The sequence below is a fragment of the Patagioenas fasciata genome, chromosome 4, assembly GCF_037038585.1.
Source record: "Patagioenas fasciata isolate bPatFas1 chromosome 4, bPatFas1.hap1, whole genome shotgun sequence".
Classification (NCBI taxonomy): Eukaryota; Metazoa; Chordata; class Aves; order Columbiformes; family Columbidae; genus Patagioenas; species Patagioenas fasciata.
Window position 1 is genome coordinate 31771958 of NC_092523.1, and position 72089 is coordinate 31844046.

Sequence of the window (72089 nt, forward strand, 5' to 3'; positions counted from 1 at the left end):
TTTCTATTTACAGTGCTGGCTGTTTAGGTGTTCATTCATATATACGTATCAGCACCTTCAGATGATAGTGCCACGTAAGATTATGTTTGTTCCTCTTGGATGTTAGTTGGCTTTGTTCCTTCCTGTTAATCTTTCCTCAGATGCTAAGGTTAAGAAAAATCTATTTCTCTGCCTGCTGCATGCCCCATCAAAATTTTTCTTGTCCCATGCCACTTGTACAACCCCGAACTAGCAAAAAGTTTTTTATAAGAAGCCTAGAGGCCATACAATTTCTAATGTCCTGTTGAGAGCCATCTCATTCCCTTTGTTGTGACAAGCATTCCTATTCAAAAACCTGAACGTTGGTAGCAGAGGCAGGTACACAACCCTCAGTTCAGACAAACCAAGAATGAAATCTATGGGTCAGAGGAAACAAGAAGATGGGGTAGGATTTGACTTTTTCTGCTCAACTGCATGCATGATTTAGAGGTCTGATTAGATCTACAAGTGCTATTAATGATCAGATAGCTAACATAATATTCCTTTTTTGTTTCCACTTTTCCCTGTCTCTTTTTTGAATGTTGACTTACGACATTTTTCCTGAAGAAGCTGTTATTACACTTCATCATGTTTAACTTTACTCTTTAATTCCACCCACAATTGAGAGATTAGGAAAGATAATGAGAAGAGTTTTTCACATTTGTAGACCAATACCAAGGCTTGGAAGGTTTGGCTTCCTATCACCTTGTAATGAGGCTTTCTGGGACTTGAAATTACATCTCTTATGGTATGACATGACCTCAGACTAGAGTTTAATTAAAAGGTATGTATTTGTTATTCATAAAAGTTAGGCTGAATATTTCCAAAGAAGAGTGAGGAATACTGAAGACCTATTTTCAGGTCTCTAATTCTTTGATTGCTTTTTGTATGCAAAATGACAACAAAAAAATATGTATTTCCATATATTTTCTTGGAACCCTAGCAAGTCTTCTTGAAGACCATTTATTTGTATCATGAAGATAGCTAATTAACCCCATCTGAAAGAGTTGTTATTTTACTAGGCAACATTGCACTCTATTCACCCTTTTTATCATCTATTAAGGAGAAGTGTTGTCAGTATGGTTCATCTCATACCCATTCTGTTCATAATTGATTGAAGCTTGAACTCTGTAAATCAGTTCAGCTCATAAAAATGAGAAACTGGTAATAGGCAGGCATAAAGTAAACATCACTGCATAAGTTTTTTGTCATATCACTCGTTGCCAAAGCTGTTCAATGAAACTCATTAATGGCAACTCAGTACAGCAGTTTATTTAAGCCTGAACACATGCAGCCTTACAGCTCCTAAAATTCAGTCACAGAATTGTGTTCTTTCCCTTTTTCTATGTATTCTCTGTCACTAAAACAGCAACAACATGAGAAGACCCATGGAATTTTGTATAGTACATTAAGTGGAAGAAAAACAAATCTTCACTGCTTCCTCTGCTCAGTTCCTGTGTCTGCTATCAATGACATGGTATCTAAAAATTGTTGATGATTAAGCTAATTAATTCATTTTATAAAGAATCTTGGCTGGCAAAAACATCTCACTCTTTGTACTTGCTGTGGTTTTTCTCTGTAGTGTTGTAGTTATGGAGAATTATGCAGGTAGTCTATATTTTAGAAGAGCAGGTCAGTGTTTTTGTTAACATCATGTTTTTGGGAAGACTTTTTCTAAAGATTCCATAGGTTGTTTTGATCTTGAACATCAAAATCTGTGCTAGCTGTAATACAGCGGTTAATGGATATCTTTTCCTCACTAACTAGAACAGAGCAAAGTATGAGACACAATGGTTTAATTTGCTGCTGTTATGGTTCCAGGACCACAAGTCCATCTCACATCATAACCAGCTGTGACTCATACATTGCCACTTGCAAACTGTATGGGAATGTAGCAGAAGATCTGGCAAGGAGATTAGTTAAATGTAAATACACTCAAATGACTTGCACCTGTCTGTAGAAAAAGTGCACACATTGCACTAATTGCTTTACTGACCTTGTGTGCTTGAGGAGTAGAACCTCTGTGTTAGATAACATAGGACTATGAGAAACTCTAAGCACCTTATCACTATGTCTGAGATTCCTGCTTTGTTGTGAGAAAGAGTGGGAGGCTGCACCTGCCTGAAGCCTTGAAATACAGATGAGCTCAGCAGGCCCAGCCATCTTCCAGCAGGGCTGAACTTACTAGTGCCTGTGTCCCCGCTGGTGTCACCTCTGCTGGCAGCTTAGGCGTGGCTTTGGAGATCCCCCAATAGAGAGGTAACTAAAATAAAATTTGTTCTTTGCAATGCCCTCGTGGCCTCTGGCTCTTCTTGCAACATACCTGCATATGTGTACACACCAAGTATAGGCACAGCACACATGTGGAGAGGCCCTGGAAGATCTTACATCCTTATTACAAGTGGGCACCTCTAGCTGGAGCTAGAGGCCTTGGTTCCACCAGGAAGGTGGATCCATCAGGGATGAAGGCAGGCACAATAATTAGACATTTTAAAACTTTCTATTTGCAAGTTCTAGAGAAGTGACAAAAGCCAAACATTAAACTCTAGCATACTGATTAGCCCATTTTCCCAAAAGCATATTCTGAGAGACATATTTTGAGGTAATACTAAAAAAGTTAATACAGACTTGTAAAGAGTATTGTTATTTGCATTTTTCATTATGAAATGAATTCTTCACATTACATTATTTATTTATGTATTAGTATACCATATGTGAATCCACCGTATTGTTTATTAATATTTTGCTATTTATTAAAAATATAGAAATAAACAAACAGGAAATTTAATCAGTTATTTAAACAGTTATTGAATCACATCGAGAACTGAACTTCCAGAAAAGTATGTAGGAAGTTTGGAATTTTATCAACTGTGTAATGAGAGGTTAAAAAAGCTGCTAAAGAAAATTATTACTCTTTAATTTATTATATTCAATTTGGAGATCTGTAAAAATGTGAAGATTTAAAAAAATATGAGATTTTTTTCAGATCTAGATGTCTTTAGCTAATTGAAGGTCCCCATTTTTTTTACCCTATTATTAGTGACAATGTAAGGCAAAGTAAAGCAAGGCAAAGGAGAACTTTAAAAAAAAGTTCTTCCTAAAAACAACATGATTTGTATCAATGAAACATCCCATTTGACACATGGTGCATTTCTCTTGGATACTATGAGAAAAACCAAGAAAATTAACTATCTAGATCCAAAAAAAAAAAAAAAAACAAAAAACACTGGACATGAAATTATTTCTCCTTTATGCAATAATGCATGTCTTAGTATACACGTCAACAGTAGGAGTACTTTGTTTCACAAGATGTGAACGCATCTTTTTCATTTCCCACAAAAAATGCTAGTTTGGTAATTCAAAGGTGGGGTTTCTTTCAACTTCCCTCCTACCCGCCTTTTCCATCCTGTTGACAAAATTGCTTTATTTAATGTAAAATATTTACATAGTCACTAAAAAATAAAAGTAATTTCTTTGTCCTATTGGATCAAATATTCATCTGGAAGATGAGACACATGGATTACCGTCTGCCACTCAACCAGACAGGCTCAGAAAAGCTGAGGTACTGTCTGGGTAGGTGGAAGGCTAGTGCATTTATTTACCTGCTGTGTGGAAAGGAAAATAAATGTGTTTCTCTGCTGAGCAACTTATCCAAGGCATGGGATAAAAGAGGAATACCTTTCTCGTAATTAATTTAAGATTTGCTTTCTTGACTCCAATCCAAAAGGTAGATAATTTCACCAGTACTGCTTTGTAGACTCAAAAATGTAAGACGTTACACATTTTAAAAAACCTTTCTTTGAGTGCTTATGTAGACTCTGTTGGTGATCTCTTGCCTTAATATATTCATTTGATTTACAACAGATCACCAAGAAAGAAATGAGCAGGATGGCTAAGGAAAATCCACCTTTTGACAACACTTGAGAGTTGTAAAGAAACAATGTCAGCTCAGAGAAAGAGTGCAAAACCATGAGAGCTGACTTATTATGTGATGCTTCTGGTTACAGCTTTTCCATGATTCACCAAAAACTGCTGCATAAAAATGCAATTTGCCATGTTGGATAAGGGTGAGTGGTACACATGATACAGTAGCCCAAGCCCTGACTGTGGTTGTATTTACTGAAACATTTTGCAGTACGATAGACAATGCTGAACTAACTGATTTAGCAAGCTCAGAGTAACAAGAACAGCAGAGCTTGGTGATACGACTTTAGCATACGTTATAAAAGCCTGCCACAGACACTGGATGTCGGTATAGGCCAAACATTATGCTACTGCTGCCTGTGCTAGTGAGGTGAAAACTAGAACAAATGTGTTTACTGGAGTAAAAAATTCCATCATGGGATTATGAAACACAAAAGGCTTAATATCTACAAGTTGAGATGAGGGGAACGAGAGGTGCTTTCAAGAAATTGGAAGGAAGGTGGAACTAGGACATAACACAACACTTTGCAGCACAGCTTTCTGTCCATGGGAGTGTGATCACAGTAGAGCTGATATAGCCAACTATAAAACTATCTGACCTGGATCCTGCCAAAAAAGCAGTATTTGAGATAAGAGAATATGGAGAGAAAATTGTGCTGGACTCTGTTTGGCTCTGATTGCTATCACAGTTCATCATACTTTCCAGGCAGCTTGGAGAGAAGGTATCCTTGATACAGTTCTGATTTATGCCAGGGGACAAAAAAGCTGCCTACAGATGCATGACCAGAGGAATGCAGAACTACCTTTTTGTCAGACCCAGCCCTCCTAGCCATCTAGCAGGACTAGGCTGATACATGGGCAAGTGTTTGGTGCAGAAGGTTCCCTGCCAGGTGGTGAAAGGAAGAAAAGAAAATACAGGTAGAAAATCTGCACCAAGGAAATATTAGCCCTTGATATAAATTTCTTTAGGAGACACTTGATTAGAAATTCCAATAAACAGTTTTCTTTCATCCACTGTGGCTAGACTGCATACCAGCAAAACAAGTTGCTGACACAGAACTAGAAGTTCTCTTCTTGGATTACTCTTTTCTTTCTGATCTGTATTTCAAAATGGCTATTGCCCAGACTTAAGGTAGCAATGAATGATGCGTGCTACTTATATAGGGCTGCCAGAACCTGGTTCCACGTACAAGCAGTCATGAGAAGTAGTAACTTCTGAAGAACAATGCAAAGAATTTTAGCAGGAGCTTACCTCTCTCTCCATGTTTTGTTTAGGAGTCTGGTGACCCTATACAGTAGGCACCCACTCTTGCTACTCCTAGCAAGATACAAACTTATCTCTGGTGTTGTGGAAAGTTTTCAGGTTCCCTTTATCAAATTCCAAAAGGAGGGAAGGAGATTATGAAAAAAAAAAAAATCCATACTGTCTCAGGCCTAGACAAACATGACAGAGAGAACAGGCTGCCACGTTTCAAAGAAGTCAGATCATTCCTTGGAGATGACCACATTGTCTGAACTTCATGGAGCATACATTGAAATGTACCACGGTGGAGACCTCAGTGTAGATAGCTATGTCACAAGAACATAATCCTTACCTTTTATCTGAATTTCAAATGTAAAAGCACTGTTTCCTCCTTCGAAGATCACATTCTAGGAAACACATACAAGTTTTTATGTATCTCATCTACACCATCAAAAGTATATTTTAGACAAACATAGACTATATTAATATAAATGTCTTGGTGTAAAGATGTTACCAACAGTGGTATCACTATACTGGAACATATTTTTGAAAATTAAAAAGCTGTAAGTAAAAAATAAGGAAAGATATACACATTTACTTCCATCTAAAAAGCAACAACTAATTTTGGCAGTGGTGTCAGGGAAAACAAAAGGTTTGTAGGGAAAGGCAGCAATGACATTCAGCTGCATATTGATAGCCTGAAGACCCAAAGTATACACGTCAGAACAATTTCAAATCTTGTGTTGCATCATTAGTGAAAAACAATAACTAGAGTTTCTCATATGACCGATTTTCTTGAATCACAAAAATGTAAGTAATTTCCACTATATACAATGTATTTAGGTAAGGAGGCACATATTGGTGCTAAAAGTGCATTCAAAGATTTCTGTGGCAAAATTTCTCTCTCTAGTGACTGTAAATGTGTAATGACATTGATCATATTTCCTCTGGAACTGGAGCAAAAAATGGCTGAGAATATGAAAGTTTTGGGGTGTGCCATAACAACATTATTTATTCTTTTGCCTTACTTTCATGGTAATTGAATGTCTTATATTCAGAAATTTTGAATACCCAGTAGCCCTTCCAGTTGACTCAACCCTGGGATACATCTATTAAGACACGTTATCAGTGCTGTCCATAAGGAAGTCGAATGTCTTCTAGCAATGGTACATGATGTGCAAACAATTGTGTTTATCTACAAAACAAATATGATTAAACAAAGAGGACAACTATGAAAGTCAAGAAAAAAAAAATCTGATTCTCTGTCCTTGTCTGTTCCCTTTGTTTTTTACTTCCTCTTACTCATCACTTTCTTTCTAACTCTAGCTGCCTTTTTCCTATTTTTCTTTGATGTCCTTTTATTTCACCTTTCAGTTTTTAATTTCTTAGATGAAGTGATTTCTTTGCTGGGTAATGGAAGTGGTATGTCTTTTGTCAGAATCATTATATATAATTAATGTAATTGAATGTGGTGACATGTCATACATATTGTTGAACTAAATAACAATTAATAGCTGGAGGAAGGCTTTGAAAACTATCTTATATGAAAAGTTTCTAGAGTTATTTCTTTAAAGGGATTTTCATGAACCATCAGTTACTTTTAGTACAAGGTTATAGAGTTAATGGTATGATTAAGTCATTTGAAGCCATGGAGTAGAATGTGAAATGTCTCTCTCAAATTTTATTATGGAGAACATACATAACAGGCTGTATTGTCAGTCCTGCTGAACTTACTTTGTTCTCTCATTCAGCATTAGTAGCAAAAATTTCTCTCTGCTTTCTTCATCCCAGGCATGCACCTTTGCCCCATTTTAAGGTACAGCTTCTCAGCTCTTTGAAAGCAGTTTTTGTTTTTTTAATTTATTTTCTTTTTTAATACTTTATTTCACTACTACAGACATGAATGAAAACTGAGCGTTTTATAATTTGGCATTTTAGCTGACATTGAACTCCAGTAAGTAGACATTCTCAAAAACAGTAAAGAATACACAATGTCAAATTCAGAGATGCAAATACTGTGCTGTAGCATTTCTTGGTAGTTTGAGTGTCTTGCATTGCAGTATTTGTCTGACTCTGTGTTATTATAATCCACATACTAAAATATCATATGGAGGCAAAAGATAAATTAAATAGGGCATGTATACACTTTATTCCTTAGAAGAAGTTGATCTAAGAGGAGGAGTTAAAAGCCATCAAATCACATATCAAGAAAATATTGGCAATAGAGGAAACAGGACCAACACAGACTGTTTTGACTCAGAAGATTCACAGGCAATACTGAATGTAGAAAAGGGAGGGAAGGAGATTTCAAAACTCTAGTGAAAACACCTGAAGAACTGTTAGGAACAATTCCAAAACACTGCGAGTCATCTGTCACAAAAGCATTTTACAGAAGTACCCCTACAGAGGATAAAAACTAGAGGCCAGAAACTTCCCATCTCTGTTGCTGTGGAATAAAAATGGGGTACATGCCCACTTTTATGCACACCAAGCTTTCATTTTATCTAAGGTATAGGTATATAGAAGTGCTCTAAGTCTTGACTTATGCCCAAAGACCATGGACTGCCTAAACACCCTACAGTGGCAGCTACTGCTCTTTGTAGCCACAACCTTCTTGCAACACCTACATGCAGGTCAGAAAGAGACTGGCGACAGGCTGCTCAGGACTAAAGGCAATTAACCAGATTTTCATACCAGTTTAGATGATCAGAATGAAGCAAAACCAACGGATTAAAAATTACCCCCTTAATATTTTTGTTTGCATCATTTTATAATTGACTAAAGCAAGCATTTCCCCTTCTACTCAGTAACAGGACTGTATAAACTGTGGGAGTGGTAGATGTGAGCTTCTCATTATTCAGGATCGACTTTATCAGGAAATTCTCTGAGACTGTTAACAACTTCTCCTTCCTTAGAAATAGGAAGGACAAGTACCTCAGTTGAGCATTGTCTGTGTTTCTTCTAATTGCTTGCTGTGGGCTTTATTTCTTGAACTTCCTTTAATATCTGTTGGCCTCAATTTCAAGGAGAACAATGATGTCCAATATACCCTTAAGGTATAAATGAAACCCATTAAAACCAAAGAAATGGGTCACTGTAAGTTTCTTCAGTATGAGTCAAATTCCCTGGTAGTGTAAATGGGCATCTGTTCCATTCACAGGATGGATTAAAGGACCTTTATTTAAGGGAGTGTTTAGTTTTCATAATCTTTTACTCCCTGAAAAAATATTGTTGATTAACAAAAACAAACAAACAACCAAACACCAAACAAACAAAAAACAAACAAACAAACAAACAAACAAAACAGGGGGGGAGGGGGAAAAAAACCAACACCTCCCCTTTAAAGGAAAATGTGTCTAGTTACATTTGCAACTTTGTTTCATGGTTTTATGTGAAAGGTGAATGAGTAAAATTCTATGTCTGGCTTAAACCATGATGCTTACCTACATCTACTTACATTTGGCTGACCAAAAGTAAGTCTATTGGCACATCAGTGACCTCAGCAGTCAGACGGAGATTTTGCAGATCAGTCTGAAGAGCTGAGCTGCCCAAGTTGCAGTGGAGTTATAGTTCAGCTGACTAAATGCTGATTTGGCTCTAGGCTCTGACTCTTAATGTCACAGTGGCAAGCCAATTTCCTGCCTGCTCTACATCACCATAGTTCCATTAAAATCGATGTCTGAAGTTAATGCACTTTAACTTAGCACTGACCTAGACCAACATTTTTTTAAGAACCAGTCTGAGTGAAGGACATTCTAATTAATTATACATGAATAAGACATGTTTTTACATTGTTAATGAATGCAACCTCGATTCCGTTATATATTTTAAAATACATTACCACATTTTCTTCCTTAGAGGAGTCCATTTTTCACAAACAGCTGATAGAACTTCTTTTCATCTTTAAGGAGTAATCCATCAGCAACTGTGGCAAGCCAAACAGTGGGCTAAATGCAAGTATAAATTTTTGCAGTATTGCCATTTTCACACTTTGTGTCATGTAAATGTATTTAGAACCACAGACTGCCCTTGATCTGTGGACAGTTTCCCATCAACTTCCCTAGGAGCCTCACATGTAAATCAATCATCTCTGCTATTACTACCACAACCATTTAACAATATAACATGGTTATGACAATCAGTATTTTTAGTTCCTATGAAAATTTAATCATGATTTTTTTTTCAAATAAAAATAACTTATTTTTTTAGTTTTAATTTCAGCTGTATCCATTCCTTCCTAAAACCCTGAGCAAAATACATAGGAGCATGCGTTGAATTGAAACAGTTGCATTCCAATATGCTAAACTGCAAGAGAAAGAAATAAACACTAATGAAAACTCTGTATGAAATTAATTTCACAGATGTGTAAAATTAATATACATACAAAACCTTGGCTCTAGGGTATTGGCTATTTGTCTGTTAGTTTGGGGAATTTTTGAATGCAATGCAGTGTTGGATACACCCTAGAAACCAGAAGTCAATGCACAGGAGACTGGTTGTATTATTTATTATAAAACAGCTGGGCAGAGTGTTCTGAAAAGGATCTAGATCAAATGCTGATACCAAAGTAAATCAATTTTTATAGCAGAGTTTTTACTTCATCAAGGAAATTTCACCTGGCCTTGCAAAAAATTCTACAGTTGACTTGAACAACTAATAAATATGCTCCATCACCTATACAATTCATTATCTGACAAATTACTTACATCTGGGTCCTTGAAGCACTGTTATCTGTTGATCTCCTTCTACACATTTATCTCTTCTCTCTCCACTGCCTAAGAGGACCTTAGGAGAACTCAAAAACAGACTCTGCATGTATTTGAAATGAAAGATTTGATAGGATTTTCATTTATGTAATTGAAGCATAAGCTTTTTTTTGTTTGTTTTGTTATTTGTGTTGTTCAGAAGAGGTTTAATCTTTCAAACTGATAGCTAAAACTTTCAACACAGATAGAGATACAATTACACAGTGATAGAAAATAAAATATAGTTTTGAAATCTTAATAAAAAACTGAAGACTTCATTTCCAAACATCACGGACTATCCTAAACCTACATCATGGCTTTGTCTTGGTGGAAAGAAGAGGAAAAGAACTAAAAAGTGGTTATGAAAGTACAGCAATACTGTGTAGAAGAGAGTGAGGAACAGCAGTATCATAAAAAAATACTCAAAGAAAAACCTTTAGAATGTATGTTGGGTAGAAAGGTGTCTAAGCACAGAATATCAAAACGGAAAAGTAATTCTATTTAAATAAATATATGCGTTTCTTTACGGAAGTACAAAGTGTGCAGAAATCAAATAGTAGGAAGACATAAAACAATGTTATGCTTTTTCCAGAAGAAAAAAAAACGCAGTGCTTGAATTTATTAGAAAATATCTACTACCTTTCTTCTGGAGTTCACAGTTTTGTTTTCTGAAGTCTTACTCAGTTATTACAGCAGACTTGCAGAGTTCCAGGGCTACTATACACCAACATTTCCACACACTTCAGCTTTTTTCCCTGGCAAAAAGAAAGAATACACATTTAGCTGGGAATTCAGAACAGGTTACTGGCATCTTTGTATCCTAAAGAAATGGACAAAAGATGTGCACAATAGACCTGACAGGTCCTGGGTATATCAGATTCTCTTGGCATATACTATTGCATATGCACACATACTCTTTTCTTGGAATCCTTTATTAAATATGACAGATGAGTCAAACTCACACTACAACAATATTGCCCTTTTAATTCTTTATTTTTCCAAAAATTATTTATGAGTTAGAGCACTGGACAGAAAACGGTCAACTGCTGAATATCTCAGATGCAAGAATGATTAGGAATATAAAGGAAGAGTTCATTCATTAAAATGATTACAACTACCATTCCAAAATATTGATGCAGTAGTATGTAAGACTGAAAGGTAAAGTTTCTTTAAGATGGGGGAAAAAAACAATCCCTTTCATATCAAGGATTTAAAAAAAAATAGTTGAAAATAAGAGGAAATTGGACCCAAATCTTAAAATATTTGGGTAACAACAACAACAACAAAAAAAAATAGCAAAGATACACTCATGGAAATCTAAAACAGAGAAACCAGGATCATTTTAATAAGTAACTGCCCTATTGCTCATGACCCAATAGAATTAACTATTTACATATCTAATATACAGCAGAGACAGACCACAGACTGTCCATAAAGTTTCTGGAAGACTTTGGTAACTGACTTCTGAAACAGAAAGTAAGGCAGAGTTACAGAGAAGGTTTTACTTTATCACTATATCTGATAACTAGAAGGTGAGGTTTTTATCCTGATTTAGCATCTGACGATAGATTGCACACTCTACAGAGGTGACCATGAAGTGATAGAGGGCATGATTCATGGGAAAAGAGGGAAGTTAAGTATGAAGACAGAAAACATAAAGCTTCGAGATGTCAGATCAAAATGGACTCAAAAATTCTTGCGTAAACTTCATGGGACATATGAAAAGGATAATTCAGAAGTGGCTAATCTCTAAGAAATTATGCTAAATCCATAAATTAAAGTTCCCCCAAAGAAGAAGAATGATAAGCATACTAAGAACAAAGCTGTAAACTCTTCATTGACACAATAAGGAAGCACATAACAAATGAAAACAAATTGGTTTTATTCAAAGAGGTATAAAATTGGACAAAAACATACAGACATGTAATAGTTAGTCAAAAAGATGAAGGTATAAAATGCCATCAAGCAAGCTGAAAGCTATCAGGATACATTAAGGACAATAGGAAAGTACTTTCCAAGTCCCTAGAACAAAAATAATGAACATATTTAAAAATGGAAAGTTATCAAGAAATACGGCTCAGAAAGTTGAGATATGTTTTGGTTTTGGCATTAGTTTTCACTAAAAAAAACTTCTATGAACAAGTGGCTAACACAATAAAATAAGAAAGTAGTATCATAGACAGCAGGAAAAAGCACCATGTTTTAAGAATTTGGAAGACTATAAGGGTATAGGTGCATCCAACACAGACATGCCAAGAACAGATCATGTGAAATCAGCTTAATTACCTCCTGCATCACAAGGCACAGGCAGTGGCAATAAAAATGGTTCTGACATATTGAAAAAAAAAAGGTTTAACACAAAGAAAATAGTCACTAAGACCATGTGCAATGAATACTCTCAGAAAGTTAACTGCAGAAATCCAGGCTGAAGGACAACTTGTTGGGCAGTAGCTCCTAAAACGAAGGTCTATGAGATACTGAATGTGTTAACAATTTCAGAAAATGCCAACATCATCCTGTGAGGATAGCCCAAAGGATACGTGAAATAATCCCTCTCTCTCTTCAGAACTGGAAGAGCCTTGGCTGTAGCATTCTGCTAAGTTTTGAGCTGTCACCTAAGAAAAAATATGAATCTCTTCACTGAAGTTCAGAAGAGAGCAACAAGAGTAATCAGACACCATAACTCAAGAGAGAGTTCAATTGGATAAAGCCTGTCTAGCTTGAGAAAAAAGGTAGAACAATCAATGTTCTCAAAGCATGTAGTAGAAATCAAATAGAAAATGAAATAGTATTTTCTCCTTTCCAAGACGGAAAAAGAAGTACAACTCAGCAAGATCAAGGTTAGATTTCAAGGCAGGCTGCATAAAGAGAGCACCAGGAAAGCACAGACTAAATTTTCTGGAAATCTTCATCTTTACAGGCTTCCAGCAATAGCCCAGATGAATACCTGCCAGAAAGAAAATAAGTACATCTAAGGAAATGGACTAAAACTCCCCTTCCATTCAATTTTCCTTTGACTTTCTTTTACTGAATCTCAACCTCGGCACCCTACACTTTGTTTGGTAATGAAAAAAAGTTTAAAATGACTGAGGTTCTACCTCTACCTCTAGGTGTGGTGTACAGCTGTTGACAGAGCATATATTTTCCTAAGAATATTGCTTAACAGCAAGCTGGTTTGTTCATGTTCACAATAGTTAGAATAATAATTTGGATTTCATACTACTAAAATACAGAAACTATTTATCTGCTTTCAGTGTTAATCAGGAACGTAACCAAATAGCTAAAAAACATTCACCTTTTCTTCTTGAAGTCTAGTTAAGTTTTCATCTAATTTCTGTTGTTTGTCATTTCCAGGTCTCCACATTTCCTACATCATCTATGAACACTAACAACATTAACAACTCTAACACAATTAGAGTATCAGATGTCTATGGTTGAGTTTGTGTTCAGAATTGATTTTTAATATATGTTCATCACTACATGACTTCAAATTTTTCAACTTTAACACTCTGAGAAACACAGGACTTTGTAAGGATAGAAGGGAAAAGCATCTATCCAGTTTTATACTTTTATTGCTGCTTTTAGAAGGATGATCATACATTTCTGCTAACACGACTAGAAATCCATGAGTGGAAATCACACTGGAAATCAGAATAACCAGAATATTTCCCTATTCCCAAAGGGAAGTTTGGCTTCCTGGGCATCCAACTCTTTGGTGAAACTGTATTGAGATCGGTAAAGCTATTCCTTCCTAAAACTGGCCTGACACTGTCGAGTCAGAACGATTAATAAAAAAAGGATTTACTGCTAAACAGTAGTGTCTGAAACGGCTTTAGTATTAGAAATTCTGGCAATTCAGTATTCCTTACCCGGGGTTGCGTAGGATAAGGACAATAATATCTGCATGATATATCATTTGCATACTTATTTTATGTGAAGCATCCATCACTGACCATCACTAGAACAGGATGTGGAAATCACTGAAGAATTATTCTGTTCTGGAACAACATTCCTTACATGCCCACATGCCTTACATGCTCTCGAGCAGCTCACCTTTAGCAAACACCTCCATACCTAAAAATAAACTCATAAGCAAATGTTTGCAGAAGTGGCACAGAAGAAAACTGTTGGTTTTGGTGTCAAATTTCCACTCTTTGCTAACATATAAACATGATTATTAACATAAGAAACTGAAGCTTCAGTACAGGCTGCTATTATAAAGTTAGTCTTCCTGAAGATTTTAAAATAGTTCTTGCTTACTTACACAAACTAAAAGAAGTGAAAACTATGTTGTTGTAGCGTGTGGTAAGACATTGCAGAATGTGTTATTGTGCAATGCTACACAGTGATCTCAGACATCTAATGTGAAACTGCTAGTGATATTATTGAAAAGCTTAATTTTTCATCTTAATTCCAGCTCTGGATTCATTTGATGTTCTTCTATGGTCTCAACAGCTTCTGATGTGTTGTAGAAATGATCTCACACCTTTGTGATGTCCTGTCAAAAATCATAGTAGTTTCATAATACATCATCCCTAGTGGTCAGTGTCTGAAAACAAGAAATGACTTTAAATAGGGTCCGTTAGCAGATTTTCGTTGTTTGGGGTATCATCTGTGAGTAGCAGAAGTGACAGCATTTGCCTAGTAAAATGGTTATTCCAAAAACCAAAACTTATTCCACTGAGCAAAGCTTTGCAGTAGCATTACCTCATTTTAAGCTATTATAGTTCAATTTAAGTAAAGTAATTCTTTACGTCAGTTCAGATTTCACATAGAACTATAGAATTGTTCCATTTTCATGGACATTTTTAGGTCTTTCACCCCTTTTAATTTTGTCAAAGTTTGAGTAGCCTGTCTCAGAACTTTTACAATAAGAGGGGAAAAATTAACCAGTGCAGAACTGGTGAAATTGTCAAAAGCAGTCCCTGTTGAGTTTACTCAGCTTGCACAGATGAGTTGTCCCAAAATGCCTTGGAAAATCAGGAATTCCTTGACCTTCAGGAGCTGGACTAGATGATCCTTGTGGTTCCCTTCCAACTCAGGACATTCTGTTGATAAGATTTTTTACTCATAGGTTACTCATTCACTTACAGCAGAAAGACTTACCCTCTACCTGTATTCTCCATATATCCTGACTATTTTTGACTGATGGAAGCAGATTTAAACTTTTTCTGGCAGTTAGATAAATCTCTTGGCACCTCCTAAATCAAGGGAAAGCATATGTGCTCTCCACTTAGGACACAGGTTCACTGACCGTATCTTGTTAAAGCTGAGAATTTTGCCAAAACAGTGAATCTTAACTGCCACTACCAGTATAACTTGGCTGCAATTTGTTCACACTTTCAGAGGGATATTCATAGAGCTGTCTCTCTACATTGTTGCAAGAAAAATACAGACTTGCTAGATAGTTCAATTTTTTTTTTTTTTTTTTTTTAATGCAAAAACTGTGCGTCTGCAGCAGATATAAACTGCACTTCAGAACAAGAATTTGCTCCTCTGGGCTTTTAAGTTACTCCAGAAGTCAAAGCTAGTCTTGCTTCTTTTGCCATTAATAAGTCTTAGCAACTACTTAAATCTTGTGGTCAGGTAAATGCAATTTCTTACCTTGCTGTTTCACGTTCTTGCCTGTACACATATCATTCCAGACTTCTGAAGCAGAACAAAAGATACTCGGACAACATCACATTGAGAGACTTAGTTTTGCTTCCCATATTTCACTTGCCTCTGGCTGCTGATTGCTGAAACTGCAGCTTAAAGTTAGTATCAGAAAGCTTTTATTCAGTTTTCATATTTAGATTTTATACATGTTCTGAAATTATTAACAGATTGATTTAGTTTTCACATGATCTCTGATTATTCTTCTAAGCTATTTTCCCACAGGAACTGAAGATTAAAGTAACAGATGAGGTTCTTTCAAATTGATTTCCGCTTTGAGATAAAGTTTCCAATGAATAAGTTCCAAATGAAAATACAGTGTTACTGTTAAATTCTTGGACTTAGCTGATGTATATGCTTCTAAAGAAATGAAATCAATGGGACAAGTGTCAAGACCTTATAATTTAGTTATAGAACTTGTCCTCCCGTTACATTGTAATATTTCTTACTACAGGTTATCTATCAGTCATCCTTTTACAAAAATAAAAGTCATCTTGAAACTAGAAGACACACAATGCTACCTATCTGAGGACAACTCTTTTCAGCATATTTCTCTTTTCTTACCCTCATTTTTTCCTATTACTGATCCTAAATATTTTCAAATTTGATTGATGGATTTCCACATGGGAACACTTTTTGGGCTTGTATAAAGCCTCATTAAAGTCAACAGATGTCCCTAGGCATAGTAGATTCTGTCTACATCAAGCTCCTTTTTGGATTAGTTTCTTGGAGCAAATACCAGTATTTTCAAATTTGTATGCCTAGAGCGAGTAATTTATATACAAGTGGCACAATTTCCAGAAGGACCAACAACAAAACACACCCAGGAAAGCTTATGTGAAACTCAAATCATTTTGAAAAAAAGTAGACATTATGTATCTGCGTGAGCACCAGTGAAAACAAAATTGGAATACTACAGGTCATTCTGCACTTTAGAAGGGAGATTGACAGACTGAAAAGACATCATAGAACAACACAAAATCTTAGTTGAGGTACAAATGCAATAAGACATAATTAAAGAGGCAAGTCCATTTGCTACATCAAGAGAGAAGCCCAAGACATTAATTAAAGTATTGGAATACCTCCAAGAAAACACAATACCAGCCTTTTATAATAATAGAAAAAGAGTGCTTTAACAGGAAAAAAAAAATAAAATAAAATAAAATAAAGCAGCCCCAATGCATTCTTTGAAAATCTGGATATTAAATCCACACAACTTTATATTAAAAATGAAGGTACACATATACATCATTATGAGAGTGGTTAGTGAATCAAAATAAATTACTGAGGTAAAGAACAATTCTCCATCTCTTGACAACTTCATTTCAAGTTTCAAGACTGATTGCCTTTCTTTAAAATATACTTTAACCAAACAGAAATGTGGCAGTTTAACACAAGTGTAATTTGAGGAAACTGTGTGGTCAATGGTTCTATCGTTGGATCATATGGGCATTTCTACATTTTAGAAATCTGTGAAAATGTCTCTATAACAGACGTTATATCCCCACTTCTGAAATTTTGCTCTTTAGGTAGAATAACGAGTGATAAGATATAAATGTAGTACACGCTTCAGAAGAAAAAAGTGGAATGACATTTGGGATACTAATAAATAAATTCTAGTCATAATTGTAGCATGGAATTTGTGTCTAGGTACCTAAATTGAGCTCTTTTTATTGATTACTTCTTTTTAAAATTTGAAATATATTTTTAAGGAAAAAACATCATTACTAACTTTTGGTACATGAAATGAACTGAATTCCCTGAAATTGTCTGGGGTGACAACAGTGGAGAGGAAGTTTGGCATTTACTTCTCCATTGCATGTGTAGTGACATCAAACCTCTCTGTAAATCAGCTAGCCTCAGGGCTCCTTGAGAGGGACCACCCCCACCACAGAAAGGCTGCTTCAGTGTGGGAGGCAAGGTCTGTGGAGAGATGTAATACTTTTATTAGACCAGCTTAGGCTTGGAGTGAATTCAGTCTTCCATGGAGACTGCCAACAAGGGAGTCAATTAATACCTGTTGTGATGATGGATTCTGTGGAGTGGACAACCAAGGGATCACCACTGTGTTCCTCAGGTCTCCTTCCCTTACGGACCTCTTTTTCCCAGTGGTTAACTTCAGAGTAATTAATGGTAATGCAGCTTAAGTGCCTTCTGTGATGCACGATGGGGCAAAATTAAATCCCTTGTGGACTGCAGGCAATCAGATTCCCAAACTAATTCTCAGGATAGAAACAGCTAGATTTTCAGTTTCTGTTAGTTTAGAAACTATACTGTACTTCCATGATTTAAATGTAGATGCAGGTATCCTGACGTACCAGTAAGACCCAGCAGGTTCTGTATTGCTAGTGATTCTTTGATTCTGTGAAACGGGTGCTAATATGAGCAGGAAGAAAACCAGACATTTTTAGAAGTCTGACTGAGTTAATAGTCAGCTATTACAGTTTATATGAAATGAAACATTTTCAAATCAATCAATATCGATGTAAAAAGTACCTTGTTTGCTCTTATTTGCTACTGCATGGTGTATTTTCTTGTGTTTATTTTAAAAGCTTTCTTTTCATTGAAGGCATGATTTTGCTTTCTTAATTAACACGGAAATGAGAGAGTCCTAATTCTCAGGGCCCTGTTGAAGTCATTCTAAGAGTGTAAAAGCAATTTAGCCAAACTTTTGCTGGTGTAAATTCACTGACACCAGCACGGTTTACACCGAGACCTAATCCTGCCTGATGAAGGTGCACAGCACATGTGAATTAGAAAACAATACCTTAGCTTGGAAAAAAACACTGTGAGGCCATCTTAGGTGAAATATGTCTTCTGTTCCCTTGTTATTCTTCTAGGCATCACTGAGAAAGAAACTTCCCTATAAGCCCATTATGGAAAGTGATTATTTTGCCTGCTTGGACTTTCTCCCAAATTCATTGTACTGTACTGTGCATTCACAAACCATGAGAGAAGGATGACCAATGAGTTTTCTGCTGTTCAGCAGAACTAGGTTGTTTCTTGTGCTTGGGCTCTTCCAGCTGTGAGGAAATATTGCCTCTAGACATGGGCACCGCACATGCCTGGCAGCCACAGGCAGAGAGCAGCCAGAGATCCATCTGCTTCATTTCACCAAAGCTTTGGAAAGTCAAGATGGCAGATGCTGCTAAAAGTGGGTACGAAATATGTGGGGCAATAGCTTGGTGGGTCTGCTGACCTAAGGGAAAACATTTTAGAATATTCAAGAACAATAATTTTCATCCAGAATTTTACAGGCAGAGACAAAGCTAGCCTTTCCTTTCTTCATCAGTGGCAAAAGAAAGGATATTAATTCATCTCTCTTAGCTTCCTCCATGATTTCTAATTCTCTTAATTCATTTCCCTTCACCCTAGAGAAGTTGAAAGAGACTCTTGATTTATTCTGAATACTTAATTGACTGTTTCTGCACTACTGAGAAAACTGCAGCCAAAAGGGCTGGTGAACAAATGGGCTGAAATGAATTAGACACTTTTGCATCTTTCCAGAGATCCTGGAAGAAGAAGATGGACCAGAGAGAAAAAAAGGGAATATTTCATAAAATTAAGAGCAGGATAGGAAGAAGGTTACCAGAGGGAAATATGTTTTATTAAGCATAAAATTGTACCATTGTTATTAGACCAGGTTCAGAAATGCACAGATAAATATTTTCCACTGTGAGGAAGACTGGTGGTGTGGTATGAATCATCATTTTTCACAAAAATAGGTTACTCTGGGGATCACAGTCCACAAAGAATGGTGAGAGAATACATTTTTCTGGAGGCCAGAATATTTTTGAACCCACAGATGTTGCTTTAGTAGATTCAGGAATTCCCATTGGGCTTTTGTCACTGCTTCAGTTCTACCATGGGACACGCACTCTGACAGGCTGGCCCCCTCCATATGGAAGTCGTCCTTGTGAATGTTACCTTCATACTTCTCTGAATTCTCTCCAGAAAGGGTTTCAGGTCACAACATTTTACAAAAAAAAAAAAAAAAGATCAATACAGAATGAAATTCAGATTTTCTTTTTCCAGACAGAAATGGAAATAACATTAGTCACAATCATTAAAAAAAAAAAAAGTTTAAAAAAATAGGTATCATAGAGCAGGCTTTTTTTCCTATAGTAAAATAGGTCAGAATGTTTCTTTGAATTTAAAAAATTAATTATAATCTACACTATGATATTTTCGAATTTGCTTCAGGTTAAAAATATGTCCAGTATTGATGACAAAGAGGTCAACAAAAGTCCCTTTTCTTTCCCTACGTCTCATCCCACACTTCTACAGTTTTGGATATTGACACTTTCCAAAGCTCTATTCAAACCAGGCACTGAGTTTCTTTGACACATTGAAAAGACTTCGTTTAACATCATCTGGGAAAAGTGTGTTTTCATTCTCAGAGCAGTAGTTCTTGAGACTGAGAATCAGCATGATGTGGGTGGCTCACTGAGGCACAGAGCTCTCCACTGCCCTCACCTTTGTGCTGTCAGCAGCAGTGACCCATCAGACGTCAGCTCATGTAGCTCTGAAGAGCAGAGCACAGAGCAGCTGGTCAGGCTCCCTGGTGGGGGGACACGGGCAGGTGGGTAACAGCCGCAGCTGGGCCCAGACATTACAACAACAATCAGCTCCAGCATCATCCTAAACTGCATCATACTACAGGTTTCATACTCATACCTCACCCTTTAACTCTTCCTCAGTTCTGTAATAATGATCTGTGGCATAAATATGACCCAGTAAGTCTATTGTTTGAGGTTATCCATCACAGATTACTTCCCTTTTTAAAAAAATGAACAGGAAGTTTTACTTATTTGCCTAGTGACCGAAATAGTGGCAGTAAAAACAAGCAAAGAGTCAATGAAGGTACTCATAAATATCCACAGTTCTTCCTGAGTGACTCTTTTTGAAGGTGAAAACAAGCAGAGATGAAGGGGAATTCTGCTGTTCCTTCTTGTTTCAGAAAAAAAAAAAAAAAAAGTATTTTGCCTAAGTCAGGACTAGAGAAGTCTGGAATGTAACTACTTACGACATTTATTGATAGGAACATAGTGAGGGGCTGATTGAATACTGAAAATACCTTCTGCAAACAACCAAAATAATCAAAGCAGCAAGGATTTAAACAATTAAAAAATAACACCAATTCTCACAGAAGGACTAGCAGCAACTAAACTCACTAGGAAAGGTGTATTTTCCATCTTCTTCTGCTAGGTGTTTGTCATAGATTACATGCTTCACTGTTTCCATTAGAAATTCCTTCTCCCTATATTTAATTCCCTCCCCACTTGGATGTCGTTTGAGAGCACAGTTCTTTACACCTCAGTGGATCACCAGAAGACAGAAAAAATCCATTCTGGTGAGGAATTAACTTGGTCCTTTGGGAAAAAGATGGGCTCAGGAGAACCAAAATAACAAACAAGCCATTCTATAGAAGCTTCTGCTGAGAAGACTGGGGGAAATCACTCAGGACTCAGGTAAGTCAAGAGTAAAATACACTTTGTGTTATTAAGCCTGAGAATACTGAAAACACAATAACATGGGCCAGATTTGGAGAGGATCTTTTCAAAGGGAAAAAAACAGGATCCTTAATTAAACAATTCAGAGGAAGTCAGCAAGGAGATCATTAGGACAATTTCTAATTAAGTGGTCCTTGTCCAGAGAATTGGGAATACATTATCTCTCTAAGGATACTAAGGATTCAAGATAAGAAATTATTATTAAAATCACACAAAAATTCAGAGATAGTATGATTGTCCCAAGAAAATTTGATCTAAAACTACATGTACAAATAAGTAAGCTAAAATAATTGCCTCCATTTATTTATTATTTATAAGCTGCACTTTGCAGAAAAAGCTTCTTAATAGATGTGTGACATTAAGCGGCATGATTCTTTATCATTTTAGTAGAATTATATTTTCAGTTCACAACAACCAGAACAGAAAAACAAAGAGTTAACATTTGGCTTGGTTTTTAGTTTGCCATTGTTGTGCTATATACATATAAGCATATCTGTACAGTTAAAAGTCCTTTCAGAACAACTAATTTTAAAACTTGATAAAGTTTGCACAAATTTCGGGACATCAATCACTCCTTCTTTGGAAATTCAAATCACATTACCCACATGTATTTTACTGATGAAAATAAGCTACTTCTATAGATCCCAGATTCTGGATAGTTTAACCATGAAAAATGGCTTTAAGATCTCCCTAAATTAACAGCCAAAAACTGTCTACAGTGAAAAACATACAAAACAGACTTTCATTTTTTCTGTTACTTTTCAGAGGCAAGTAGCAAGCAAAGGAATTCCCAGAATTTGCTGGTGGTGCAGCCCCCCTGGCCCTTTGGCCTGGCAGAAGGGCTCCTGGGAGAGGACCTATCAAAACTTTTCCGCAGGGCAGCAGGACTCCTGTGAGCCTTCCAGCTGGATTGACGACCTTGGTCACAGCGTGCCAGGGGCTGAGGTCAGCTCTGTGCTTGCAGGCATCACTGCCCAGCCAAAACAGACAGATGGTCATGTGGGGTCAGGTAGTGCAGATGAATTTCACTGTCAGTGACAAACACTGTCAATGAAGAATAAGAAATATGTCTCTAAAGGAGAAAGTGATTCAGGAAAAAGTCAGTTATCTTCTCCTGAAAACTGCTAAACAGTACATTTCAGGTTCCAGGTTTTCTTCTTCAGTTTTGTGAAATTAGCTAAATACTATTGTATTTAATGGGAATAAATTCCATGGTGGAAGGAATGCTTTCACAGACAGGGCAAAAAACCTGACAGAGTCAGAATGTTTATCCAGACACGTAACTGCATGTCAAAGCTCTTCCTCACAATTTGCCATCTTTTGAATTCCCAAACTTATACATGAAAGAACATGTGCCTTGAGGTTTTCAGTCTCAACATCTTCATAAATACTAATGTAATCTAAAATTAATTAATGATGAAGAGCCTGAGAGGCTTATCAGACTTAGTCTGCAATATCAGAAAGAGAAGCTACCACATGCTGGCAGCAAGGTAACATGGAGATGAACATGCACATGAACAACAGCCATGCTGTAGCTAATATACCAAAGCTTGTTATCTCAAAGTTCCTAAAGCATAAAAAATTGGTTATATTTTCAGATAGAAAATGCTGCCTTCTTTCTAGAAGGCCTAAAAATTCACTAATGTCTTTGAAAATCTTAGTAACTTGGTGTATTCCAGATTTCTGTGTGACAATTTGTGCTATTCAGAGTATTTATCTCTACAGAACTACATTAATCTCCTGGAGACTGCCTTACAATAACGTAAGAGAGAGATATATTAACTACATACTCCTTCTCCTCTTACCTCTGGTAAATACAATTTTTTTCCACCAGTAAGTAAGCCTTCTCCAACACTTTAATGAATGTACTCACATTTTTTCCTTTCACACATAAAGAAGAAAATAAAAGAAAAATAATTACATAAGTATCGTTTCCTCATCAGCTCACCTGCAGAGAGAATTTTGACAAAATCTCAGTTATTGACAGCTCAGCATCTACAACAATACCGGCTTAGACAGAGAATTGTGGGAAAAATGCTGTCTGTTAAGTCAGAAGCTGATTTTCTTGTTATTTTTTCAATAAGACCTACTTCACAGGGCAGTTCCTTCCTGTCTTCAAGTCTCTTTCTCTCTTGAGAAGATGCCTCGATTATTTTTTAACTTCCAGATCATTTTCATTTTTGGAAATGACTTTTTAATGACAAAATATTTAAAGAGTACCTGAATGTTACCACCCTTGTTTTACAAACAGAAAACTGTTACATCAAAAAATTGCATAGCCAAGGAAAGGTCTTGCACCATAGCCAAGAAGACCTACATCCTCATTTCCAGGGTAGTGTTTGAATATCTCTCCCTCATCTCACTGCCTCTGTTTCAAGAACAGCTTCAATCTGAGATTGCACTTATTCATCAGTTAATATGAAAGCAAGATTACACATTAAACATTTTGTTATTGGCAAAATGCTCCCCTCCCTCAAAAACACAAAATGTAGATACAAAAAGGAAGGGGATTTATCAGACATCCTGAAAGTCGTATTCCATGTAGCTCAGAATCCAGACCACTGTCAATGGCTAAAACCTCCCTTGTCTGCATCCCACCTCAGGTACTCAGCATACTCCCTGCCAGTACATGACGAGAGGAAGCACACCATAAGTTTCAGCAACATACATCTCACAATTTGAACTTGAAAATTATTCCAGATCAGAATTATGTCTTGCACAGGCTGTTACTGTTCTTTAGTAGTAGTCTTTCATGAGAAAAGCACTTAATCATACAATTAAAAAAAAAAAAAAAGTTTAAAAATTTCAAATGTTCCCTTTTAAAAATAAAGAAGTAATTGTATTAATCTATTTAATAAAAGTTCAACATTTGAACAGTCTTAGGTCATTTTTATTTTGACTGCATACCAGATGGGCTCTAATCACAGTCTTCCGAGGATGTGATAGGTCCTGGTATTTGGTATTTAATACAAATTGAATATGTTCCTTCTAGAGGAACTACTCCTGTCTAAAAAATATGCTACATTATGTGAATGCTCAAATGATAAGCCATAATCTTCAAATAAAATAACATGAGTTTACCTTCTTAGATCCTGCAGCAATTCAATTGCATTTAGATATTCTATTTCAAAATTTAATCCTTACATGTTAATTAAATAGTACAACCAGTTACAAGATAGATCAAGTATGAAAGGTTTCAATTAAGATTGCTATCTTCTTCACTGTGACAACTGACTTAGCAGGGAATTGCTGATCACAGGGAAAGTATTTCAGTGACTGCTGAGTGTGCTTAATTTGTTTGTAAAAAATACACAAACAAATAAAAAACCCAAACAAAAACAACCAACAAAAAACCCCAACCAAACAACAAACAGAAACAAAAAAGCCCCCTCCTACAAGTGAAGTATATAAAAAATGTTACCCATTTGTGAGTAGAAATTCAATAGAAAATACTATTATTATTAAAAAACAAAACAAACAAAACAAAACAAAAACCAAACATGTTGCAAAACATAACTTTAACTTGTTAGGAATAAACAGATGTTTTTGAAAGACCTGTAAAGTCCCTTGTGGAAAACATTAATTGACATCTGACTTCAGTGTCAGATGTCAGTTGAAGCATTAGAGGTTCATAGGTCAACAGGCAATTTTTAGGTTAGTCAGTGGGAGAGGCTTGCACTAAACAGAATGTCTCTCTTTTTCTTCGTCTTTTGTTAGAATGGGGTAAAAGAAGAAAATTACTACCAAGAGCATTTGCAAGGCAACGAAAAATACAGCTGGACTGAAAGGCTTGGTGAGTGTTGCTAAAAATTTGTGCTTGGTAAAATGTTGGCAGAGGTTGGCCAGAGAGGTGGTAGATGCCCCATCCCTGGAAACATCCAAGGTCATGCTGGACAGAGTTCTGAGCAACCTGATCTAGTTGCAGATGTCCCTTCTCAGTGCATGGGAGTTGGACTAGATGAGCTTTGCAGGTCCCTTCCAACCCAAACTATTCTGTGATTCTATGATTCTGCGATCCTGTGCTGCAAGAGTAAGGGTGGCTTCACTAAAATACTATTTAATCATTTACACCTTGAGTACCACACAGTTTATATTTTCTTGCAATTTGATGCTATTTCAGAGGAATAAACTCTAAGAAGTTTCTCTAGGAGATCTGCCGTGACAGTCCCATCTATAAAAGCCTGAGCTGTTTGTTGAGAGTGCTATATGGACAGAACTAAGGAGAAGGGGAAGAAAACTGTGGTCAGTGAGATACCAATATCTGACCACACTCAAAAACTGGGAACAGCTGGTTCCCCATACATCCCAATAAACACCATGGGTCAGCGGTGCTGTCTCGGCACAGTGACGGCTGCACAGTAGTCTCGCCATTTTCTTGCCCACAATCTGGGCACTGGAGCCACAGACCAGTCCCCTGATTCATTACAACAGAAATGCCTGGCAAGCTACCCAGCATGCCACACTTTATTCTTTGTGAAATATGGCCTCGGGTATGAAGTAACACACTCTGTTCAGAGTGAATATGCTTTCACATAACTAATGGGGACTTGCAAGATTTATTAGAAGGCAGAAAACTGTTCCTTTCTGTGCAGATCTCACTGGATATTAAACTTTCTCTGAGTCCTATATCATGTATAACTTTTTTTCTATTAGCTAAAGAAGCAGGTTGGCTGTAACAGAGATGCATTTTTAAAAGTGCTGTGAGAAAGGTAGATTCAGGAATTTTGAAATAATAAAATTATATGAATTAATGTATTAATTGTATTAAAAATTCAGTAGCATCTTTCCGCATTTGGTGTTCACTTACTGTTGCATCATCAGGATTAGGAAAAAATGTATTTGAATCCCAAAGTAACAGTTTAATCACCCCATCTTTTGATTTGATGTGCTGGCAGAAAACAAACATGGGGCAGAATAAAATGCAATAAAATAAATAAGCATACACATTTTAATGGGAAGGATTGAAACAAAAATAATAGATGTAAATCTGGCAACAAGTTCAAATCAAGGAAGAAAGAAATAATTTATCCAGAGGTACTGGCCAAAAAAAGTTGATATGGATAAGAGTTTTTGCATCAGTTTCAGTGGGTTTTGTATCTGCACCATGTTTTGAGATGCTGTACTTTGGAGGGAAAAAAGTCTTCACCAGATAAGAGGCACGAAGCCAATTTTCCTTCCATTCCCTCAGCGTAAATCCAGACTAACTCATGAAAGATTTACAGTGGTAGGCTGGCAAGCAACATTTGATCCACAAATTAGAAGATATAAACCTAAGATGAAGAAAGGAGGAAGGAGAGATAGAGAGCTAGAGCGTGTCCTGAAGGAAAAAATTAGTATCTCAGGTAAAGGCAAAAAGAAAGCTACCAACTCCCAATGAAAAATAAATGTTAAGTATCTCTAAATAGAAGAAGCAAAACACACAGTAAAATTTCGTAAAGTTTCCTAACACAGAGTAACAGCTTATACGACGATTTCTAAAGGGCTAAGACAAACAAAAAAGAAAAGCATAAAAATGAATAATTTAGGAGCAACACTCAAAAACATAAGCCTCTATGTTACTTTACGCTTCTTTATCTAGTGAATCTTGATCTCTTGCTTCTTCATTTGCACTGGCACTCTACTTATTTTTCTCTCAGAGGAAAGAAACAGAGAGGTAAGTATAGGTTATAGGTGATATCTGATTAATTATGTTGATTGTATAGCAATTCTCTGGTTATATCCCAGCAGAAAGTGTTCAATAGTACATTTAAGACATACAGGTGAAAAATGTCTCTACTTATCTCCCAGCAAAAGATACAGACACAGATTGTTGAGTAGTTCAAAACATAAATTAATTGTGAAGTGTATGCAGTATATCGCTTTTACACTTTTTAAAATATTGTACTCTTTTGCCTCTGGCTAGTACCCAGCTATAAATTATAGTAGCCCATATTGCTCTTACAAAAAATGGCAACAGATGGTCTATATTGGATCAGTAGAAATGACAAGACCTTTAACTGGAGAAGAGAGGTGGACAGTTACAGAAAAACATCAACTCTGTCCTTTGAACTAGGGACATGTGCTTGGTAAGAAGCATCTCCATGTCATACCATAATTTGTTGACGGTTCAGTATTCAGCTATCATCTTCAGATTAAGGTAATACTTAGTATTATCAGAAACTCTCATTGACATTTCCTCATTATGAAAGCAGCAAAGGTCATTTTCACTGTAAAATGCTGATGAGATTTATTTAAATGCTCTTGTTACAGAAAAAAAAGAAGTACATGGAAAGGCAAAAAGGTCCAGGGGACACTGCACTTTAAGCTTACATTTGTTCATTTAATCTTTGCATTTTTCCTGCCCATCTTTATACCTACATTGTCTTCATTATAGAATTAGTTTCTAAGGGCTTGGCACTCACAGAAAAATTATAACAGTAGGGGTCTGGTCTGTATATTTTGATAATATGGCTATGCGTTACAATAATAAAAAATAACATCTTGTGTGACTATGTCAATGGTGCTGGTTTTAGTAACAAACAGATTTTTGTAAATAAATATGTAAACAATAACAGTATTCCAATAAATTCTTTGGCTGCTTTCAATTGGCCTGGCAAAATCACATTCTCTATTATAACAATCATTAGTACAGAATCTGAAAAAATCTGTGTGCTAAATGAAAATAGCATGGATTCTATTAAGGTCATGCTATGATGTTTCATCTATTCAGAAATAATAATAAAAAGGAAATCTTAACATCTCAGTGACTGTGGATTTTATGCTCATTTTCAATCCAAAATGGGTCACCATCAGATGTTTTGACAAGATCTTTTGACATTTGGACACGTTTTGAGACATGGTTCTGGCTCCCCTGCTAGCTGGATATCCTAGGGCAGAGGAAGACAAACTGACACAAGACTCCAGTAGTCTTCAGGAAAATAGCAAATGATTTTGCAACCAAATAAAGATTCGTATAGAGTGTTTATTTTCCTACATTGGTCTTCTGTTGCTTATGGGTTTTCTTTAATATACACTGTTATTGGGGCACTACAAGTAAGAACTAGGACGTTGGTGAAAACCTTTTGAATCAGAATAACATAGGGATGAGTGATATATGAAAGATATTCAAAAATAATGACAAGCTAGATGTTATCTTTGTACATATGCCAGCTTTCAAAATATTTAAATGGACTCACTTTTTAAACTCTCCCCCTATTTATGCTACTAGCTATTATATGCCTCTGCTTAATCAACTATGAAGTTTTCACTGAGAACATTACTGGCACCCATAAACATTCAAAAATTAGAAGGCCCTAATCTCATTAAATGGTTTTTAAAATGTTCAGAAGTTTTCTTCCTTCTAGACTGCAGCCATGAAAGCTCACTTCTTCAAGATTTTGTTTCTGACTTGAAGAACTAAATCTTCCTCGGGAAAAAAAAAAAAGCTCTTAAAGCTGGATCTCAAAGTGAAGCATAAAATACCACTGTTAAAATCACACGGGTTGATACAATAGACTTCCTTCATAACAGCTATTGTTCCCAATTATTAAATTAATTCTCTTTTGTGTCTTAAATCAAACTGTAAACTCCTCAGAGCACGACGAAATTCTTTTTCAATACAAAGTTGAATAAAGAAGAGGCCCATTCCTAATTGGAATTCTTCAGCTCTTCTGTAATATAAATAAAAACCATAATTAGAAATGTATTAAGATAAAAAGAAACAAAAGGTCCTGTAAATACCACTGGATGTTTCTATTATCTTGCACCAGTAAAAGTTCCCTTCTCATTTTGTCACCGAGCAATGAAAGACAGATACCTTTCAAGGCTCAAAGAAAAAAGGAGCAAAGACTTTAGTGTGTGTGTTCTCTTTCATGGAGCCAAGGACAAAATCAGACACCAGACCCAAACCAAAATTAAGAGGAACACATTAGAATCAGTCTGAAGGATCATCTTGAAGTATTGTGAATCTCGACAGAACATAAAGGCAAATGAAATTTTAGTCATATAGCGTCTTCAATTTATTAAGCGGGATAAGTCAAATGAAAACAGCATCTCAGTTGTCAAAGATCAGCACTTAACCAGTTAATGCCTGAGGAAGTAGGTGTCTGCCAGACAGAAACACTGGATTTAATCTTTAGACAGTAAAAGGCAGAATCATCCCATGACAAGGGAATCACAGAATCACAGAATGTTAGGGGTTGGAATAAACAAAGCCTTTTGCATGCTATACTCATTACAAATAAGACAAATCTATCCTTCAGAGTGTAGGTACATTGAACATGGCTCTATTAGCTCCCTCCCTCCAACATAGCTCTGAAATTCATACTGCAGGCAACAGAAGGCATTTATTTATCTTCCAAGCATAAGGCTATAAAAATGACAGTTTAGAAGTAGAAAAAAATATGCAAAGAACTGTTCTATCTGGCTAATGTTAATGCACAGCCAGTGTTTGCTTTATATACATAATGCAGTGAGGAATAAATTAGACAGATGGCTTCTCCCTCCCCCGTTGTATGTTGTAGCATGACTAGACAAACAATCTAAATCACTGGTAGGTACGTGCTATGGAAACACTGTGCAGAAGTAGTTAATTACTCCTGTCAGAGAACAAAAAATGCAATTACCTTAATTATTTTGAAATTACAAACACACTAAACTATGAAATAATTATTACTAGCAAAAAGGTAATTCTGTGTTCATCTCTGGGAGTAATCAATATGTCGATGGATTCTGCAACTTACATTTCTTTATAACTGAAAAACAAGCATGGAAGTGAAAAATATTTATAGAAGGTATATGAATGCTGCTGACATAAACCAATGTTAATCATTATTTTCTATTTAACTAGACCACTATGCAGGTATACAGGACACAAAATGTATTCTCTTTTGTCAAAATAAAAAGAAGGAAACAAAAACTTCAGATGCAATCCAAATATTAATAACTGTTGGCTCTCAGGTTTTGGAGGCTAATTACATGGACGGATTGTCCTTTCTAATAGTCTGTGTTTTGCTATACCTCTCGTAGAAGTAGAGTTGCCACTACAACTAATGCATCTCTTTCCAAGTCATAAAAGAAAAAACAAAAGAAATAGCTTCAGAACCAAGGTTAAAAATATACCTTACCCTCACTTTTGGTGATTTTCTAGTTCAGTATTAGTTCTCCTTTGCCAGAGGAGCAGGTGCTGCTAACACCACCTGTATTTCAAGACAATGATGGACCTAGCAAAGCATATCCTCCTACCTACATGCTACAGACCCCAGCTGGGACAGAGGTGGACAAGGGATACATAAAGTTTTTTAACATCTAAGAAAGTTCACATACCGAAAAAAAATTCTGACAGAGAAGGCAACAAAAGGCATTTATTGCTTTTGTCTATTATGTTACCTATTGGTCACTCTTTGAAGCCAAGCTGTCTATCCTGTATATTAAAGTTTGTGGAATTCCTTACTGCAAGAATCCTGCTCAATGTACAGTAATGGACAAGAAAGGAACTTGTCTCTTCATTTTCTGTACAAAAGTATTTTCATAAAGATAAAAATGGATGTTGAAAATTGAAACAGAAATGGTGAAGAAATATTTGGTGGACATATATCGCTTAAAGAGTCTTACTTGCCAACCATCTGTCTATAAATGTACCCTACAGCATATATTTTCACCAAGCTGGATAAGAATATGTTTCTAGAATTAAGTGAATAATATTCTATTAGATATTTTTACGATTATAGTAGTGGGTGATTTTAAACTGAGAAAAAGAATATATTAAGGATAGATAGACTTTACACATTGTTCTTAGTGCTTAATGCAAATTATAGTCATATCAGCTACTATGGTTTTAAATGCCAGAATAACAGAAGAAGAAATTCTTTACTAAGTAATTTACCTCAGTTTGGTCAGACAACAGTTTCTGAACAGAGACAACCATATATAAAGCAAAGGCAAGAATGAGGATAAGCAGAAGCTGTGAATCCTTCCAGGAGCATGTTCTGCATTTGCACACTGGAAATAATCAGCTGTCTCTGTACATGTAGACATGTATGCACACTTGATGGTATTTTCTCATCTTAAACACACTTTAAAAAGTAAATGCACTTTGAATAGCCATGATTTTTCAGGTAGCATGCATTTACCAGTAATTGATTTATTTATTCTGGTAATCAGAATATGGGTTATTATTTTCCACTTGTATAAAAACAGGGGTTTTTTCACCTTTGGTAATGGCCCACTTAAAATTAATTTATTCATCTTTAGAAAATTGTAATAGAAACCCTGCCACATTCGTGATTATAAGAATAGTTAGAACTGAGATAATGGTGAAGAAATGGGTGTCCATACAGATTCTACAGAATCCTGCAGCTCTCAGTAGGGCAAACATGTCATTCAAAATGCACCCCACCAAGAGGAGGAAAAAAAAAAAAAGGAACATGATAATGAGAAAGAAAAGAAAAGAAAAAGACATTTTTCATTTGTGTTTACCTTTCCCTCTGGTAATGTTGCTATATTCAAAAGACAATGGAAGAAAATGAAAGCAAAGAGAGTTCATAAGATTCTAAGAAGTACTATAATCTCATTGTTATTCAATGAGAACTGGTCTTTAACTCTTATTTTAGAAAAAAACTCTGAGAATAAACATCTAAGAACTAAACGTGTTGAGAGAGAACTCCAAACATATACATCATTCCTACGATATAATATTTCTCTTATATCAAGTTTGAAAATGTGTCTAATATTCAGTTTCATTATACCACAAAATCAATTTCCTTGGAATTGGTCATGGTTCACTGTCACTTTCTTATCTATAAAAACAAATCTCATTAAATGAAATTTTGTATTGTTGTCTTAGCTATTTGATACCTTTTAAAGAAAGTGCTGGTGAACTCACCAGCTGCCCTATCTTCATTTCCTATACATCTTTATTCAAAGAAAATCAAACCCTTAAAATAAACAAACAAAAAACCACAAAAAACAAACAAACAAACAAATCAAAACAAACAAAAAAAACCCAAACAACAAAAAAACCCCACCATAACCCACAACAAATTCAGATCTAAACCAGGCTACCTGTACATATAACCAACAGTTATACAAAGATTGTTCTTGCCTTTCTGTAATGTTAAATTCATTCTTCCTGCAAAATACTTTCATTAACTCAAGAGAAAACATGGCTCTGTGTCAATAGAGTCAAATTTTAAAAAGATTTTGTGAAATGTTTTTCCCTTACATGCTTTCACAGCAATAGTTACCAGTTACAGTTTTTCTAGTACAATTACAGGCTTGTGGTAAGCAGGCTTCCCAGATCATCCTTTGGAAGACCCAATGTCAGCTTGATAAGTACTGGGGTAAAGACTTCACAAGGACTGAGTCTTGAAATCAGTATTGTTTATGTTGAGATATTTTCTTTAATAAATTTTAGAGGTGAACTACAGAAAAAGACACAACGTAGGGCCAAAAGAGTGTTTGAGATTCAATCAAGCACAATATGCAATTAATATAAATTTTCTCGTGCAAAAAAGCATAGTGGGGGGGGGTCTCCTACAGCCAGCCTGCTGTGAGAACTCTGATGGGAGCTACTTGCTCTGCCCTGCACACTGAGCAGAAGGTACAGGCATGTGCTCCAGTGCCTGTCCCCTGCTGGGGACTCCTGAGTGCCTCCTCCTACGGTGCTCTGAAGATTTGAAGGTTCCCTGAGAAACTGTATCAGAAATATGGGGGGACATTGCAAATACACATTGGGTTGGGAAGGATTTGTCTTCACTTCCCACCCTTCACCCCACAATAACAAAAAATACAAGTATAAGCTCATGGGCATCAAGGTGTAATCAACAGATTTAGAAAAACTTCTCTCCCCTCCCCGAAATGTGAGGATTTAAGAAAGGGAGCTTGTGGAAAGCTTTTCATAAGCTTCCTTGCAATTCACTGCAGTCTGGAGAGTAGAACTAAACAAAATAAATAAGGTCCCAGCATTTTCACCCTCTGAAGTGTTCTTTAACATCTAATTTCTCAGAAAATGGCTTATTGTAGCTGCTGTAAGTTTACAGACTATGATTATGAAGTAAGTCAGAATGTATGTAAACTCTTTGACAGAGCCTATCCGTACACAAGTCGGAGAATAATATATTCTATCAGAAAACCTGGGTACAAAATGAAACAAAACAAAATGAAACGAAACAAAACAAAACAACATCTGAAAGTTTGGAAGCATATTCCAATATAGGCTCTAAGAGTGGATTAAAGAATGACATGATCATCTGAAAAAGAAAACAAAATATGTAAGGTTAATAGGAACAGAATTATTTCATACCAGAGAAAATAAACACACAGAATAAACTGTCAAAATTGAAAGTCTGGATTTTGCCAGAAGACAAATGAATTTCACACACTAAGCAGTTAGGCTTAGAAGGAAATACATCAGAAAATTGGAAAGGGATACAGGAGTTCAACAAATACATGAGCACTACAGAGAAAAGCTTCAAATCACAACTTAAAAAAAAAAAAACAAAACAAGAAAAACAAAAAATACCTACTTGTAATGCCAGTATTGCTGTGTCGTGCTTGAAGGGAAAGGCCTGGGGAATTTCATATTTGAAAACGAGAAAATGAACAAAATCTATGTTTTGATCGTAGTGTTTGAAGTCTGAGTAATAAGAAAAATATCAACTCAAATTCTGTATGTTCAAAAAGGAACTAGATGATATATGCTATTAATTTACAAGTGAACTTCAATGATACTCTAAAATCTATGGATATGAATATTTGAAGATGTTATAATTTATGAAATAATTTAGGAATGATTCACAAATATTGCATTTAAGAAAAGACTCAGATCCCTTGTTATATATAAACCCATAAAAAACAAACAAACAAAACCAAAACCAAAACAAAACAAAAAAGAAACAAAAAAAAAACCAAACCAAACAAAAACAAAAACAAACAAAAAAAACCCACACTAACTCTACAAGGGTTACCATAAACCACAAATAAGGAAAGCAATTAAAATTAAGACTGGTCAGGAAAGAAAACTGTATTTGAGAAACCAAAACTTTGGAGGTTAGCGTTAACCCTGAAACAAAAAAAGATAATTCTTCAGACTTAAAAGAAAGAATGAGGAAAAATGAGGACAACTACATCATAAGGCTAATTAGAGACTTAAGATTCCAAAAATTAAACTAAAACTATGAGTTTGACAGTTCAGTGATTTCCACAGTGTGGAGTCACAGTCAATAGATGTCAGTCTCATTACTTAATACATTAGTGGAAGTGTTTGAAGTGTGGAAGTGTTTGAAGCATATAGCAGTAACACAACACACCTAATTAAATGGCAATAGAACACTACTTGAAACTTCTTATATACAATATAAGTCATATACTAACCCTTATAACATACAACTTATTAACTGGAATAGATGGCAAGACAATATAGTTTGAAGATTTGATTGTATATAAATGGCAGTTGGATTATTAAAGATACCTCCTTCACAAACACTGCAAATTATTTTCCAGTTCTATTCAGGAGTTAAATCTTGAAAAAATACCCATTATTTCATGGAAAATAATGAGCAGTGCTCCTAAGAATGGCATGGTGGTGCCCACCAGTAGCTCCTGAAGAGCAGGTTATACTGACAGTTCCTGCAGCTGTGCTCCACCGCTGCCTGGGACCAGGAGGTGCTGATCACCTGAGACAACCCACCACCACTCTACAGCTCTCAGCCAGCTTGAGGGACCTCAAAAGTCCATGACTACCCCTCCTTTCCACATTTAAATGAGAAAGTCTACAGAGACATGGAGACGATAGGTCACTGGAGCAGCAACACAGGAAAATGAAGTAGACATGTGGCCTAGAACCTGGATGGAGTCTTTCGAGTTTAGGAAGACTAGTAGAGTCACAGAAAGGAGGCTCATATTTTTTGCTGTCTGAATTGCCTTTTTTTTTCTTTTTTTCCTATAGAAAAATAAGGGATTTCAATTCCCATGGAAATTCACTGAGAAAGGTGAGAGGATGTAGGATGGAATTCAATACTGAGCTGTGCACTATGCAATACTCAGAAACTGAATTTAAATGCAAGCGTTGCAAAGACTAATGTGATAATGGGCAATATAAAGCATACAGAGCAATAAATAAGAAGTCTTACCATAGGGACCATTTTGTGAAAATATATAGCGGTGAATAAATAAATGAGAGCAGAGCATTTAGGAGCAGGGAGAATGAAAATGAGGGACTTCCTCTTAGGACTGAAAAGCAGGGTAAAGTACATGATTATTGGCATACTAATCTAGTGCTTGCAGAACATATAGATAAGTTTCAAACAGTCACAGGGCACAATATTTTCTTCTGAAGAAAAAAAAAATTAAAGCAATTCAGAACAAAACAGAAGTAAGCTGAGAACTAAGAAATTATGGCCTTTCAGCCTATATTTCGCTAGCAGGTACCAAACTCTTACATACTAGAGGTGCCAATGTTTTCTTTCTTGAATTGAGCCTTTATTATCTTGATGTTTCCTTCTGTTTCTTCCTCTCTTAGCCATTTCCTAATTTTGAAAATTGAGAAGGGCAGGTTAGTTGCTATTCAGTGAAAGTTTGTAACTGTATAGCTACACAAATAAAACAGTTTTTCCTAGTTGCAGTTTTAACACAGCAGTAGAACACAAAATCAGTGAGAACTAAAACACTACATTGTGATCTCATATCTGGTGTGAGGAGTGTATTTGTGCCCCCACTCCTTCTTAAAACATAGAACAAAATCAGGATGAGCCATAAGCAGAGAAGAATAGCTGGTTTGTAAAAAATCAAAATGGATGGATGGATTTCTCTTCATTTTACAATAAGTTATGTCTATCAGAGGCACAAGTATTTATATTTTTACGAATATAACCCAGATCATTTTATTAAAAATTAAGCTCAGATTTCACCCTCGTCATGACTGTAGCCTGTTAGCAACCTCCAGAATAATATTTCCTTTGTGGTGTACCCATATTCTACTCCACATCTTCTTGGGACACAGACGGAAGGGCAGACAAAGAGGAAGCAAATGTGGAAAAAACAGGTCAATAATATGCAGAAGAAACATTCACCACCTGGCAGAAAGTGAGTATTCATATCAGTCAGGGCATTTACACTACAGGCAGTGCTCCAAAACCACACTGCAGACATAGCAAAATATTGAGTGATCTTTTCTAGAACATAGCATGCGTTAAGTGTCTTACTACTTGAAAATCATACATCTCTCTGGTTTTAGTTCATGAAATCAATGTTATCAATCTGATGCCATAAAACATTTTTATGGACATCGCACTCACACAATTAAATGGTCCACTAGTAATCCCTTGCTGTTACACAAGGATAAAAACAACCACCATTTTTAAGAAACTAGTCTAAGGACACATGAACTTTCATGCCAACACTCTCCCACACACTGCATTTCTAAAACAAAGTCACTCTAATGTGGCTGGCCATGCATTCAAAGCCAAAATTTTGAAAATCCTTCATGTCATCCAGAACACTTATAGTGCAATTCCAGTATGATGTTTGAAGACTATTGTAGTTTTAATTCTAGGCTGACATGGTATACCTGTGAAATATGTATGTGATAACTGAACGCAATTGATACTCAGATGTCACAGTAATGTAAAAAAAATGCCATGAGAAGACTACCTTTTTTCTTTTATGGATTGCTTTTCCCTGTTAAATTTTAAGAACCTAGTTTACACATAGAAAAATTTCTCTTTTAGGTCACACTTGGTATATATCAAAGTCATTTGAATACTGCCATTAACTTCCACAGCATTTAGACTAGCTGAGTTAATTCATTTATTTGCAAAGAATTGCACACTCATGTTTACAAAATCATTTGCCTAAAAGTTCTAAAGTTTAACAACAAGCAACTTACTTTCAAAACATCTTTAAGCCTTTGCAGAAACTAGTTCAAACATTGGCTCACTGTAATTTCAGATAAATCCTATGTCAAAAATCGTGTTGAAAAGAGGGAGGAAAAGATCAAAGGATTGATGCTTTCCTATCACGCACTTTGAATCTCATTATACACAAGAGTACCACGTGACATCCTGAAGTTAAAGCCCCCAGTCTACAGCTTGTAAGCTACGGACACATTTAAAGAAGAGTTGCATCTTTTAATATCTTGTTTTACGTGTTTCTTAAGCACTGCTAGATACAGACTCCAAAATGACAATAATACTGGGTGCACTCTTTGTAGCTTACAGATAACATATCCCCTTCTTGTTCTTGGAACTCAGAAAGAACAAAATACCTGCCTTAATCCCCAATTCATTTTTCTTGAATCAGATAAAGCACAAATACAGAAGGGCAAGATTTGTCCCATTCTCCAATATGAAGTTATGTCAGGGATCAATTTGGTCTACTGTCTACCCACAACACAGATTTATTGGTCATGCTGTGATGGTTTTTTAGATCTGGCTTTCCCACAGTATTAGCCAGTGCGTTGTTCAGTGCAGCCACTGTACTCTTGCCAAAAAGGCTGATTTGGAAATCCAGTTCCCAAACTGAAACAGACAAATAAATGATCCTTTGTTCAATGATATATGAATGTCTTTGATCCCCATAGAAGTCCTTCTTTAGTCTTTTAACTAATCATTTAGCCTAAAATAATCTGATGTTTTTACATTAAATGTAGCCATGATTCTTTGATACAGGTTGTAATACAACTCTGATAAATGAATTTTCATAATACAAATAGAAGGAAATTATATTCAAAATATAAGATAATGGTATGAGCAGATAAAAGGCAATGGACTGAAACGAAAACAGATAGGAAAGGCAGCTTAACTTCTCACCAACAGAACAGACTCTCCTAGATTTCTCCTGTGGGGTTTGTTGTGGTTCTTTTTAACAAGATACTTTCTATAGTGTATTCCTGATTAAATGATACATACTTCACTTGAATGTTAAAAAGGAATCTTATCCAACCAAACATAAACAACAAAAGAAAATCGTAATCTGTATCAGAAATTAATTTTCCAGTTGCTTCACTTGAATGTATATCTTATGGTTTCTTGACAAATTCTGTTTCTCAGTTTCTCAGTTATCCCAGTTTCCCAATGTCCCAGATGCCTGAAATGTCATATTTTCTTGATCACATCATCAAAGGATACTAAATATCTACTTACTGCCATCTGAAACCCTTCTTTTGTTGGTTTCTAACTTTCTATGATGAATTAAAAATTGCATTGCTAGAATCAGCGTGGAGGATAATACTGGAACACTATTTTCAGGCACACACCAAGAGAACTCTCTTCTTTAACATCATATACATATACATATACATATACATATACATATACATATACACATACACATACACATACATATACATATACATATACAACCTTTTTGGTTTATTTATAATAAGAGAGTTCAGCAAAAGCAAAAACAGAAAAAATACACCTGACTTTCAGTGAGGAAAAGAACAGTAAGAGATAATGTTTCATTCCTGTGCTATTACAGGATGAATTATTGCAAGTGCTCTCCGCAAGACCTTGTAGGAGTGGAAAGAGAGATCATGTAAAAAGTTATTATGGCTCATAGTCTCCTTAAATTTCCTGGAAGCATGGCACACTGAAATGCATAAAGTATACATATAAAGCATAAATGCAAGTTCATTAGTGATCTTAGTCGTAGGAAGTATAAATTTGTGTATCTTATAGATTTAAGGTTAAAAGCATCATTGCTCAAAGAAGAAATCACCTTTGAGCTTAAGGAATCCAAATGTTCCACTACCAATAAAATGAAACAGGAATAGTAAGAAGAATATTGGATATTATGGCTTTTACATTTACTGTCCTCTGGAAAAAAAAAAAAATCATAAAAGATTGCCAGAGATCAAAGAGGATCAGAGAAGAATATCAATGTTTATTATTTTAGTCTTTCAGACTCTTTCTTCCATCTCCTACTTTTTATTTTTTATTTTGTGTAAGTTATTGATGTCTCTTTACCATTTTATGACTTCAGTAATCGAAAGGATTGAACCAGATAGTTAGAATTGTAATAAAACACCTGTTAGCTAAGACCTGAAAATCAGTAACATGAGTAAATACACATATATATATATTCTAACTGTTAGCTATGACCTGAAAATCAGTAACATGAGTAAATACACACATATATATATATATTCTAACACAGCTTTTGTATAGCATCATCATAACTGTGCTCTTCTACTTCAGTACCTAGCACCAGCAATGGCAACTACATGCAACTGATACTGCTGACTGATGGATCTAAAGAAAGGGTCAACTTTTCCATATCCATTTGGCGTATTTTTCATGTCTCTGTTTTATGGCACATTCTGCAAGATCTATAATAGGAGTTAACAGAAACCAAGATGAATGGGTTTGGCATGCTACATGATATTGGAGAGATGAGGTGGTCATAGACATGACTGGTTGTGGCAGATGGATGGAGAAGAATAGCTTGAAACTAAAAATTTCCCAAAAGGTGAGTGAATCTCTTAACAATGTGGTTCCTTTTTTCTTCTGTCGCTAGGGATCTAGACATGTTTGTAGGTTCCTTAATATTTCAAAAAATCCAAATAAAATCCTGTTTTTAGGAAAGGTAAAGCACAGCCTTTTTCTTGTTCATTACACTATGTATCTGTCTTCAACATTTTGCAGAAAAGACAAGGAAGTTAGAAGTTTTTAAATACAGTATACTGAAAAAAAAAAAGCATTTAACAGTGCTACAAAAGTTAAAAATAACAATAAAAGAAAGTTGAAGACTGAGAAATTCTCAGTATAACTCACTGGACTAGACCAGGGAATGATTCTGGAAACAAAAACAAGGGCTTTTTAGCTTACAGATATTTTGTTCCCATTTTCTGTAGTTGCTGCTAACACAAAGTGAAAGGTGTTCAAATTTATGTAATCAAAAAATGCATAGAGACCACGGCCTCAGATGTAGTTCTACACATTTTAGGAAAGGGAATGGAAGACTAGATTTAATCTAATTTTCCAGTTTTTTAATGCTTGCTATGACAGAAGCCATTACAAACCAAACATAATTCAAAACCCAGTAGAAGGTGCTTTAAAATTCAACTTGTTTCAGAAATCTCTAAGAGCCCTGTGTCAGCTGGGCACGGGGAGGACATGACATCCAAATATGTAGCTTTGAGGAAAAAACATGATTCCTGCTAGGAAAAAGCTCCACTTAGGAAGAGCCTAAAACTCTTCGCATAACTTTAAAGCTCAGCAAAACCCAGCCTGCTAGCTGTCAGTCTGTTACTTGGATATCGCACATTCATTTTGGTTACAGTGCAATTCTGTTGCTGTGTATGTTGGATAATACACTTCCCATAGTATAATAAACCCCTAGCCTGTTTTTAGTAGTCTGCCTACAACAGAGAATGAGTAACAGGATTAGAAACATCTTTGTTACAGTTTAAATCCCTCTTGGTACCATTTTTTCTTTACTGCTTTCCCACTTCTGTCCAGGGTAATAAAGGAATGGGATACCTCTCCTCTTATATACTCAGTTGATACTAACAGGATAATAAAAAAATTATTTAACATCTATCTGCAAAATCGAAGTGGATTTTCATCTATTTTCAAAGGCCTACAAATCAGTTGAAAAAAATCATTATATATATACAGATTCACAGTCCCTTCCAGTAACACGGATAAGCGTAAGTATACATAACTAGATTTTTAAGGGAACTTACAGCTCTTAACAACAGCTGTCAAATGGGATTTTCAAAGGTACCTTCATATCTAATTCTCATTGGTGCTTATCTGCATCTTTATGAGCTTAAGTACAATGAAAAGTTCATCCTTTGATCGTCATCAAGCGCATAAGTAAACTCTCAAAAACATGTAAATAGCTGACAGATACTCATTTAGAGGATGGGAGGGAACAGATAGAATAATTCAAAAGAACAAGTCATTTCATAAATAGTCTATATTCTCTTTGTGTATCAGGAACAAAATGCCCAAGTATGGAGAAACTAAATAATTTTTGTTCTCCAACCAAGTCTTTAGTCTTACTTTGATTTAGGCATGGTTCCCAAAGCATGGTGTATTGCAGCTTTTATTTTCCAGTCTTACCTTAAAGAAGAAAACAGAAAAAAAAAAAAACAAAAAACGTTTTCTTATTCCATTCCGTCTTCCAGGAAATTTAGGCTACTGTAGTTCAGGACGTAAGCATCTGCCCAGTCCTTTAAGACAGCCAGTGATTTCCTTTATATTTTCTGCTCCTGAATGTTAAATTTTTGAGAACATGTTTATCTTATTCTGCTTTTCCACAGCAGAAATGTTATTTCTTCTCACAAGGGAAGAAATTGTTCTGCCAAGAATTCAACTAATTTTTTTCAACTTCATTTCTTCTGGAAGATGGAAGTGTACCCATCTTCCAGATACCATTTGAAAATCATATGCAAATTCCTGCATATTCCTTAAATTTGTAGCAACTAAATTGCATTTGTCACTGAAAACATGAAGAAAAAAAATGCAAAGCAAGTTTCTTTTAGGTTAAAAAAAAAAAAAGTTTAAATTTTCTTGAACTTGTGTAATTATGAAATACTTCTTTCTCAGGACTCACCATGTCTGTTGTGCCTGTTTTATTGCCATGACCTGTTTGAAAAGAGGCTACATTCCTTTTCTCTCTCATCAAGGTTTTACATTTCTTCTTTATTCTTGACTTCCGAAAGCTATTTCTGTTTTAAAATAGAGATGTTTTTGTCTAGTCTCTATGTAGACAAGCAAATAAATACCTGCACCAAAAGCACAGTCTCTGCATTCCCTGTGCTCTAAGGAAAACAGGGACTATTCACATTTGTTATCTTCAGGAAAAAGCATGAATGACAGGCTTTTTTTACTATTATTTGACAGAGTATAAATTTAACAGTGAAGTGTCTGTCAGACAGGCCAGTATGCCTGAACAACTCTGTTCCACAGAGTTCATTTACAAAAGTCTTTTCCATTGCTCAAAGTTTTGAATCACATAGAGAGAGTACCAACAACCTCTAAAGGTTTATCTGCATCGCTTATTTAGAATAACCTGCTAATAACTAATCAGTACCTCTAGCTTCCTCACTAGTGAAGTCAAACTCAACATTATTGCTATTTACTCAAAAATTCAAGCATAAATCACTGATGCGAATTAGTGTGTCTCTCAATTCAGCAGGTGATAGTCTGTAGGGAAAATGCTGTCTTTATCAAAATTCAGTATAATTTAAGGCAAAATGAAACTAAATTTGTGTCAGTGTGCTAGCAAAAGGAAGAAAATAAAAAGTGTGTTTGTTAGTTTGCATTTAAAAAGTTTGTATTTAATCTGTATTCTTATAATGCAACTCTACTACTCTGTTTTATGACACCTGGATGCTGATTTTGCTTGGCTAACAAATTTTCTGTGTATATAGAAGAAGTGACTTTTTGCAGTTAGTGTGCAGAAATTACAGTCATGCTGGTAGACAATAGGAAATAGAGAGGAAATTTTTGAACTCATCACTGAGGTGACACAGAATCCTTTTAATTACTTAAATTCACCATGTAGCTATCATTATCAGTTTCAGACTTCACTTTTTGGAGCATAAACTGAAATAAAATATGGATTCAGTTGCTCACCTGTAAGCATCTAGTGGCATGTGGGACATCCTGAAACATCAGCATGAGGTCAGCAGATCCAGTGCAGAACCCATGGAAAACTCACTGCCTTTTGGAGGAGAAGCTGGAGACCCAGCAGTGGACCCCAGGTCACCTCAGAGGGCACTAGACAGCTAAGGCTGGGTGACTGAAACATCTCTCAGGAGTCTTCAACACTGGCAAATGCTGCAGACTTTTTCTTCTGGCAGGAAACTACAGCAGTGCATTCAACTAAAACCTGACGGTCATGCCAAAGCTTTAATGATGTCAAAGGAGGCAGAAGAAATTTAGAGATAGCTAGGATTTTTCTGAAACAAAATGACAACTCCTAAAAACTGACCCAAAAGCAAGAGATTTTAATGAAACATTGAAATATTTCTATATCTATATCAAATTGTTTCTATATCATCTATAGGAAATTATAAAATCAGTTCTCATTCTGTAAACAAGTCAGGAAAGACAGCAAAAAAATATTTAGACTAATATAACCCTTAGATAAATAAGGTTAGCCTTAAAGAATAAATAATACACTTTCCTTGGCTAGGCAATAGAAGAGAAATTCCACATTTCCTATATTTAAATCTATTAATAGAAATGCAACATTCAACATAAAAAGAAAATCAATAATAAAATATGGAATATTCAGCTTCATCTCTAGATTATGTCTTTAAAAAAAAAAAAAGGTCATCCAGGCCTGATCTAAAGGCCTAGGCTTCCTAAGCTTAGACATTGATGGCAAAGACACTAAATGGCTTGTTCTTTGTGCTTATAATGAGACGATACTTTCCATTTTTGAAGGATTAGTAGAATTAGTAATGGATTAGTAATAGTAGAATTAGTAATGAGTCTGCAATGGAAGAATGTTTTTAAAACTTTTGTTGCCATATTTAAATAATTGATTCTCTGAAGATGCTGTCTCTGATACTGACTATGCAAAGCTTGTGCTTGGGCAACAAGAAAGAGACAAATAGTAAGTCATGTTTTTATATCATTATACATAAAGCCTTTTCAGTATCTACTTTACTTTGCATGCTTTGTAATTCAAATATAGAAGTTTCTCCCACCTTTTAGCCTTTAACAATGCTTAAAGTACAAAATACAGTGAAATTATTATTTTCCAACCAAATATATTACTTGAGATTTCTATTATTGTCTAAAATACTAGCCTAAACACGTGTGTAAACAAATTAAAGGTAATTTTCCATCTAAACCATCATCATTGTGGCCATATCTTCAAGAACGTAAAAGGGGTGTCTACATTAAATTATAAAAACTTTGAACTGGATAATAATTCACTATAAACTGACAAAAAAAAATGGGGAGGAAAAAAATGCCTATATATGCATTGCCACCAGGGGATAAAAGACAGAACCAGCAGGAATTTTAAAAACAGCAGGGGAAAATAACTAGAAAAAACTCCAGAATACATGACACACTGCACCAATAGTATATCTAAGTTAATCTGACAGAGAAGTTTTATCAGCACTTGCACAAATGATCTGAAACTATTTTTCTTACAGATGAAACAATAAGGATGCTAACAAACTGAAATAGCTCAGCTAAAGTGACATTCTGGGGCAAATTAATTAATGAGGTGTCTTTAAATAGAAAATATATTGATGTAAGCAACGAAAAAAACGCTTCTATCCAGTGCTCATGGTGCCTAGCCAATCTCTTTCGCTTAAACTGCTTTTCATGTCTGACTAATTGATAGTTGGGGCAAAATCTCACACTGTCTTGCCAATTCAAGGCATACATAAAACGTTGATTGAAACAGAATAAACCACCACATTTTACAGTAGAAAGATGTTCGCAGTCCTAGGCCATTTCTAATAAATAACTCCAGCATTTTCACCGAGAGAGGAACAACGTTGCAATAATTATTTGTCTGGCATCAATCTGTTCACAGTTCCTTCAAAGGCACGTTGAGAGGGAAGTCTGGAGCACAGTCCCCCAGGAGGCATTGGCATGTTTTGTTATGACAGTCCTTGGCAGCTCATCAGTTCTATTCAGGAAGTGATCAGTCCCTTCCAGCAACCAAACTAATTTGTTTCCTATTCCAGCTTTTAGATTCTCCACCCTCTGGCCTTGTTCTTTTCCCTCCAAAGCAACCAAGGCAAACAACCTCATTTGGACTAGACTCTGGGCTGTCCAAACCAACCTGAGACAAAGGGCAGAGGCGTGCCATGCCTGGTGTCACCTACTGTGCTACCATCTACCCGAGAACATGAAGAGAGGATTGCAACCTCTCTTCCTTGATGATTAAAGATTCTTCACTAAACTGCATAAACATCTGTTGAATGGTTTTAAAGGAAAGCATGCTTGACAGACATTTTTAAAGATTGGTTTCTTTTAATGAAATCTGTTTCTCATTAAATTCATTAAGACCAGTTTTCAGACTTTCAGTGCAAAAAGCTCTGAGTTGCCTTCAGAACAGTGCTTCATGAATGGAGAGCCTTGATACCTTTCTTCATTTAAATTTTGATCAGTCTGAATATAATTTCTGTGACACTTCCTTAGCTGCTGTTCTGAATTAAATTACATTGATTTGTTTCTACTTGGTATTATGTATGCAGGTGTAATTAAGATGTAACACCCTAAATTTCCATACTGATATAAGAAACTTTGCAGAAATAATCCTTCACTGGCCTTGCCACAACAGAAACTGTCTGCTTCTAGCTGAACAAAAGCCCTGAGAATGACCTGAGAACTGTTTGAAAGTCAAAACATTCCCATCAAAAAAATACAAAAATCCTGTGGAATCCTGTTTTCCCTTGTTAGTAGGATATAGTAGGTTTGTGCAAAATTCCTGTTCCAAAAAGATCAGTAGCAAGTGCCTGCCCCCAAGACATATGTTATCTTTTTCTCATGATTTTCACAGAGTATTTTAAAATAACTATATACCAAATTATTTTAGATATAACTGTGAGAAATGTTACAGTTATAATCCATGGAAGAATACTGGTCACTGTTAATAATTGCTGTTGGAAGTTGCTAATGGGCTCAATTAAGGTGATGGAGACTGTAGTAGATTACACCTCATTTCTGTATTCTGGGCAGGAAATCTTTGGTATCACTACTGAACCCCTAAGTCATTTTAAATCACTGGGGTTTAAACATTGTTTGACTGGATCTTTTATAGTTTGTTTTAAATGCATTCACTGATAAATGTCTGGGTTGTGCCAAGAAGAGAAGAGAATTGGACAAATAAACTGTTAAAATTAACAATCATATAGTGTTTAATTTTAATCTATCAATCCATTTGCAGACATCTGTACAATTAACTTGTCTGACGAAAGAGAGGAGGAGGAGGCTTAGCCTGAATCTGAGCTTGAGAAAGAATGTGATTCTGCAAAGGGGCAAAGGATTTTCTGCCAGAATATCACTAAAATCGCATTTCCTGGACTAACTTTCCCTTGGCACCCAGATGATCGAGGAAGCAGACACAAGCAGTAGATAACTGCCATAACAACTGAAAAATGAAAGAGAAGTGTATGATCTAGCATCTCTCATCAAGAATTCAGCAGCATTTCAACCAGTCCCAAAAATCCTCCTGTTAAAAATTAGTTTGGATGACATGGATCTAAAAAACTTCAGCTAAAACAAAGAACCTTCCAAGTCTTACTGATAATGCTTTTATTTCTTTTTTCCCCCACCAAGTATCAGCCTCACTGATACAGCTCTCTGAAACTGAGAGCTGCCCAAGTCCACATGAATGTCACAATCATTAATCATGAATACGACAGGAAAGCTCCTTGGAGCATGGATTGTACCTTCCTCTGTATGCAATGCAGACATTCAATGAATAATAGACAGTATCACAAGTCCTAAGTCTTTTGACTTCACTATATAATTGCTCTAGGTATAAACTTTGCCTAATAATCATCAAAGTATCACTTAATATTTATTTTTTTAATTTGTGCAGACGTACATTTACCTACCACTGTCAGTTGTCTCTCTGGCTGGAATTTTTTAAGGAATTCAGGAAATCAGACAACTCTCTGGACTTTGAAATCCCAGCTGAAAAAAACTCCAGTAATCATTTACAGAAAATATTTTCCACCAGCCATTCACTCTTTTCTGTAATAGCATTCTGTAACTCTGCTCTCAATGAAGCAATAGCTTGCCCTGATACAGGAAACACTCAAAAGAAAAAGATGTCAGAAACCGAAAGGGCAGCAGCAGCCCAGCTCACGCAAAGCTACATGCTTTGAGATAAGCGCTTATATTGCCTATAGGCCCATGCTGTGAACTGTATAGCACCCTTCACCCTCACTATGGTGGTGCCATTCTTAACTGCTGGAAATTCACCATCACTGGGTGGAATCTCAGTCTTTGCATCCTTTTCTAAAGATCATATCTTTCTAAGAAATTTGCTAATTTAACCAGCATTTCTAATTTTTGATGCTTCATTTTACATTCAAATAATGTGTTTAGATGTCTAAACAAATGCACCAAGATTCAAAATATTGGCCTGTGTTTATAAACAGTACAACGGTTTCCAGCTTTTCTCTTCTTTGATAAATGTGACAAAGTTTAACATGATGAGAGACAGCAAGGCATAATGTTAATAACTTTAACCAAGCAGCAATGGGAAAGTAATAGTGTTGTGTAGTTACTATCGGTGACCTGATTTCAAGGGAAATTTTTCATTAAATACACAAATCCAGTTAAAGTATATTCGCAGAAAGAAAAGATTCCACAGAAAAGAAAACCTCAGAAAACTGAGATTATAAATGGTGCATCAAAATTCTGCGAAAGATAAATAATAAATCTTACTTATTCACAGGTATGTAGAATTTCTGTATGCAGGCAGCAATCATATAGGATTTACCTATAGGATTATATCACATTCTTTCAGATCTCAGTTTGGAAAAAATTCTCTAGCTGTCCTTATGACTCATGCAGATTTAGTTATATAAACTGATCTCCAGTTGTCTGTTTTCTATAGTGAGTTCCTGCATTGGCAGTAATCTCTTTGTAGTTTGCTCAAATCTTGATCAAAACATGCTATGTACCACATCGCGAATCTTGTCAAATATCCAACCTTGTTAAACCTAAAACCAGAGAGACAGAAAGAGCAGTACTCCAAAAGATCTGAGTTTTTTCACTGAGTGTTCTGGTAGCTCAGCCGAGGGGACAACAGCCATCTACTGCTGTGGAATCAAAGGCACCTAAACAAATTTCACTTTGCATAAGCACTTTGCTCATTTACTGCCAGGAAGGCTGAAAGCAATTCCAAAACTTTCAAATTTTATTTAGAACAGTATCAGTACAACCTTTCTTCTGAAATAATTGCTTCTTTATTTATGTGTTGTAAATGAATTCTGAATTCTCTAACATCAATGAGGAAAAGGTCTGTATCTCTTCTCAGATTCTGGGATCATTTTCCATGTCTCTCACAAACTTGTCCATGGCAGTTTTGACTAGTCATTTAGGTGTCTATTCTTTGCATCCTTATGTGATTTTCTGAATCAGAGCCATTATCTCTATCTGTCCTCACTTAACCAACATAAAATGTAGATAATAAAATATCCTCTATCAGATATATTTTCCAACTGTATAAAATGTTATATCTTTTCAGAGAAGGTATCTTCTCTGATGCTACGTTATTATAGTGCCCCATACTCATCCAAAAAGCCAACATAGGAGATTTACCTGATGTGTCCAGTCTCCAACTGTGTCAATCCAAAATTCGATGATCAGTGTGGAAAACACTGAATCATATAAAATCTTACCGTATCCCTAACAAAAATGCTACAATAAAGCACTTGAAAATCCTTGCATTAACATATTTTATTTAAAAGACTTCCATGCACTGTCAATAGCATTGCATCATCATGAAAAACAAACTATCTCAGTGTAATTACAGTGCCATCATTTAAAACTTTCCTGGTTTTCAATTTACCTCCCTCATCAATCTCTCTCTGTCATCAACTCCCATGGCCTCCCATTACCCAGGCCTGCAATCTGTGAGTTACAGATTACTCCAACAAACCAGTTGTAACCACCATCTGATTTTTGCCTTTTCATTGCTTCTTTCTCCTAGATCATAGTGCAGTAAATGCCCAAAGCTTGACAAATAGCTTCCCATCATATTAACACTTCATTTCAGTGATACGCGTCTTGTTCTCACCAAGGTCACTCAAAAACTTGTTTTTAATCTTACTGATTTGGTCAAACCATCCTCAACTTGAATTCTCCGACTAGTAACAGCCTTATAAAGTTGATGCAGTCACTTCACTGTTAGGATCTTGAATGTTTTAAGACTTTCAAACATTTCCAACCTTGTTTCTTCTTGACCTATTTTACATTTCTATCTATAATCTCAAGGTATCAAAACAACCCTCTCTTTGGCAGTTGATTATACCATCACTCTTGTTTTCTTTAAACACTAACTTCAACTGAATTTTTTATAAAAACGGAGCAATAATATAGGCACAATTTTTGATCTGTGCAAATCTACACAAAATTAATGCAATAACCATATAATCTTTCTTAATCCCTTTCCATGCAAATAATTGCCATTTTATTTCCTTTTCTTGTACGAAATCTAAATTCAGTTTTGCAGTTCTTTTAAATAAAGAATCACATCTAAACAGCTGCTTTGTGGACTTCTTTGAAAAGAGAAAGCTCTTTGCTAAATACAGCAAATCATATTCAGATTAGGAATAATGCACAGATTTTAAGAAAGTGATTAGTTTATGGAACAGATATCTAGGAAAAGAACACTTTCCATACGTTCTCCATGTCTAGAAATCTTCAGACCAATTTTTGTACTCTTCTAGAAGCAAACATTCCAATCTGCAGTTCACATGTTGCAGGTTAGACAAGGAATTATACTACCTAATAATTGATTGTGCCTTTTACTTAAGAAAACTTCTAGTGGATGTTTCCTCTCCAAATGTAAACAGTATGCCAGCTTGCACAGAGCAGCTACATTCATGAACAGTTCAAGGAAACACTGAACTAGCAATTTATTAAAAGCAATAGATATATTTCAGTGCAGCTCACCATGCATAAGATACATAGAACTTCTTTGAATTTGACAAAAAGACTAATTTATTTATGTCTTTGGATAAGAACATCAAATGCCTATTAATAACATAGCTATTTCAAATATACAAATTCAGTGCAGATTTCTTTATAAATAGTTATTGCAGGGTAAAGTCTTTAACTGCTGCTGGCAGTGGAATATTCACAGAAGTTTCAGCAACAAAATCAGCTGGCAATATCTAGTAAAGAGAGTTTTCAAAGTAGTTGGCTTCAGGACTAACCTCAGACATAATACTGTAAATTTTATTCTATTTGAAGATTCAGTCTCTCCTTTCTATTGGTAAAATAAATGGAAACATAAATCAAACTTGTACTAAATATCTCTCCCATTATTCTTGAATCTTATATCTAGAGAAAAGAGAAACTGTAGATTTCTGAAGGTTATTTAAAACTTGTTTGTGAGCTCTAAGCTGTTTTGTGGTGGGGTTTTTTGGGGTTTTTTTTGTTTGTTTCCAAGCTAAGTTTTATTGTACAGGGACAATGTGGATAATATGGATAACTGGTAACTGTTTCTTTTTTTCTGATAAAAATTAACCTTTCTTTCCCTCTTGTATGTTATTTTCAATTTACTGAAACAAATAACAGATTTTATAAAATTAATTTTTCAGTATGTTTTTCTATAGAATCAGAGAAAATAGAAATGCTGTACGCATCTTTTAATGTCTTTCAGGAACGATAATAATAATAATTATATTTTTTGTCAGCTTTGCAAGGTGGCTTTCACTAGGCCTAATGTTCCAGCAAGTAATTATGTCATTCAGTTTTCAGTTTTGTTTTCTTTTTCTTTAAAGCACTTGCAAAAGCAACATCTAGGGAATTTCACAGTTGATGAAATCTTGGCCCTAAGACAGTGAATCACAGAACTCCCACTGATTTCAGCATAGCGTAGAATCTCATTAATGCCTTTCAAAAACTACTATCCTATTAAATAGAAGAAAGGTATATTTCATTAATTATGCTTTTCCAAAATCTTCAGAGAAGCACAGTCCTGACTTTCATTTCTCAAAGGCTCAGAAAGACAGGTCCTAGAACTACTCAGATCAATGGCAGAATCCACATTACCTCCCCTGCCTTTGGGGAGAAATCACAGTATTTTATGTAATAATAGACCTAAAACTGTTATTTCATTCAAGATTTTGCAAATAGTTCATTTTTAAAGAAAACAAAACATTCAAGAAGCTATCAAACAATATGTCTGTTCTTTTTCAGTTCTATAAATAATTAATTTGGTGCTACAAACAGCTTGGCCCCTGAAAAGTCAAAACAGTATTCAATTATTTTGCAGCTCTCGGCAAAATGTAGTGAGTATATTAAGCTAAACTTTTTTTCTGAAAAATCAGAATATATGTATTCTCCCTCAGCTTCATACCTTAACACCTGAGAAATCAGCTTCTGAAAGTTAAGATTTCCTCCTCACAGATAAAATCCTCGAGAATCAGCCACTCTGGTTTCTATTGTGTCTATCACAGACACATCGTCTGTGCAATAAATCTTTTCTCATGTTATTGCTTTCCTAAAAATCAAGAACAGTTTGAGTACTAAGAGGAAACATTTATGGAGAATATCATCAGTAAAGCAGTGAGCCACACAATTAAAAAAAAAATTTAAAAATTGCTGGAGGCCTAAAATAAACTCACGTAGCTGCTAAATTCTACCCTGTGCATAGGTGCATTGGGCAATGGTGATGTTATGCAGCGGCTTTCCCCACTAGTACACCCATATAAAGTAGTGGCAAGGTAAATTTCATATCTGTCCCAAAGCATGCAAGCACATGACAGAGTAGGGAAGCAAATATTCGCTCCTTTTTTGGCTAAAGAATAAATTACTTTGGTCTTATGCACTTTTGCTCCTCCATCACACATATTTTCTTATTCTGAGCCCTTCTGCCCATAAAGAAAAAGAAGATTCCTTGCCACAGGGTGGGCAGCTGCCCCTCACCACCACTCTCTGCTCTTCAGCACATTAACTCTACATGCAAAACATATCTTGCAGATGAAGGCTGGATTTCCTCTCCCTCGTGCTCAGGTTCCTGCTGAAATCCTCCACTGTATAGGTGATCCTCGACTTAGCCAGTACTGACATACAGAGGAGGATTACTTTTCTTTTCTATTGGCCAGTCACTTATTTGGCCTGTGGCACTGCTCCTTTCTTCAAAGTACATTAACCATAAAGCACAATTACCTTTTCCTGACTGTAAACATGGGGTACCAGCTCTTCTTCTGATCATTTTTTGAGGCAATTATTAAAACTCATCACTAAAATAACTTAAATAAATTATATAAAACAAGACATGGTGATGGATACCAAGATACTACCCAAATGCCCCCTCTAATTAATAATTGCCAACCTATATGTAGCTGTTAATTTTCAATATCTTTATGTAGGTGACAAGACACTAAATACATAAAACTGTTAAATGCTTGCTCTAATGACAAAGTAAATAAATTGCTTAGCCAGAGATAAAAACCAGGCATCTGAGAACTTGCCAAGGCCTTGTCTAACTATTGCTCAAATGTTTCCTCGATGAAGTAGAAAAGTACTTGGAGGAACATCATAAATAACTTGTGGTGCCAAAGCAAACCTCTCTAAGCTTTCCTACTGAACTTGGCCTTTGGTTGTGCAAAAAAAAAAACCAACAAAAAAACCCAAAACAAACAAACAAACCAGCAACAACAACAACAAACCATAACCATCGTGCGCTCTGCTGAAAAGAAACTTTGCAGTATCTGCTTTTCAGGTCATGAACTTTTTATCCAATATGTTGTTGTTGCCATTGATTAATTAATTCTATGGAGCTGCATGCAGCTTTGCATTCATTATTTTACCTGTTCTGAACAAGAATAGGTTACAAGGGTAAAAAAAAAAAAAAAAGTCTCCTACAAACAAACAGCCAGTGAGATAAGGCTGTACACAACAGTATTTGATGTATTACATTTCAGTGGTATCTGACAACCCTTACTCTCTGGTGATGCAATTCTTCTCTAATAATTTAGTCTCAGTCTATTAAAAGACAATTACAAATAATGCATCCAAGCAAGTGGTGAAGGATGTCCAGAACAGTACTTGTAGAAAGGTTATCAAAACACAATTCTCAAAAAAGAAGTGTGCTATTGATTTTTTAATCATTTCAGACAGAGACTGCTATATAGATTTTCTAAAGGATTGAACATATCTAGAAGAAGCTGGAAATGGATTTCCCCTCTGCTACTTCATATATCATAATAATAGGGTTTTTTTATTCATTTACTGCTAAGTAAAGAAAATACCTAGCCATTCAGAAGTCATCTGATGATATCTAGAGACTTCATAGACTTTCAAATCTGTTGCTATTTTCAGTGTTACCAGACTCCATACTCCACACAACTCCTAACAAACAATTATTTCCACATTATGAATACATTAATACAAAATCAGAATTAGTCTTTGAAGCTTTTGTTTGGTGCTGCTCTCACATCTGGACTTCCAGTTATAAGCCGGCCACAGAGTAAAATAGGACCTTTAATAGCATTCTGCTTCAGAAAACATTTCTGATATAGGAGGTTGTATAGTCATTCAGCATCAGGAAATCAGGAGAATTTAGAGCATGCTTACATTTTTATTTGCATAAGGATCGATTTTAGAAGTGGTATGTCTAATTAAGATACATGTTTTCTGAGAGCATTTTACAAACTTAAATAGAAACCATTTGCTAGGATATGTGGTCTAGTAACTGTCTGCCTGTCCGTACAGTCCCCATAACAACAATGCAAGATGCAGGGGGCAAATACTTCACAGGACGCATTGGCTGAACATAGACAACATTGAAACTTAGCAAAGCATTAAAGCAGGCACTGTGCTTTAAAAAATTCACTTCCAACATCTTCACATAGGCAATGCAGGTGAGTGGAGTCAGAAACACAGAAAGCCTGAGATTCTCCCTAATATTTCCAAAAATGTTTTGACATTTTAAACATTCTATCTCAGATCCGCTCATTGTAGACTATTGCTAGTTTCCAGGCTTATAATAGTAGAGGTTTCCTTTCTTCTCTTCTGTACCGTAGTTTCAATAGCCTTTTTACCTGATGCCACAGCCAAGAGGGCAGTATAAATCAAGATCGGATGGCTGGAAATTTTTTATACACATTAGCATTGTTAGTAACCATGGTCATCACTGTAGACGGGAATTTGAAGTATGCATCAAAGTACTAGCAAGCAAGCGCTGCTGAGTAAATCTCAGAGGTGACAGAGGTACTGCCACCCCTTTGCCTTTAACCACATTGGTCAGTTTCTCTATCAGGCTCCAAATCATGCTTTCGAAAAAGGGAAGCTGCTCTGATGTATGATGTGATCTCTATGTAAAGGCTTCATAGAATCAGCTGGTTCTTGCCCAAAATGTTGCCATAGTACTACAGAAGCAGCCACTGGTTTTGGCCCAGGTTGCAAATACCCATAATGGTCTGAGTCAGAAATGCTTCAGGAAGCAAGGAGTCCCCATGCACATCCCATTGCCTGTTGATATCTACTGTCCACCAGGAAAAGTAATGATTTTAAATCAGTGGATTGCAGTCTTTAAAATATACTGAAAAACTATTCAAACAGCACTGTTAAGCTTGATGCAGTTGTAAATCAAAAGACGAATGCACATCTGAGCAGAAACTGAACAGGGACCTGTATAACCACATATATTTATATATTTATATATATTTATAACCACCTAATTATAAACAGAGGAGCTCACATACTTTTACTGTACTTTTCTATACCTATCACAGACTGTCAAACCACCGGTAGTAGCAGTGCATCTTATGAGAAGTCTTAGGTTTCAGGAAATATGCCTGCCTGTTGAAATCTCTTCAGGTGGGCATACTCATGTATGAACAGTATCTTCACCATGGTCTCCAGAGATTAACAAAAATTTCTTTTAAGCAATACTGAACTCCAGGATCCTGAATTTCAAGGCAGTTAAATAGGAAGTTCCTTCATGGTGCTCAGTCTCTATGCTGACCCCTAGATATCACCCTTCCTTTCCTCTGAAGTGTTGATCTTAAAAGTGGAATATGCCAGAAAATCTCTACAAATTAATATATTTCTGGATTTACTGTTGACCTATAAAATAGAGAGCATATAGTTTTCTCACAGTATGACTGCCCTGCCTATACAGTGTAACTAAAATGTTTTCATTTCAAAAGTATTTCTAATCACACACTTATAACGTAAAAAAAAAAAAAAGTGTGATTTAAAAGACAGCCTTGACCACACTAATAAATAATGAAGTTAGTTCAACATCAGAGATATGGAAATGATATCAAATGCACTAGTTATACATGCTAAATTCACCACTGTAACAGTAGAGTAATGATTTCTTGGGCTGCCATGAACATCAGATGTTCACAGTGTCCTGACAAGGTTGTTTGAACACTGTCCCAGTGTTCCCTGCTAGGTTACAATATGTTGGCCATAAGTGACCTAGCAACCATTAGTTTGAAGAAGAAGTGCATCATAAATCTCACATAAACATTAAGTTTATTGTTAATGCCTATGATTTTGCAGTATACAGTTTAAGTGTACATGCCCATGGCTCCCTCTTCTGGATAAAGCACACAGAAAATAAGAACTCCCCATTTAGAAGTGAATAAAAATAATAATAAAGAAGGCCATAGAAGCAGAAAAATGAAAAAAAAAAAATATATATGTACTTTATCAAAACAGATTCATTTTTCTTCTCAATCTTTTTGCGAATTTTGGTGGTGGTGGTTTTTTTACATGTCATGACTCTTTTACCTTGCCAGTATGATTTCAGCCACAAAAACATTGTGATCAAAGGCATCACATACATTGTTGTCACAGATATACAGTCTTTTCTTATTATTCTTTATCTCTTATTACAATGTGTAGCGGTGGTATCAAACAATGTGTAAGAAACTGGACAAGAAAGAGCACAGAACAGATTGGATCTACACTAGAAAATGTATGAGTGGATTAAAGAAACCAAATATTGACATAAAGTAGCTCAGATGAGCAGAGAGGTGCTTGCCATTGTTATCAACAGAAAACATGAGAGGAATGTGGCCCATATTCATAGGGTCTGGATAGTTAAACAATGGTTAATCCCACAAGAGTAGGTTAAAAGTATGAATTGAAAACAAAAATAAACTTAGGAACATTTCTTCTGAATGAATTACCATACTTTTCACATTTTAATAAACATTAAAAGAAAAGTTTTTAAAAGAAAAAAGAAACACATCAAACAGCAAAGTTTCTTTTGGTTAAAGTTTGTTTAAAGGTTAAGCAACTTGACCAACATATTCCAAAAGACATTTTTATTGAAATATTGAAGTAGCAAATCAACAGTTCATACTCAGTGTATCCATGGATAGACACAATAAACAGGTTAAGACTTGGAACAAACTCATTTAAAGGCAACACCTTTGCATTCTTGACTTTGAATATGAGGAACTGAATAGATAAACAGAACTAAGAAAATCCAAACTATCACATTTAAATGGTTTACATGAAACGAGATATTAAATGGATATTCCAGGACAAATAAATAAAAATCATTAACTAGTGGAATAAGAACAAAGGGAATAAAATACATCTCCCGAGTCCAGCTTAGGAAGATAAATTAGTAATATAAATTAGCTTCAACTGCAACATTGCATTCTCATTAGGAACATAATTTCCTAAGAGTGCTAATAGCTGTAGGATTTAAGGAGACAGACCAGAATTTCCACCTCATATAAGCCCTGAGAAATACGATATTTCTTTTGTGCCTTTGATTGGCTAAGTCAATGTAATTTATCAGGCAAGAAAGCCCTGCTCATCAGTACTGTCTACACATAGATTTCACAGAAGAAAAGGAAGCGCTTTGAGTACAGGCTTAAAAGCCTATCTTTGGGCCTCAGGTTTCTTTTTAATTTAGATCCTTGGATTTTCAGATTTCCATAAGTTACTCTATTTTTCCTTCACAGATCTAAGTTTTCCTCATTAGAATGTAATGCTGTGCATTAAGGACAGAAAAGCAGCTAGTTAGAAAGAAGACTGAATATGAGATTAAATCTTTGAATTTCCTTATTCCATTCCTTACTTTAATTACAAAAATAATATAGACATTCCTTTTTTTCCTTCACAGCAAATGTGAAGAAAAGAAATAAGCAATCCAGTGTTTCTCAAAGAGAAGTGCTGTCAAGTAATTTACAGGGAAACTAAGCCACATTCATTGACTTTTTAAAGACTGCTATGTAGACTTAGACAAAAATACTGATAAAAATATTTAACTTAAAAAGCATAATTTAACAGTGGAGTAGAACTCTTTAGAAAAGCTGAAAATGAAATGAGACCCGCTCAAAAAGCAGCATCAAAATATTGCATGATGATGGATAAAGATGACATTTACAAGGTTTGGTAATGCAAAATGTTGAAGTTTACAGGAAATTAATCTAATATGGTCAGCATATCATTTCTCACAGAGGCTGGATCATAATTCATCTGTCTTCACCTGACAAGGTCAAAATTTACCACAGTGTACACTAGATGACTGTAAGTTGAAGAGGCTTCATCACATCTTAAATCAGTTTCTGCATAATTTCAGACATAAAATCTAATACTGTGGCAACAAGAGGATCCATCCCTACTATATTAAAAGGAAACTCTAAAACTTTTGATTAAAATATAATGAAGAGAAAAAAAAACACTATCTACTTGAAAAGCCTGCTCATAATTAATTTGCGTTATCAGCAAGCAAGCGAATATAGAGTTTCCTAGGAAAGATAACACATAAAACAAAACCATCCATTTCTTCCACCATATCAGTTTTGCTGCAGACTCAAGTTTCATCCTGATTAAGATGAAAACAATATGATCAATTTAATAAATATACAGGTGCTCTTTACTATATGGATTTCAAAATCAGTGTATGCTGCGTGTATTGAACCATAACTGCAAATTCAGTTTCTATCTGTTCTCGGGGATTATACTGAAAGCCCAATCCAAAAAAAAAAAAAAAAAAAAAAAAAAAAAAAATCAGATTAAAGACTAATTTATATTGTATTCAAGTAGAAAATATCATTCCTGGTAAGCATCCAATCCACTGAAGAGGCTCTTCTGATCAACATGCATGACCTCCAAAGTCCTAAAGCATAACTTTTGGCATTGGCCTACTCAGTAAACTACTCATACACGTTTAATGATACCAAGTACTGAAGGACCAAATAATTGTAGCTAATATTATTTTTATTACGTATGACCCGGGCCAATTTATTATAACAGGAAAATACCATCATTCCACAAACTGGACCAACTACTTTCAGTTTTAGGGGGTTCTTCATTTTTTTTATGGACACATTACTATTGACTACTCCAAAGTCTGTTTCTCCCACCAGAAGGGGCCGATGTTCACAAAATTAACCATTAATTTGGACAGGACCTGATGCAGCAATCAGATTTCTTTGGTACTCAGGCAGGATGCCAGGCAGCTAGCAAAACACTGTGTAGTGCTGATCACAATGCTGTATGACAGCCCAGTTCTCAAACCCTTCAAGGATCAAAAAAAATCCAACCCTCATACCCAGTCCTTAAGGAATCAAAACACAGCTGCCTTCTGTGTATTTTTAATTAGTTGTTCAGACATTGCTTCATGCACTTTTACTACTTACTATTTTTCCATTGTGTATCTATTGAGCATTTTAAGGAGCAGGTATATTTTTCCAGGTCCAACATACCTACAAGTAATTAACTTTACCATCACATAGCATAGTCTATGTGTGATGCTACCTAGGAAAATCAGAGACTGCATACATTTCCAAAATTATTCATCCCAATTTTCATTAGTCCTTTTGTGGACTACAGACAGGTATTTGTTCTTCATTCTCCTATCTAGAGCTGCTCCCAAATGTATTTCTTCAGTTCTATACCTGTAAGTAGACTTCAAGCCTGCATATCAAGGCTCCAACATATGCAAAATATACACTATATAGCAAAATTACATCTCCACACACAGTATATAGTACTAGTTGAAGAAAAAAAAAATAATACTTCCTTTAATGAAGCAAATATTATGATGTCAGATCAAAACCTGTGGTAGTTGTAAGAAATCTGTAGCTTTTTCAGATCTTTTTAGAGCAATACAGTAAAATTTAACAGAAAAATGCATAGCATTGAATTCAGAAATAGTCACGTAATTTTTCATTATCTGACGTTCTTACAGAATAATTATTAAATGCACATAACCATACTAAATATGCAAAATTCTGTATAGATTCATCCTCACTAATTACTATAGGTTTTCTTCACTAAGGAGGTAGCAAGTTGACTTCTTACAAACTTGGATAGGTACTTGTAATTAATTTAAATTGAATTAATAGATTTTAAAGTCTGTAGGAATCATCACAGTGATCAATTCTAACTTAGAGGATAAGAAATGCTCTGTTATTTAATAAAGTATTTCCTGCATCAAGCTCATTATTCCAGGACTAGTTTGGACCCAACTTGCCAACTGCCTATGTTGCCTCGTTTTCATTTCATTCTCATTAATTGCTACTGTGTGAAAAAATAACAACATAACCTGTCTCGAACTCTGTGGTATTTGTCCCTATATTGTTCTGCCATTTTGTTAGGAGAAATTTGGAGCCTGAACAGAACGGCAAAGTTTCTCTACCTATTTTAAGAAAAAAACCACGAGGCTGATTTCATCTCTGGAGCTTCAGCAAAGTCTCCAGGCTGCAATGAAGCAGTGATAATTAAACAATCAAGGTGAAGCAAGTGCCGCAGACACTCCATGAAAACCACCAAATCCTTTGAAGCTTTCACTGAAGCAGGATGCAATGTCGTATCAGGGTTTGCCATGACGAGTCATCCGGCATGTTTCTGGTCATATCAGCACTATACCACAGTGGGTTCTTTACTGGTTTTCTGAATTCAGACAGGCACATTGCTGGAGTTGTGTCATGCTTACTTAAATTTCTAGAGAAAAATTTTGACAGTGGGACATTGGTCTAGAATTATGACCATACTCCAGAAGGCTTCAGAGCCAAAAACCTGAATTACCTAATAGACTAAAAGTTCAGTGTGTAAGCATATGTAGCCTCACAAAGTTATTACTCGAAGTAATACGCTGGAAAACACAGAAGTATAGAGCTAATCAAAGTGTAGAAGATAACAGATGCATACACACCCCTACTCAAATCCTACCAGCTATCTTTTCTGCTGGGAACATAAACAAAAGAAAGAGGTACTCATGTAAAGCTATGCAGGCAGTAACAAATCAGCAAATGCTCATCTTAAAGACAGTAGACAAATTTTTCCTGTGCTTTTGATCTCATAGGATGGAAAGGAGTATTGATGTTAAGGGATATGAACTGGCTGACTGCTTAGTAGACAGAAAGTAGGCAGACATGGAAGAAAGTTGCCCATTGTCATAGGTATATCGTATTACAGACAGTTGCAAAGCAACAGGGAAAATGCTACAACAACAACAACAACAAAAAAATGAAATTAAATGAAAAACATGTTAACTAGCTTAAGCAGCAAGATAGTGAGACAGTTACCAGAAACCCATCAAGGTACAACTGAAGCAGGCCTTCAAAAAAACATGACAGGCTTAGGCTTAAAAGAAGAGTTTTGTTTTAAAAGTTAAATTATTTCTTTCTTGATGTTATGACAGAACACTTTAACTTATAGTTTTACCTGTAAATAAGTATGTCTCAAAATAAGTCAAAGCTTTTCACTTTTTAATATTCCAAGATAAACACGGTATAATTTATCACAGCCTATTGTCTCTCTGTGTAACAGAGGATGACGTTACTATATTGTCATTATGCAGCTTATCATATATCATTCTTTTTACTACAAGAACCTTCATTTCCTCAAATATAACAATGCAGCTACCATAATATCAACAACATTTTTTTACTACCTTACTCAATTAATTTTAGCTTTTCTAATACTCCATGAACATAGCTTGCATATTCCTTGCAGAGCCTGATGGAAAAAGTAAATCTTGGCAAAAGCCATTCTTTAGTCTGCTTTTTAGTAGTCCATAGCAGAGCAGGTTAGGTTAATTCATTGTTGTTTTAGCTTTTGAAACTAAAGACTGAAGCATGACAATGAATTACAATGAAGAGATATGCTGCCTGAATGTTGAGAGGTTGTGTCTTCAGCTACCCCAGAAGCAGGACTGTAGTCAGAGTACATGCTTTGCATTGCCTTATTGATGCTCTGAAATTGATTTATATTGTTATAAAGCAGACTTTAAAAGATACTTCATGAAAGAATTAAGTCAGTGATTAATGTCATCCTGTTATGCTTCAAAATCAGTTTATAAACTCTTGCTATTTTAAAACAGGTTGGGTATGGATTTGCCACAAATCTGTACGACATCACAAAGTAACATCAATCTTGACGCTTTCTCTTTCTTTCCTTATTTTGAGGGGGAGGTGTAGAGGTTAGGAGCAAAGAGGTTGCAAGCAAAGGTGTGATTTTTCCTGCTTATCAATTATACACCTTACTGTACTTGGGTCGTCACCACACTCAGTTTTTTATTTAGCTCATTCGAGTCTTACTGCTTGAGTATCGTCTTAAAGCGGGGGTGTCAAACTCATCTTCACTGGGAGTCACATCAGCTTCACAGTTGCCTTCAATGTAGGAGTAAATGTAACTACTCCTGCATTTTATACAGTCCTAAAATTACATTCAGCACTATGAAGGCAACCGCAGGGCTAATGTGTACCCCCCGATTAAAGTGAGTTTGACACCCCTGTCTTAAAGTATCTTTGGGTTAAATGCTTTTAACTGCAAAAATTTCCTTTTACGAAATTTTCAACATTGAGCTGAATAGCAGGCAAAACCCAAAGAATTTCCAAGTATTAGTAAAAAAGAAAAAATCAAAAAGCACTTATTTTGTTATATTTTCAAGGAACATGTGTCAATGTCAAATGCAAGGTCATATAGCTAGGAAAAAAAGAGTACTGAATTTGGGAATATAAACTAGAAAGGGGGCTGATATGTTCTGATCTCTGTTCCCAGGACTGTTTCTGTACTTCACCCAGTGTAATTTAGATGTGCACTTCACTAAACCAAAAATAAAATTAAAAATTTAGCATAAGAACCACATTTCAGAATTGGAATCTAATTCTAATTAGAATTAGAATCACTGCAATTCATCTTTAACAACATATTTAGTATTATATGTCTGATATTCAAAGACAGCAAAGACATCCAGAAGCAGCTGATCAAATTACTTGATTGTAGAATGTCAGCCCTTCAACTCTTTCTTTCACCTTAGTCTCAATTTTTGTGCTTCTTGTCTATCCTAACATACAGTTGTAACCACCATCTATGAGTAGAAGCAGTGAGTGTGTAAAATGATTTAAAAAATGCATGGTTAATACTTTGCAAGTTTTCTCTAGAGACAAACATTCAGACAGACTTTTCTCTTTGGTTTTCAGTTTTGGTTTATATAATTGCAATTAGTAATTTGTGTAATGCATCAACAAGTTACACACATTTATTCAACTTTACAGCAGTTTGCTGTTTAAATGTATAAATCCACAGGTGGAATAAATGTCTAGAACATAACAATTTGAAAGAATCAGAAAATGCAGAGGTTTGATTTGTAATACTAAAATGTACATTTATAATAATTTTAAATGAAATTCACACAGAAGCAGAGACTTGGCAGAAGTTCTCTGTTTAAAATCCCTTTTGTTCCTCGATTTAAAGGTGCCTGTGCAACAATCTGCAGGGAAGCTTAGCACATGGACAGATTTCACCAAGAGCACTGGCCAGTGACCTCAACAGCTGTTTGGAAGGAGCGTAGCCAATCTGCGCAATTAAAACATCTGTTTTAAGTCATGAAGCTGCTATGGAAAGTAGCAATTTGATTCTAACATGTTTCTAGCAACCGTTATAGTTGTCACATATTGATTCTGTGAGCTGCATTTTGATATTACCCTGTGCTAATATTTACTGTCACATTCATAGCACAGCAAAACGGAAGCAAGATATCACAAAGGGATTTTTGAAGGCTCATGTTTCTTAAATAAATGGCAATTTCTCATATGACTAGCATTCACCCGTCTGTTGAAAAACTGTTCGTCTTAACCTCTTTTTAAAAGTCTGTCTGTCACTTGATATATTTGCTGCAAATTAGAATTCCATTGCAGAAAATGAATGGGTTCAGTACAATTAAATAAAATTATATGTCAGCTAGCTTTCATATATTCTAAATATGGCAAACCTATTACATACATACTAATTGTATTTGTGTGAAGCCTGCCACTACTTCACATGTGAAAGAGCAGCATTAAGGGAAGAGATTAAGATACATCATGCAGGCAGTATGTCAATTAAAATATTCTTAAAGATCCAGAGGTTACCTGTCACAAAAAGGCTTGTTAGTGTAGCCTGCTCTCTATTATCTATTCCATAAATAAAGTCAGCCACAGATATATGCAATGTGGCTCTACACAAGTCCCTCTCAGGGCTGGCAATGCTTGTGTGGCTGGATGAGCCCGATGCAACTTCCACAGGCAGCTCAAATGGCAAATTCTCCTACAGCTCAGGAGAGAGAGACTTCCCAGAGCAGCAAGAGAAGTGGTTGCAGAGCAATCTTCTGCCTGCTGAAGAAGTAATAAAGGATATTGGAGCTGTCATGGATGCACAGGTACATCAGGGTTGTTCCCTTTCCCCTCTCTTCACCCTATTGGAAAACCTATACAACAGTAGAATTGATTTTGAAGCTAGAAAATCACGTAACATGACCTCTTTTGCAACGCAGGCAAAGATATACATCCATCTATACTGGAGTCAACAATGTGGATGTAGCAGAAATGTAATTTCTGGTTTTGATTTAGATAAGACATGGAACTAATCATTTTTATTGGTAGTTTGTTAAAATACTTCATCACCCCTCTCATGGGATTTTTCTGCCTATTTCTAAATTGCCTGTAAGTTCCAACCAATACACAAGTTATGTCTTTCTTTGTGGAATCTTTTTTTTTAATGTTACTTTTCTGCAACCTGGCAAGTTTCACAAATCAAGTCTGTGCTCTTATTTGTTTGGTTTCCCAAGTAACTTTACTTTTTTGGCATGTTTCACTTCAGGTTGTAGTCAATTAAAAAGCCTGTTCCCCTATTTTCCTTCACAAGACTGTCTTTGTTCAGTCTCTATTCAGCTTTTTCCATGCAAAATAGATCAGCCAAGTAATTTAGAAATAGATGTCATGGATTTTAAAATTACTCCATATTGAGCCATTCATTCTATTTTAACATGAATCTAAGACTTCTTCCTGATGAAAAAGACAAGCAGGTTAATGGAAGACAGTAAAATTCTGAGGGTTTGTCTCAGTTGCAGAGCAGGTTCTCAGGCAAAAATTCAGAACTAGGGTAAGACAAATACTTATTTTGCTTATGGATTAGTAAAACAGCAACTTCATTGGGCTGCTACTATCCTCCCTCAGTATGTAAAAACCTGTGTTCCACTGCCATGTTCTATGACAGGGTGGACAGCCTTTGGGAAGAGGACAATCGATCCCAGTATTTTTCCAATACAGCCAACAATGGCAGGACAGTGAAACCACAGTCATTGCTTTTACTCAAGATACAGCCCTCATGTCCGTGGCTAAGTTATAACACCATTTTCTCCTTAGAGCACATTTATCAATTCTATTCCATAAGTAAATACTGTGAAAACATGCTTATTTGCATTCATTTGAATAAAAACTATGAATTAAATTTGACATTGCGGAGAAACTTTTCCATTTTTAAAAATAGGTTCTTTTATTTCTCTTGCCAGAAAAAAATAGCCTTGCAATTGCTGTGTGCCTGGTTCACAATTCTCCATGTGGGCAGCAAGAAATTGAGTTTAACCTATTATGAACAGAAGGGGAAGCAATAATAATACAGTAGCATTCACTGCAATTGTGCTACAAAGACACAGGACTTAAAATCAAAACAAATAGTTCATGAATAACACATAGCCTGATATGTTTGTATACAAGTGTTCAGTGAGTAAGTCCCAAAACAAACATATTTATACAATCAGAAAATTATTGGTGAATAATGTATGAAGAGAGACACAGTAAAATTTGAAAACATTATGCACTGCAAATAGCCAATCTTCCACGCAGAATAAAAAACAGAACAAGATAGGATAAGACACAAGATATGAAATTAATATTAGCTGCCAGTCAGTAAAATGGGAACTATCCACAGTAATCCCTAACTTCAAAATCTGTGGGCACAGGAAAGCACTGGAATGGTTTCCTCAGGAGATGTTAGATTAAATGTGATGCACTCTCACCCAGCAAATCATCTAGAACAAAATCTCTGGGGAGAAGAAAGTAAGATTATTATGGTAGCTTCAAAGGCTGTTATTAAGTGAGTGAAAATGTCATCAGCTTTGACTGGCTTTTCTCCACCAGTTACTGGTGGGCTGGGTTATGCTCCATACCTTTTCATCTCTTTTCACTTCACCTCCACACTCTCCTTCATATTCATGCTTCCATTTCTTCAGTTTTCTCTCTGTATGTCCTCACCTCTCCTCCTTTTCTATATACTCTCTATTATTCGCTAGATGTCCTCCTAATCAGTTCTGACCAAAGTGAAAAAAAAAAGACCCCATAACATTACCACAGTCTGCTTTTCACAGCATTTATTACACAGTATATGTAACAGCATTTTATATATCCACCATTTGCATTTTGTGCCATGTGAAAAGATCTTCAAAATAGAAACTATCTTATTCTAGGTGTTCACATTGTGTTTAGGAAAAAAGAGCTAACCCTCTATTGTTTGTACATATTATAACAAATACATGGAGTATATTCATGTTAAAACCTAATTTCTAACGAAATATTTTACTGTATTGAACTTCTATTACATTTGATGTGATTAATTCTGTCTAAGACAGATATTTAAAACAATGCCAAAATGTGTTGTTCTCTGAAACCCTTCAGTGCATACTCTGCTTGATCCTCTTCATCTCCTTTGGTTCCCAGACTTTTTGGCTTCCACAGTAGCAAGGAACTTAGTACAAAACTAGCTTAATACACAAACCGAAATCACAACGCAGATGTCTGAGTAACTTATAAAATAAAATAAGTGGTAATGGACGATAAGGTTTTGTTCCATCATCTTGTCATGCACCTTAGCAATAACTTACTGGAAGTCAGGGATTCCCAATTTTCTAGATAATAACGCATTTACTCCCTGTCCTCTGGCTATGTATTTATCTCAGGCTAAACAATTTAACTTTGGAGACTGTGTTCAGCTCTTGGCACATATCAATATTACAGTATAAACTGAGCAACGTAAGTATAACTATACATATATGCAGCTAAGAAACCTATTCTCACCACTTCCCTCTCTTGTGTAAAACACCATCTCTATCATTTGAAGAACTGAGACAAAAAAGGGAAAGAGAGATTGCCAGATTTTTCTATTGAGGGGTTACACCTAATGTGCTTTTGCACACTTATTGATCCTGGAATGAAATCAAACATTGGGACAATTATGATATTTTGACAGGTTTGAATATTTTGGAGTTATGCATTGTTCTAAAGATTAACAGTGGTTTAGATTGTAAGCAATCATTCCACAAGTAGCTACTCAAGATGGTAACATTTCATTTTTTGGTTCCAAAGGATCTTGCATAAATACTAGGGTAGTTATGGTTCAATTGCTAATGCAATTACAGTTCAGTCATTGCATTTAGAAACAATATTGTTTATTGCATACTGAAGAGCAGTTAAATGGAAAGAACACTATAGAATATTAAAATCCACAGAAAACTTTTTCTGCTTTAAAGGAGAACCAAAGAAACAGTAACTTTCCTTATACATGATAAATTTCAGTCTCATGGAAAACATTTTATCCTTTTTGTGTCTCAGCTTCTGAAAGAAAGCTAGCACTTACGTCATTGAGTAAGATCTAGTAATTTGTTTTTTGGAGATCAAATTCTATGTAAATTGAAACGCTGCAAGGATATTCTCAGGGGAATCATCCCATTTACAAAGAACTTTTCAACTTTCATTAATTCAGTGTAATGATACTTCACACATATATAATATCTTCTCAAAAAAAAACCACCTTGAAATGTGTCTGTAGATTTTTTCCAATAATACAGCAGATCAGAGTGTAACTATTAATGAAAAATTAGTCCTGTCTTCACAGATGTCACAGTGTATCACAGTCCTCACAAAGACGGGACAGTTTTTGACACTGCCTGTGCTGTTCACTGTTCCAGTTTAGCTGGAGCTTTGAGTTCACAGAGAATATCGATTGACGTCAAAAGATGATCTTTGTCTTCTGTGTTGAGAAGATGCTGCTGCCCAATTCTCTTGAGAATATCTTTGCAATGTGTCATTTGCCTACATCTCAGCCACTTGTTAAATGTAACTGATATATAAAACAGCCTCTAGTAGCTTGCTGACAGCTGCTTTCAATATCCAGATCAAGCAAAGTTTGCAGGGTAACACTTTCAGCCCATGTGTTGCAAGTGCTTGGTGGCTGATGGTGACACCAAACTTTGCATTAACTTTTCATCTGATGACCAAATTGCATCATGCATCAGTTAAGTAACTGACACTGACCTATGAAAAGGCATTCATAAAGACAATATCAAGGATATGTTAACTTTTGACTCATTGTCAGCCCATCATCTTGCTCTAGTCATCTTCTTGAAATACTTGTCCTGGTGATGATTGCCTAGCTCTGTTATAGTAACAATATGAGTTTTCCTGACATCACCATGACTATCTTGGACTGCACGTTAAGATTCAACAAGTGTCCATTTGAAAATCATCGAGCAAGATAAATTTGTCATTTGGTGGAATGGCTCACTTGCTGAAATACTGATAGAACAAGTTTTTACCTTAGAGGCACACATCAGCTAGTACCCTGAGTATTGGGTTTGTGTGGCAAGGTTTTGGTAGCAGGGGGTCTCCAGGGTGGCTTCTGTGAGGAGCTGCTAGAAGCTTCCCTGTGTTGGATAGAGCCAATGCCAGCCGGAAAAAGAAGTGGAAAAAAAATGCTGTGCAACAGCAGCTGGAAGAGAAGAATGAGAATACGTGAAACAACTCTGCAGCCAGCAAGATTAGTGAAGAAGGAGGAGAGGAGGTGCTCCAAGTGCTGGAGCAGAGATTCCCCTGCAGCCCGTGGCGCAGACCACGGTAAGGCCAGCTGTTCCCCTGCTGCCCATGAAGGTCCACGGTGGAGCAGAGACCTACCTGCAGCTTGTGAAGGACCCCATGTCAGAGCAGACAGATGCCCTACCATTCTGAAAGATGTCTTTGTGACTCAGGAGGAATAGTAAGGAAACGGAAGTGAGAATAATTGAAAATTATAAGCTTGTACTGAAAAATATGAGTGATTTACAGGTAGAAATTGTCTACGAGCAAGGATTATAGCAGAGAGCTGAAAATGATGTTAGGTTTAGATAATCACCTGAGTATGGGTGATAAATAGGTTTGGGTTGGCTGTCAAAGCTTTCCTTCTCCTTATTCAACTTATTTTAAAGAACAAAAAATACAGCCGAGTAACCTGTTGTAGCTGGTACTGTTAGGTGACCTGAGGAGCTACAGACAAACTTTATCCAATTCCAAGTTTTCTTAGAGCATTAAAGAACATTTTGTTCCAGTTTTAAAGATGGGAAAGGAAATACACTTATGACAAATGACTTGCCCAAGGTCAGCAACTCAGAGACAGACCACACAGATCAGGTCTCCTGCCTATCTTCTGTAAACAGCCCAAGTTCATACTGGTCTTTTGGCTGCTGTTCAGCAGTGCAAAGTTGTCATATTTGTTTTCTGTTAGCATTGCCAGGTTTGAATCATCTTTTTTTACTTCTTTTAAATAGATTTTTCCACAGGCATACTATCTTGCTATTTTATTTTTTTCCCCTCCCAAAAGTGAACCTCATTCTGATGTTTTCTAACAATATCCTTAGAGTAAGGAGCCTGAAGCAAACCTCTGAAGCTAGCACACTTTGGAAGACTGTAGCCCAAAGTACTTAATTTATAAGTCGGGCCTAATCCTTTATAAAGTGATCGTAACTTGCTCATCATGACTGGTAGGAGACTGCATTACTCACTAGGGAGTCTGTTTTTCAGTTAAAACATAAATCCTGAAAACTTCATGACTGTCACGAAAGTAGTGCACATGAAAAAGTATTTGACTAGCAATCAGAGCCTGAGTGCATACTAAACCTTTAATATCTAGCACTAGTTCTCACATTTTGAAAATGCTTATTTTTTTCTCTCAAACTATACAGCTGTTTAAACAGTTCATTGACATAGTAAATGACTAATACATTTGCTAAGATTCGATGATTCAGATATTCAAACACTTTTAAACTACTGATACTCCATTTCCCACAGTTATAGTTTACCTAAGAATTTTTTTGCCCATTTTACACTATTTATTGTATACCTGTATTTGATAAAGTAATTGTTTTTCACTGCATATACTTTATTTCAATTTAGGCAAATTCTTTATTTCAATGCTATTTTAGAGAAATACAGGAATGTGCTGGGATGAAAGATCATTAATAGGAGTGTTTGCACTTTGCTACAATGTATGTATTTATATTTGAATTTGTATAGGGCCTAAGGACAAGTTGATAGGTGTTTTACCTGCTCTTGTTTATTTTGTCAATACTAACCTTCCCAGAACCCTGGCTTTTTGTAAAATGCCTTTCCTTAGTGATAATCAAGTAATCCAAGCCATCATTTTATCAAGACACAAAGATTCATCACCTTATTGCCATGATATTTACTGTAAGATCACTTGGCTTCCAGTGTGAGCTACAGACATTTACGAGACACCCACATAAAATGATTAAATGCCTAAAGGGTTAGATTTACTACAGAAGCACTTTGATGGAGGAAGAACACTTTTCAGAAAAGCAAAACAGGAAACTCTTTTGTTCATCAGTGTTTATTTATGAGTCTAGCATCTCTTCTTTATTATTTAGTGACCTGATTGCTTTCTCAAGGTATTTTCCCAGTATCTTAGTAGCAAAAGATTACATGCCATACATAAACCAGTTTTCACATGACTAAATGTCACGGAGGTACCCCAAGGTTAGTTTAAGGGACAGGAGGCTAAACTGGTGAGAAACAGGGTTTTAGCACCCCAAAAGTGACTTAAATACAGGTTTGGATATCAGTTGAGGAAAATTATTAAGGGGCAGCAACTAATACAGCAGGAGGTCCACAGTGTGTATGCACGTGGCTTCACCAAAAACAATGCCAGAGCCGCCTCTGAGTCTGGGAGGAGTACACACTTGCCTGATACAGTGTGAGATTATTTTAAAGGGATACACGTACTCGTATTGAATACAGGAAGTGTACATTCGCGATTCTGCGAGGGTAAATTTATAGTACACTCGTAATCCTGCGAGGAGAAATACATGTGCAAATGTGCACAGAATATTACACGTGCTTATGTGGAAGCACAGGAGGAAAATATACTCGCGATTTTGAGAGGATTAATTTATACACGTGCTCGTATTGAGCACGGAAAATACACGTGCAAATGTGCACAGAAATTAGATACACTCGCAATCCTGCGAGGGTTAATTTTACTTACACATGTGGTGGCAAGGCAAGCGGAGTCTCAGTCCGCGCGGCAGTGGCTAAACTCATAACTCCAAGAGATAGTGCATAAAACCCACACATCTCGACGAGAGTCCCATTTTTATAGGCTGATCAGATCTGACTGTAGGCATTCCAGAAGCTTCTCTGCATCCCCCCACTGGCTGTGGGGTGCCCCTGAAGCCTCCAAACATCCCCCACACTGGCTGCAGGCACCCAGCAGCTCCCTGGCACCTCAGCACTCCCTTCTCCGGCCCTGGCCAGGGTGCTCTGGGCCAAACAAAAGAAGCTGTTAGCCTCAAGTAGCAAAGAGAGAAGGAGTTGTGTTGCACATCGAAGGAGGGAGGGGGAGAGAGGGGGGGGTTGCATTCTACCACACTGATGACACCCATCTTAGATTTCAGTGGTAAACAGTCATAAATTCCGTATTCTGAATTGCAGCTTCAACAGCTTCAGAAATTTCCAGAAAGCCTAATGAAATTATACCAATCATCCACCCAAATGTCCATTTTCGTGATCAGATGACAATACTTAGATTGCTGTTTCAGTTTTTTTTTTCATCAGAGTTCTGCTGTATCTGACTCCATCTTGAGAATCCAGAAACAGCTACACAACTTAAACTCCTCCACACATAGATGACATGGTCATTTATTATCAAACATTGGTTAGCCACAAATGGCAAATCCCAAACTTCCAAATCTTATTACCAGTTATTACATTAAAATGGTCTGTTATCTATAGATGATGATTTATATACTACAAGAAGGTGAATGTTTTATGAAGGGTAAATAGAGAATATAGGGAAAATAAGTTGTAAGATATATACATTCAAAATGGATTTGCAAGTGTTAGATGGTTGAAACGGTCTAGAAGACAGATTATAATCAACTCAGTTACAAGTTTCTATAACAAAGCAGACCATATGTATTGTCAAAGAGATTTTTCCCTCAAGGTTCCTCATCAACTAATGGCCTGTAGGGGTTTGTTTCACATATGCAGAGGTTTAACAACTTTGTTTGCTCTGAGAACCTCTTTCATCTCAGACTACTTTGTGCATTTTAAAGCTAGGAAATTAATGCAAATATTGATTACTGGAACTGTCAAGCAGGCTGCAATGTTACTAACTTGTCAGCCCATTTGGTATACAGGGTTGTTCACAATTTTCTCTATTTAAAATATGACTATTTCTAATTTCACATGAGATCATTAATTAACATATTTCTTACATTCCTTGACCTAAAATGTACTGGTTTTTGCCCTTTTATGATTATATTTCATCCTACTTAGTGGTGCTAACCAAATATGCTTCCATCTTACTGCTGAAAACCAGCTTTTAAAGTTTTTAAAGCAAAACTCTTTCATATCTGTAACCTGTATTATTATCACTACCACAAACACCACCTGTCAAAAGTAGTACATACAACATTTTTTGTGGGATGATTCTCACCACCAGGTGGTATGCATTCAAAGGCATACTCTTCACACATGCTTTGTGCTTTATCAGTGACAGAACACAAATTAGTGCTTGTTGAAGTCAGAGTTAATTTAGTTATTGCTAAACTTACCTCATCTTCAGGAACTAAAATGGCCATTATCAATCCATATTATGTTGTTCAGCAAACAAAAACAACTATTTCGTTTTCTTGTAATTCTTGTAGTTGTTCCACGAGGCTCAGTCTTGGCTTTAGTTATGTCAACAGGAATCTGGATGTCAAGGAATTTTTTTCTATCACTCTCTTCCAACAGGTACTAAGAAAACAACTGTGCTACAATGTGCACCTGTG

General features: G+C 35.8%; 1 long non-coding RNA gene across 2 annotated transcripts; it reads right to left on the minus strand.

The window, feature by feature from the left end:
• Positions 1–5537: 5537 nt before the first annotated feature.
• Positions 5538–46664, minus strand: LOC139827910 (uncharacterized). Of its 2 annotated transcripts, none has more exons than XR_011739040.1 (7): positions 46621–46664; positions 35520–35602; positions 15535–15674; positions 10570–14978; positions 9892–9980; positions 9027–9110; positions 5538–5592 (listed from the first exon to the last, which is right to left on the minus strand). It is a non-coding gene; the product is annotated as an uncharacterized lncRNA (long non-coding RNA). The 2 variants fall into 2 exon arrangements; XR_011739041.1 differs by lacking the exon at positions 46621–46664 and adding an exon at positions 42662–42923.
• Between the last annotated feature and the right edge of the window lie 25425 nt (positions 46665–72089).